The sequence below is a fragment of the Humulus lupulus genome, chromosome X (genome assembly GCF_963169125.1).
Source record: "Humulus lupulus chromosome X, drHumLupu1.1, whole genome shotgun sequence".
NCBI classification, from domain to species: domain Eukaryota; kingdom Viridiplantae; phylum Streptophyta; class Magnoliopsida; order Rosales; family Cannabaceae; genus Humulus; species Humulus lupulus.
In genome coordinates this window covers 3,957,607-4,029,695 of record NC_084802.1, presented here as the reverse complement: position 1 = coordinate 4,029,695, position 72,089 = coordinate 3,957,607, and the positions used below count along the sequence as shown (strand labels likewise).

The window sequence follows — 72,089 nt, the reverse complement described above, 5'->3', positions numbered from 1 at the left end:
CAGCTATAGTTTTCGAGCCCATCCATCGATGACCTTTGTCACAGCTCTTTCCAACCACGATTTTTGGATCTTCCGTTTGGAATTTTCGATCGAGAGGTACTTCTAAAGTATCCAATCCGCATTTACAAGGAACAGGGCGTAATGAATGCTGTCCTGGAGCGACCCAACGACGTGGATCAAATGCACTATCGCGTATATAACCCTAAGAAAAGCAAGGAGTTAAACTCATTTGAGTACACTTTTAATGAAATTAATAAAACAAAAAGGCCCTAAAAAATACCTGCAATTTATGATCTGTTCCCAATTTATGCAAATTCGAGTTGCAAATAATTGAAGACCGCCGAGAAGTGAGTTGTCCTTCGTGTTTCTTGGGATATTTAAGAAAGCGGTGGCAACCAACAACATATTTTAAAACTGAGTCACCGAGCAATTCCAAACGCTCCATAGAAAAGTTTTCACAACATCTAAGGGTTGTAAGAGCTTCGAGAATCTAATCACCAAGGAAATTAGTTAGAAAACAAAACTTAAGTAGCATCAACGAATATTATAACTTAGATAAATGTAACATACCAATGAGCTTGAAATTTGAGAGCTAGCATCTGAGAGCTGAAAATCTATTTCTTTTCTAAGTTGGCTGGCTAGCATTAGGGATTCCAATCGATGCATCAATGACGGTATTAGATAAAGTGATTTTATAACACTTCTCGGTATATCAATAGTCATCAAAAGCTCTGGTGGCATATGGGCATGCATTTGTGGCTTAGAGAGGCCATTTTTTGATGTCTTACCAGTAGCACCTACCAAATAAGCAAAACATTCAGAAATATATATTCAATTTTTTTTTCAGCTCAATTATCATAAAAGTCTTTAGCAGGCAACTTAACAAACCTTCATCACTGAAGTTCACCAGTAGGTTGTGAGGATTATGACTTTGCTTTAACCGCAATAAAGGTTGATTTGGATACTTTAGAACAATCCCATACCTAATAAGAAAAATCAATATTTAAGCCAAAAAAAAAAAGATTTGTTAATAAATTGTGAATTAGGATATTCAATCACTTACTTTTTGTTAAAGTACTCAGTATAGGAAGTGAATGGTGATGGAACATCATCACCATTAACCTCGAACGGGCTCTCAGCCGATGTGCTACTCTCCAAATCAACAATAGAGTACAATTTTCCGGTGTGAATAGCCAATACCACTCTCTCTTCGAGATTGGATGTATCAACAGAACCATTAGCAAAGCGAACTATATTATCACTTATACTCTCCAAGGGCTCGGTCTTGCATGGCGACACATTTCCATTCTCGCCATTACAATGCTGGGCACCTGACAATGAGTTCTTCTTCAGCAGTTCTACCACGGAAATGCAAGAATCCATCTCTTGCCAACTTATTCTCCAAGATTCATTACTTGTCTCATTTAATGAATCGAGTGGAAGAAGCAAATATGAATAGAATTGGTTCCATAACCTTTTCTCATCGTAATGGAGTAAAAGTTCTCTCTTCGTTCCACTTGATTTAGATCCAATAAATAACTTCCCGAACAATCCATTAAAGAATAGTTCCTGAAAGCATTTTGCTTTCTTCATCTATTAAAAAAAAACGAAGTAAGTAAACTCTCGTAATTGGACCATGGTAAGGAATAATATATAATCTGAGGAGCTTATGTTTGTACCTGTTCTGCATCTAGATTTACTTGTCCACAATAAGAAACAGAAGACTTAACAGTCTTTGAAACCAAGAAGAGTTCCAACTCAAAATTTCCAACGTCATCATCAAGCTTCGTCTCGATTAGAAGAACAAATTCAGAAAAGAATTCGCCAACATTACTGCAGGCAAAGACAAACCTATAAGCATGAAAAACAGCATCATGCTTTTCTTCCCAAGTTCCAGATAATGCTCGAGCACAAGTCGTTCCATGCAATTCCTTCCTTTTCGTTGTTCCTTCAAACAACCGGATAATTATTTTATTAGAAACATGAAGATAAGTTATAAAAACACATGCCCTTGTTCATAAGAAATAAGATCCATTAAAAAAAATTATCACATAAAAATATTTATGAATTTGGAACTTCATGACAAGACTTGAACTTAAACCATGTTAAATCAAACACAAATTCATCAAAATTGTGTTAAATCAAACACATTCGCATACCAGCACCAGAAGCGGCTTCTTTGCTTTTCACAGCCACACTTTTTTCTGAAGATTCTTCGGTGGAAGGAAGAAGATGATCATCTAGAGCGCCCAATTGATGTAATTTTTTACAGGCTTCCAAGCAAACCAGCTGCTTAGATAAATGAGAGTTTTTACTTACCGGACCAACTAGCGTTTTAAAAGCCGCATTTGGAGGTAACATTATCCGACACTCAAACAACCTTTGTCCAACATACGAGCACTTAAAAGTTGGCTTTGGGGTGAAGTACCTAAGTCACATAAAACCAAAAAAAAAGACTAATAATAGTCAGGGAAACGAATATTTTTAACTGTGCACTTAGGAAGACTATCTGATGAGGAAAATAATCCATACTTATCACCGGGGAGCCGTTCACAATACCGATGTATGAGACTGACACTAGAGTCTGCTGTAATTGATGCTCCTGTGGCATCCACATGATATGCAGGCGCAACCTCGGAAGCACATGGCTTCACAATGCACATATTAGGATCTCTATTTGTAGCAGTATCTATCACTGAGCGCTCGCTCCTGATGACTTCATATAATTGGTCCCTTTGCTTAGCATTTCCCCTGCATAACAAAGCCAATAATATAAATCCAATCCTATTTTTTTTAATTATTATTATTATTATTATTATCTGAAGGAAAACTCACCTCTCCAACATCATGACAAACTGAGAGTCGAGTTGTCGAGCTCGTCCCCTTGATTGGACATAGCTTCGGACAGTCTTAGGCAGGTCAAAACGTATCACGTAGGAGCAGTTCGGCACATGAATTCCCTCCTCAACTACGTCAGTAGCAAATAACAGATTGACCTACTTGGAAGGGGGTTACTAAATAAATATATTATATAGATTTTCTCACATTGTTGTAAAAAACATATAATATGACATACTATACCTTTCCAGAGCGAAACGAATCCAAAGTCTCCTTTTGCAATTTCGGTGCAAGGGCATCAACTGATGATGTATTACTTCCAGTCAAATATGAAACTGTAAAGTGAGATAAACAAGCGACTTTCTTCACAAATCTTTCGATTACTTTAGCTATGATGATTCTATTAACAAAGATTAGGCAAAGTAACTCCATAGCTCCTCTGAAATCATAGAAATTTATTCAGTCAACCTTTTGTAGATATTAAGTTTGAGAAAATTTGGCAAATGAAGTTGTTGTATTTTACCCGAAAGATTGGAAAAGTTCAATCAACTCTTGTATTTTTGAAGAAACATAGCCCAAATGCACAGCCTTTACATAGTCAAACTCAGGACCCATGAAATCTTCACAGCCTGAGTCACAAGGGACAAATATCAGCAAAACCATCGAGAAGAGCGACTCAAGACATGCATAGGCAAACAACGATGGTAAAGATTCACTTGACTCGTTGCAAATTTAAGCAAGAGAGGCAAGGACAAAATCGCATAAAAAAGAAGAAGAAATTTATGATATGTACGAAGCAAAAATAATTGAGATAAAAACAATTCAATGCCATATTTGATAATATATAATGGTGTACCATGTGTAAATGATTCCTCGAATGCACATAACACTTCCTCGAGAAAAGATTTGTACTCCATCAAACTTTCTCGATGAACTTTACAATCTTCTTGGGTATTGGGGAAGTTTTCCAGACATACCTTCGCAGCCTATGAAACAAGTAAAATAATAAAATCCATATTATAATAGGATTGTGAAACAAAAATAGTTCTTTAGATCCCTAATTAGACTAAATTTATAACCGTACCTCATAAGCACACACGAGACCAAGTTCATCAAGGCAATATGAGATCTTTCCATGGTCATTTGACAACCGTTTACGCAGAGTCTTAATTCTATCATCCATGTCCTTGTAATTACTTTGCACCGATTCTAGCCAATTCGAAAATGAAGCATCAGACTGTACAAATTTAAAAAGAAAAAATCATCATCTCTGCAAGGCTACAAATATAAATATGTGTGTGTGTGTGTGTATACAAATCAATGCTGTGTAAAGTCACTATAGTGTAATACCTTCAACCATAAGGCTTCTATCTTTGCTTTCAAATCTAAAAATGGATACCGATTTGGATCGTAAAATTTAAGAGTCTCTTTTGCAGAGGGGACAAATATTTCCATCTCTGCCTTGTCTTCAACAGTATAAATCTAAACCATCAAATTTTAAGATACAAGAAAGTAGTTAAATTTTTAAGTTTGACAACTAATCAATGCAGAGTTAATACCATTAAAAAAAAAGTATAAGTAAGTACCTGGGAATCCAAAATGCTTTCGAGTTCTGATAGTTGACCTTCACAATCCGTTGTTGAAGAAACACCTTAGCAACAAATTCATTATTTCGGTTACATAAACTACGACAAATCCAATAGAATTTTCAATCGCAAAGCTAAACATCTCGATTTAAGCCAAGCTCTCAGTGTGTTAAAATGAAAAAACAAAAGGACAAGTTCAATAGCAGTAACACATCACTACCTTTTCTAACAACAGGCGAAGCTGTCATTCCGAAAATCTTAGGCTTTCTCCTACATTTGTGATAAAATTCCTTCAGCGAAACAGGGAAGCAATCGTCAAAGATAATTCTTAAACATAAATTTATAAAAAGTGAAGCGAATTCAACATAAACGACACTAACCTTCATTATTTTTGTATAAGGATGGTTACCGATAGCTCGATGGCATTCGTCGATAACCATTAAACCTACTGATTCTAAGCTAAAGAAAGCCCTTCTTAATGCATCTAAAAGAACCTGGGGTGTCATAACCAGGACCTACAAGATAGCAAGAAAATTATGTATTAACCTAAAGATTTACATATGATTTTTATAATAAAACTTCCACCTTTGTGTATATCATAGTTAAACCAATGTAATTATCAAGTCATGATTATTCACAAAGGCCTCAGATAATTGGCCAGTGACACTAAATGTTAGCTCTGAGAAAAGGAAAAAGAAATATCAGAATTTCCTATTGAATGCTCCACAAAATAGCTTTGATTATCTCAATAATCAAACAACATACAATATTAAGATATTTTTAACAAAAAAAAAAAAAAAGCAGAAACTTACATCATGCTGGTTTATTTCATTTTGCCAGACTTGTTCAGTCCACTCATCAACCCCTTTGCCTCCATAGTACTCTCCCACTTCAAAACCAGTATGACTTTTAATAACCTCAAATTGCTGAAAAACCCAAAAACAAAAATAATTATGAAAAAAAATCAAAATAAATATAATGAATTGGCCACAATGCATGTGGGTTTTTCAAGTTAATGCAAAAAAATTAATAATAATTAAAAAAAAAAAAACCTGATTAACAAGATGAACAGTGGGAGCCAAGAATATGATGATCTTTTTAACTTGTGTTGACTTTATAGTTTGACCAATGTTGTGGATGAGCATGACTGCTATCAATGTCTTCCCAGCACCAGTCTCCATTACAGCTATGGTGTTTTTGTTTATTGCAACCTCGTACACCTCTAACTGATACCTACGAACAACAAAAAACAAACAACATTATACCAAAACAAAAAAACTTAATCTATCCAAAAACACAAAAAAGTATGTATCTTTAAAGGAAGAAAGAGAAACGAAACCTTCTAGGGTTGAAGGGCTTAGGGCCACCGTCACCATGGGAATTGAGTTGCAGAGCATGATCACAGCCAATAAGACTGTCTTTATCATTATTAGGAATTTTCTGGTTCTGGGTTTGGTCTGGGGACTCCATTAACACTATTACCAGACAAAAAAAAAACAGAGTAGAAGAACATGTAAAGCTAAACCCTTTGTAAAAAAAAAATGGGTTCTTTTTACTTCTTTGTTGTTTCCACTTGATAAAAAGTTTGTGTCTTTTTATTTAGAAAATTTTAAAAATGGAAATAGGTTTGAGAAAATATTATTAAAGATATTATTCTGTTATTAAAAAAAAAAAGAAGAAGAAGTAGGAAAAGGAAATTTTGGTGTTTGGATTGGAAGAGTACTGTAAAATAGTGTGAGAGTGAAACTGAATACTGAAACTGAACTGAGTCAAAGGCTTTTGGTCCAATAAAGGATGTCAGTTTACGGACTTTTCGTTTTACGTCGTCGTTTTGGTTAACTGCAATAAATATTTGAAGGACGCCACATGCTATTTAAATGATTAAGTTATATATTTTTTTTTAATTTAAATGCATGTCTTTCTTGTGTTTTGATAATTTTTTTATTTATTTATTTCAAATTTGTATCATCTAATTAATAAAATTTTGTAGGTTTTATAATTTTTTTTAATCTTGTATTTTGATAAATTATTTTTTGGACCCTATATTTTGTAAAATGATTAAAATAGAATCTTAAATCCGATTTTGGTCAATGTTTTCTCAACTAAAATCACAAATAATTTACCAAATTAACAATTCAAAACAAAAATAAAATCATTCTACTTAAAAATTGTATTGTTATATTCAATTTTTTCTTCATCAAAATTAAGTTTAGGGTTCTATTTGAACTATTTTATAAAACATAGGGTCCAAAAAGTAATTTGTCAAAATACAGAGTCCAAACAGATAATGGGACAAAACACAGGGTCCAAAAAAATATACACCTTCACATTTATTTATGAATAAAAAATATCTAATTTGATTGTTAATATATGTTTAATTTAGTAGGAGGGTTAAAAAAATTAAGATAAGGAGGATGGGAGCTTAATGGAAATTTAGAGAAATTTTTAAACGTAAAATTATAATTGTACCCCTTGTGCGTTATTTATTTTTATATATAATTTATTTTGTTCTTTAAAATAAATTATTTTGTTGTGATAGGAATAAATAATATTATTATTTCTTGGATTTGAAATGAAATTTGTGTCTGAAGTTATTATGTCACTCTGTTTTGAACTTAGTGTTTAGTATGGTAAATTATTTGAAATTTTATAAAAATTTGTATGATGCTCTAAATAATTACAAAATATACGATTATAAAGATAAATGGGATAATTACATTAAGTACGGTGTTTAGGAAAAAAATTCTAAATATACGGTAATATAAAATAATTACACATTTACGGTAATATGAAACTACTGATCATCATCATCAACATATGTATATATTGACTGATTTTTGAATATACGGTAATATAAAATAATTTCTTGACTGGTTTTTAGATATATATATAATATATGTATATATTGTGATGAACTTAATTTTAGTCGATAGATATATACATATACTGGTTAGAAAGTGTATCATCATCATATACATATATAATATATGTATATACGGTTAGAAAGTGTTGTTAATGGTTTTTTCATCTTCTAATCTCTTGACTGATTTTTGAATATATATATAATATATGTATATATTGTGATGAACTTAATTTCAGTGGATAATTCCATTGTTTTTGTTTTAGATTTATTACTTGGGTAATTGAGAATAATTGTGATTCGGGTTTTGATTTCTCTCATAGTAAAGAAGAAGACATTTTCAAATGATTTCTTAACTATAAAATATTTTCGTAAATATTAGTTACAAAAATATATTTCTTAGTTGTAAAACTAGATTTGTAAACTATTGTTATAAAAATAAAAAATTTAGTTACAAATTTATTTGGAAGTTTTATCTAAAAAAACAAAAAAAAAAAATCTACAATTCTATAATGGATTTTGTAAATATTATTTACAAACACGTAACAGATATTTACAAGTTTGTAACAGATATTTACTAGTTTGTAAACGTTGTTCACAAAAAATTGTATTTTACAGCTTTTATTTATGATTTTGCCACTCCGTATTTACAGTTTTGCCATTCCGTGTTTTTATCCAAAAATTCTTTATTTTTGTAATGCACCGTATTTTTCAAATTTTTTTTAACTTTTAGTATATTTTTGTAGATTTCCCAAAATAAATCACGCTAAAAACTATTCATGGGTCTAAATTACACAAGAACTCCACCAGCGAGCTCTTCTTGAAGCCCTATAGTAGAATCTACCTATTTATGTATATATCTTTTCACACATAAACCTTTATTTTCTAATTCTATATAAAAAAAATGGGAACTTCTTCCATCCCTCACTTTTATTTGAAGGACTTAGTCCTTCATTAATTTTCAGCTCTTAGATTCATTTTATTATGTGTTTAAATGGTTAGATTTATATATTTGGATGAGAATGTCTTAAAATACTCATATACCCTTTGGTAGCTCCTAACAACCGGTAACGTTTTTGTTTTTAATACTTTTTGTTACACTTCTTTTGCTTTATAATTTCTAAATCAATTTCTAAGTTTTATTTCTTGTCCAAATAAACACACTTAAAATTAGGAAAATGGATTAGAAATTAAACACAAAATTTACCAATAATTAAAATACAACAAATTTAAACAAAATATGTGTAAAAACACACAAATTCTATACAAATAAAATAATACTAATTAATTCAAATTTACTTCAAAACATAATAAATTAATTAAAAACTCAAGAAATAATTTATTTTTTGACATTAAAATATGATAAAATAATTCTATTTTGTAGAGTTAGTAGTGTAATATAAAAATTATATATATAATTTTCTAAATACTACTCTTTTAAGCCTTTGACATATATAACTTTCAATGACAATAAGATGATAATAAGACCTAAACAATTAATTTTATCCTTTTTTTACTAATTAAATTTAAAATTTATTAAATTATATGCATGTATTATAATAATTACTACAAATATATATTAATCAAACATGATTTGTGTTTCGCTAAATTAAAATTATATCTTAAACATTATAAATCAACAGTATACGAAGACTTTGATTAAAAAAATTATAAAAAAAAAAATTTGACTTATTTATTTGTACAAACAATTGTGTCAAAAATATTAGCAAAAATATTTAATGTTAAATATTTAGTTATCTAGTTAATCTGATGGTAAAATATATTGACAAAAATGATTAATACTAAACATTCTACTACCTATTTATTTATTTTTAATCTAATTGCCAAATACATAATATATTGACAAAATTAAGTAATGCTAAATATTATGCTATTTATAAAAATTTTTGTTAAATAAACATCTATTTAATTTTATTGTCACATATACATTGGAAAAAATTAATTAATGCTAAACTTGTAAAAGGTTTTTTTAATCTAATTAATCTTAGTGTCAAATATATTGACAAAAATAATCAAATACTAAACATTCTACCATCTATTTTATATATATCAAACATCTAATTAATCTTATTGTCAAATATATTGACAAAATTAATTAATGCTAAAAATTCTACCATTTATAAAAAAAATCTTAAAGAAACATCTAATTAATTTTATTGTCCAATATATTTGCAAAATTAATTAATGCTAAACATTCTACAATCTATAAAAAAAATTAATTGTTTGTTTGTTTTTTTAAATCTAATTAATCTTAGAGTCAAATATATTACCAAAAATAATTAATGCTAAACATTCTATACGATTTAATTTTTTTTAACACTACTTAAAAAAATTAGAATACATAATTCATATGACTCATTCTACCACATAATATATTCTCAAACCATGTATATAGTATATATTCTCATACCTAATTAATGGCAATTCAATCATCTTAACATTAAAAAAATAAAGCAAAAATCAAATTTGTCCAAAAGAAACTTAATTCATTTCTTATACATAAACACAATAAAAATATGTATCAGTTTTTGTTACGTGCTACCCTAATAGTGTTCCGTAACAAATCATTAATAATTACTTAGTAGCAACCAAAATCTTACGTGCCCAATATCGTAAATAAGTGTCAACTTCAATATAAATTTAGTATAAAGCCCTAAATTGTACATATTATTGGACATACAATTACAATTATGTCCTCACTTTTTAAAGTCACACCACAAAAAAAAATTCATCCAGTTTAGACAACCGGTTATAGTAAGTAAACATCAAAAAAATAAAAATTTCAACAACACCCAACAAGTGACACTTGGCCAAAAAAATGGCTCCCACACGAAGGATTAAGTCCTGTGAGGGACTAAATAATTTCTCAAAAAAAATAGAAGAAAAGTTTAAAAATAAATTTTAATAATTGTTTTCTTCTTTCTTACACATAATGAGTTCTCAAAATATATTTTTCTTCACATACTAAAAAATATGTACGAGCCAAGTATATGAAGGGGTAATTATGTAACATTAACTTCACTTTTTTATTCACCAATCTTCTCAAATTCCAAAGAAAAATAATAATAGTAAAGCAACCCCAAATGTAAATGCAAACCCCCAAACTATTGAATACTATTTTTTTTTTAGAATTAATGACTTGAATACTAAATTTTGAAAAGTCATTTACACAATTTTCTAACATGTCATCAAGTACGCAAACACAAAAAATTACCTTTTTCTTTTCATTTTTTACTTTAGGCTGTTTATGTAAGTTCCAATACTAATATTAATTGAATTTTTTTCGAAAAAAATAAGGGCATGGTTGGTTAGCAATTAAAAAATAATTTTCTAAAAGTGTGAAAAATTGAATTTAGTGACTGGAAACATATTTATGAAAATGTGATTGATTCACTGTCTATAAATTATATTTTTTTAATTTTAAAAATTGAATATAAGATTAGTTCAACTGAATTTGAAAATTATTTTAATTTAATATTTTATAAATATAGGTGTTGTTTGGTAACCATTAAAAAAATAGTTTTTTATTTAATTAATTAAAAATTTGACAATTAAACATAAAATAGTGTTTGGTAACTCTATTTTTATTTATTATTTTTTTAAATTTTAAACAAAATTTATTAAATTTTGAAAATAGAAAATTTTCACTTTCAAAATTTTTTTAAATTGTTTTAAACTTTTAGTTTTTTTGTTCTTCTCTTCTTAAAATCACCACCTCATTTTATATTGCTAAACAAAACATAAAAATAAAAGTTATCAAATGCATTTATTATTTTTTATTTTTAAAAACAAAAAACAAAAGTAGTTATCAAACATATTTTTATTTTTTAAAAATAAAAAACAAAAATAAAAATAATATTTCCATTTTTGTGTTTAAAAAATTCAAAAACAAAAATTTTACCAAACACATATGTTATCCCCAAAAATTGGATATCGATGACGTGGCAATAGAGGTGACAAGTGGCAGTACATGGTCCGTAAAAGACACATTAAATAGTCAATAAATACATTGACTCCTCAGAGTTGTGATAAAGTGACCCGGTAGACTGATGAAGAGTTTTGACTGCTTGAGAGGTGTCACGTCCAAGCCAAGTGCATCTGAGGAGAGCCCAAGGGCGTGGTCAGACTTTGGTCCGAGGAGAGCCCAAGGGGCGTGGTCGGACTTTGGTCCGAGGAGAGGTTAAGGACGTGGTCGGACACATGTCCGAGGAGAACAAAGGTCTGGTCCTTATGCGTATGTCCAACAAGTGCATGGTTGTCCAAATAAAGAAATGGCATGCTAGAGGAGAGTGCCATGTTAGAAGAGAGGAGAACCATGAGGTGTGGTCGGACCTTAGTCCGAGGAGAGCCATGAGGTGTGGTCGGACCTTAGTCCGAGGAGAGCCTAGAGGTATGGTCGAACCTTGGTCCGAGGAGAACCATGAGGTGTGGTCGGATCTTAGTCCGAGGAGAGCCTAGAGGTGTGGTCGGACCTTGGTCCGAGGAGACCCCAAGAATGTGGTCCGAGGAGAGCCCAAAAAGTGACTGGTCGGACTTTGGTCCGAGGAGAGTCCAAAGGGTTTAATCCTTATGCATGTGTCCAGCAAGTGCATAGTTGTCCAACGAGAGACATGGCATGCTAGAGGAGATTGCCATGTTAGAGGAGAGACATGTACATGTCCTACCAGCAAGTGTATGTCCTACCAGCACTTGCATATGTCCAGCATGCATGTGTCCGACCAGCACTTGCATGAGTGGTCAGTAGGAGATATGGGTCGACTAGATAGAGGAGGACTAAGTCAAGATTCTCATAAACGGCTTCAGCAAGAATCGGTCTGGGCACGCGCGGGAATCCCTCATTCTTTGCTCAAATTGAGGATTTTGTTGTATTTTGAATATTTTGTGTAATTTAAATATAATATGAATAATAAAATATCCCGATCCTAAGGGGATATCAGTTTCTGGTCCCAAGCCTATAAATAGAGGGTTAATGGGATCAGAAAAATGACTTTTGGCAATTTGACAATTGGTCTGAGTTTCTAGAGAGAGAAAGTGCGTCTTCTTGAGAGAACCCTTTTTGTATTCCTGAAAATTTACACTGAAGAAACTCAGTTGACACTGGTTCATCTGATCTTGAGTGTAACAAAGTAATAAAATCTCTAAGTGGATTAGGCTATTACCGACTGATCGGGGCTGAACCACTATAAAATCTTGTGTGTTATTTACGTTTCTTGATTAAATTGTCTGTGTCGTTTGAATTCTCTTGAAGGTTTATCGTTTTTGACGTTGTTTAACGCCCAAACGTGACTTCCACTTAGCGGTAGTCGTAGTATAGATAGGCGGTCGATTCCACAAGGAGGTAAATAAACAAGTTAATCAATAAATAAATGTTAGAGATAAATAATATAAGGCAAATAGAATAAGTGATATTTTTGTTGTTCTTGAAATTTAAAGATTAGAAGTGAAGATAGAATAAAGTGTGATGTAACAATAGGTAACAAGTAGGAAGGATCAAGAATCACCAATATGCATACTTATTTATTTGGATCTTTGATTCACAAAAATTACACAAATGGATAGTTCACATCCCAACTATTCATTTGGAAGATTTAACATTGAAGCACAAATATATTTCACAAAAATGTATTAAAGTGATTATTATTCTTTCCCATGGAAAGATGAGATAAATCTTATGAGAAATCTAAAAATGACATTATACCATTGGCAATAATGTAATAAAAGATTGGACATAAAACCTAACACAAATATTACTTTTACTATTTATAAAATATATAGAAAGAGCATGACTAATTCTATATAGATTTTAGCAAAAGTAAATATATATGAATGAGATAGAGAAAATGATAAAGATATTACCTATATTATTTTCACTAATTTAATAATACATAGAAAGTGCTTGACAAAATCTATATACTATTAGTAAACATAAATAAAGATAATAAGATGAAGAGATAGAGGTGAAAGAAAATAAATCACTCAAATCTATAAGCTTTAAGTACATGGTGAATAAAAAATACAAAACAAAGTCATAGTGCATATAGGATCATCCTAGGTTAGCCTATTATGCTAGACATTCTCATGAAATTCTAGAGAGAAAATATGATAAATGAGACTAAAATTTGGTAGAGTTTTGCTACCTAAAAATTACATATAAAATGTAAAGAAAGTGTCCCTATTTATAAATGGAGAAAATGACTAAAAAGAAATTAAACAACAATTTGGGGTTTACAAAATAAATCTGAAATATTAATAATAAAATATGATTTTGAAAAATCAAATCTTATTATAAATATTAACCTAGTTATTTTGGTGTATGGTCAAAATGTCATTTTTCAAAAGCACAAAAAAAAATGAGCTTTAAAGTTCAAAATGGTAATTTTGCAAGGCCAATACCCACAAAATATGGGTTGAAAGTGGCTGGTGGCAGATGGGGGTTTTGACCCATTCCCAGCCAATGGGAAACTGCCACGTTGGCGGCTGGGATTGCTGGGCCAACGTTTGGGCCTGCTTGTTGGGAGAGGTGAACTCGGCTGGGCTTTCATTGGGCCTTCAGAGCTGATGAGGAAATTGAAGATTGCTTGGGCCAATGTTTGAAGGAGGCAAGGGCCTGCTGTTGGGCCTTGAGGATTTAGGCCTGCTGAGGAGTTGATACATGAAGATGCTGAAGGAGGTTGGAGGGTCACGTTGGAGTTGTATGGAGAAGGGAAGATTGGCTGCTTGTTGCTGGGACACGTGGCGCAAGGGAGAGGTGACACCTGGCGCTGGGAGAGAGGGAAAAGGAGGCTGGGCCTAAGCTATTATTTGGGCTTCCCTCTTTCAAAAATGCCACAATTCATTTTCTTTCTTCAATTTATTTATTCTTTTTTCTTTTTTCCTTTGTTTCCAAGTGCCAAAAATACCAATTAAATCCTACAAAATAAAACAAACTAAATTAAAATTAAATATTTTCATTTATAAATTTAATCATATTAATTCGATGAAAATATTAATTAAAACTTAATTTATTTTGACTATTAAAATCAATAAATGTGTATTTTTCACCACTAATCAGACGTTCTCACGTCGTTGGCTAAAAACACAGTCAACAACATAGTGTTGTCCGTGTTTTCTCTATTCGATATATGACATAAATTAAAAAGTTGTTTTATGCTCTACAGGAGCTTAAGACCAATTTCTTGTCATCATTACCACCACAGGAGGAGTACATCATCCAAGATCCTTACTTCACGAGGACCTAGTCGGGAAGTAACTCTCCAAAAGACCCTCAAACAATGTCCAAATTGCACAAGTGCTCGATAATTTCCTCCGGAGGAGACAAATAGTCTCCAGGTGTCAGCCAAAGAGGTGTTCTGGACCACAAACAGTTGTCTGACACTCAGTGGGCACAAAGATTGTGTTGTTGATTTCGTACAGGCGACAAAAAGGATGTATTACGATACTATCTGACATGGGGAAACGTGCAACTACCACCCTGATATTGTCAATGAAAATTTTATAATAAAAAAGTAATGGGTTGATCATCCTCGTGTTGGGCCCACCCGAGATATGCTTGGGCCCACTAGCCTCTTAAATACAAAATGTTCTCATTTATGTAATAACTAACCTCATTAATAGAGTAATAATTGTAATCAGCTCCAATTAATTATCTTAATCTCCCTAATCATCTATAATTAGGGCTAGGACACAACTTGTAAAAGGATCTCAAACATTCAGAGTAAGCATATACGCTGCCTGAATATCAAGAGAACTTGAGTTTTGCAAATTCTTCATCTGTAATATCCATTTTTCTGGAATGGTTGTTTCATAATTTTGCCAGTGAGGGTATATTGTCATTTTACATATTTATTGGTTTAGATATGTATGGATTCAAATGAAAACAAAGATTCTCGATTTCTTATGTTTGAGTATTTTGAATGATATTTAAATCACGACATGTGCATAATGCCTAATAATTAATTAATTACGTGGGTTAATTTATTTATTTATTTATGTTGTGAATATGGTATGAGTTTATTTTATTTTATAATATGGTTTATTGTATTATTATTGTTATTTAAATTGATTAAATAATTGAAATTGCATGTAATTGTGAAATGACCATAATGTCCCTATGTTACACTCAAATTTCAACACAATCATAAATGAGCATCGAAATGTAGGCTGTAAAGCGTAGGCTCGAAAGTGACAAGAAGTGGCTGGACACTTGTATAAATTTGCATGATTTCTGACTTGATCTTGTTGGTGATCGAGCACATGATTAGAAGGCTCGAGTTTAAGCGTCAAACTCGAAAGAAAAAATCTCCTCCGACGCATATGGATGTTATTCGAGCCTTAGTTGCAAGCTCGAAGATATTGGTCTCCAAAGATTAAGCTCAATGAAACCACTAGCTGGGGAGGAGGTTGATCGGAATAACGAGCTCGAAGTATTGGTCGATCTCGAAAGCGCGTTAACCTTGAATTTGAGGTCAACAACGTGTTTTGCACACAACATCTATTAAGGGATTCCTATTCCTTAGGGATTTGTTGTTATATGATAATTAAATCTCAATTATCATGTGATATTATGTATTTAATGTATTTAAGTACATTTATTTTATATTAGAATAATCAGTAGTGTAGCTCCCACATTATTTTGATATAATGTAGCCAATAATCACATGATTGCATTGCATTACATATCATACAATATGTATAATTTGAGCATATGCATATTCTTATAAGTGTTTTCATATATAAGTATAAAAGTTGTGTATGTGATGTCTATATGTATGCTCAATATTATTAACCTTGTGGCATTTGAGTTGTCTTTTATGGGTGTTTGATGTGCTCAGGATATAAGAAAGTATGAAAAATATGGACAAGGCATGGAATTAAGTGATGAAAGTGAGATATAGAAGGCAAAATATGTTAAGTAGTGAAAAATAGTACAATGTCGATTACTAGTATTTCGGTGTAAAATTGAGTATTTATGGATTTACCAAATGTAATCGAGGTATGATTAAGGTCTCATTGATGATGTAAAAATGGTTTTAGAACCATTAGATCAATTCTTGATGGGAGGTATACATAATCAGTGGTATTGATGCAAAGTCAAAACGAGCTTAGCATAAGTGCGCTACGCTCAATCGGGTAAGCATAACTATTGGGTATGAAGTCATATGGACCTAAGGTTTGGTGTGAGTGTTTTACACATAAGGATAATAGGCCTACCATATGATTAAGTCGAAATTATTGAAGTAATAAGGTTTTCATAAGTCAAAATGTGAAATGAAGAGATGAAAGGTGTCAAATTTTGATACAATAAGGCTAAATCATTGAAAATAAAGAATTTTCATCAACCTTATCACTTTGCACGACCATTACTCTGAAAAAAAGAGAGAAAAGAAAACCAAAAACCATTTCTTGGCTGGTTTGAAGAAATTCTAAGGAGATCCAAGTGAAATCAAAGCCAAAGAAGTGGATTAAGCTTAGTTCTAGCCTTTTTATGGTAAGTTATTGTACTTGGAAGTTAAACTATGTTTTTGAATTTTGCTGAGAGCTTATCTATGGTTTTTTTTATCTCTTGTTAAGATATTTCTTGGTGGTTTCCAAGTGGTTTGAGGTTTAGAAAAGCTAGAAGAGATTGTTTTCGCCGAAAAGTTGCTCGGTAAGTGAAATTTTGTGTTTTATGAGGTTTTTGGGGTTCTTGGAGTACAAACTGATTTTTGGTTATTTGATTGAGTTTATAAGAGAGTATATATGTTTATAAATGTTTGAATAGATGTGGAGACTCATTTAATTTGGGTGATGATCTAGGAAATTAGAATTTTATCAAAATCGGTATATGATAACTTTATGATGAATTATGTTGGTATTTGGGATATATGGTTATGGCAGGTTATTTGAAGTTGATTATTGGATGATTTTGATATTTGAGGATAGCTAAAATTAAGGGAAAACTCTGTCAAAATTTATCTAAGTGTTTAAGATAAATCTAACGCTCGATCTAGGTGGTTTAAGGCATTTTAGGCAAGAATTGGATATGAAATTTGATATGATGTTTTATGGGTATTTTTAAATGAGAGTTCAATGTATTACTACCATCATTATGATGAGAAATCCATGGAATTGTCAGGATAAACACATCAACACCTAAGACACCACTTGTTACACGGTGAATTATATTTTGGACAGAAGGTAAGTAAAGAACTCAACTGCAACACAAGAATTACATGTTATGTGAAAGTATGCATTATATGAATATTTTGTGAGTAAGTGGTATTAACATACATTGACACTTCATCATAAATTTGTATGCATGGCATAATAGTGATATGGTAAATTATTATATGATATAAGACCATGCATGATATTATGATGATTAATCATATGATGCCTTTGCAAGTTTTGTGCAACATAAAAGAAATTTGTAATAAGAAGTTTAAGTTCAGTGCCACTGTTTTGAAAAGGCAAATAAAAGTGTTAATAAGTGTAAACGGAGGCCTATAGTAGGCTTATAGTGGCTGCCCAATAATTTGGGCTAGGTTTTAGTGAACCAATTATATTGTTTGCCATGTTTCCGTTTTTATTTCTCCTCCATATGAGTTATTGTTATATGTATTGACACCACAGTGTGTGGCCGCCTTAACTCTTGAGCCCGACGGGGCAACGATGGAATAAGGTTTTTAATGTGCCCTACTGTGGTGATGGCTAGCCGGAGGAGAACCCACGGGATTTTGTATTATATATGTAACAAGCCCTGCAAGCATTGACCAATTCAAATAGTGTGCACAATATTGAGGGGCCCAAAATTTAAAAAGAAGTTGTGTATGTCCATTGATAGTGGGTAATCATTAGCATTGCATGCATTACTTTGCTTACTGAGCTTTAGGCTCACAGTTGTCTTGTGTTGCAGGTAGAGAAAGAAATGTGTGAATGACATGAGGAGAACTGAAGCATGGTCCTGACCCTGATTTGTACATATGAACATATCGACCTTTTTGTGGGTTATTTCAGTTATCAGTGAGATGTTTGTAATAAAGTGTGAAGTTATGTTTTGAAAATAAATTGAGTTATTTAATACTTATGTATAATATGTTTGAGACACACTTTATGTTTAATGTAAATAATGTGAAATAAGTTTTCAAGTTTAAAAAAAAAAATGTCCAGACTTCCGCAGTAATAAATTATGATATAGTTTTAAAACGTAACACCTCAAATATGGTTTTAACTAAAATAAGTGAGGGTGTTACAAGTAGTAACTTCCCTGAATCAGGGGAAGATCTTCTTCCAACCAGACTTATAAATAGTCTGGTATTTTTCACTTGTGGACACGCACATTTTGGGACTGAGAACACTCTGTTAAATTGCTTTGAAAAAACTTTGAGAGAATATGACAAATCAATAATATTGACTTGTGGACTAGGCAGATTTTAACTATTGAACCACGTAAAAATCCAATTGTTCTTCCTATTTTTCTTAAATCATTATTCAGTGCTCTCCATATTTAAGTTGACGAAAAACGGCGTCAACACTCTATGTTTGTATTTTGATTGAAGAGCTTTTAGAGGGCATTAAAATGTGATTTAAAATTTAAATAAACTAAGTAAATTTGAAATTTGGTTAAGTTATAATAACGCACTATTTTTTTTAAAATTAAAGAATTCCTTCATAGTAGGCTTTATTGAGTTTATGGGTTGTTTTGATTATTAAGAATAAATAGATTCATATTTGCATTAGTGTCAATCTCCATGAATTTGATATTGAAATTATACCATCTTTGTGGAATATGACCTTGCTTATCACTACTACATTTTTTATTCATAAAGAGAAAGCAAGAATTTATATTTGTTAGAGTCGACACCTACCACTTTTTATTCAACAAAAAAAATTAAGTACAAAATTTTATTAACTAAATGAGGTAAAAATTATCGAAAAAATTGATACCACAATTTCTTTAATTTAAAACCATATTTAAAAAAAAAAAAAAAAAACGTTACCCAATGACCAAAAAAAAATCCTTTAAAAATGGATGTAATGTTAAAAATAACCCGAAAGTAATCCAAATCTCTAAACACCACATATAAATAAAATATGGCTTTATTTCAATAAAACATCAAAATATGAAATATTTTTTCACACAATTAGTTCGAGTGAGAAAAAAACTATATTTTATGCAAAAAAATAATTAAAAGTCCATATTTGTGAAAACAAATTAAATAAATCGAAGTGGTTTAATAAAAACAATAAAGTGACCCCATAAATAATGAAAGGAAACAATCAATCCATATCGAAGTGGGTAATTTGTCTCAAAGACCCATTTCCAAGCATAACTAGAAAATTACATTCCACAACATGGTCAAGCATCCGATCGAACGAAGGTACATATTCATAAAAAATTTCTACAAAAATTAGTGAAAAAATACAATTTTGAGCTGATTTACACCATTTGGCTTGGTTTATTTTAAGTTATTTTTAGGTTCTTTGATTAAGAAAACACTTTTGTGGGTGTTTAGGTACTTTTTAAATTAGAATAATTTTATTATTCCTAATTTTCTCATAAAAAAATCTTCTTCAATTAATACTAAAAAAAACATTTTATTAAAAAAATATTTTTACATAATAATTATCCAACCAAAAAAAATAAGTCAAAATTTTTCAATCCCTTATATTTTTAACTATATAAGTAAAAACATAAACTTTGTCAAACGTGGCCTATTGTATTAATTAAACAACATAGTACTGAGTTGTTAATTTTATAAAACCATTACTTTGTATCTTAACATTAATTAGTACATTTCATGTTTTTATTATCTAGACATTTCGTGTTTTTTTACCAGGAGTATAAATGGGGTGGGTCGGCCCCGCCAAGCAAGAGACCTGCCCCGACCCAATAAGAGTTCACCCCGTCCTGATCCAATAAGTATTTTGAAGCAAGTTGGATCAGACCTGCCCCAGATGACTCGGGGCAGGTCAGACTTGTTTAATTTTTTTTAAATGAATTTTTTTCAAAAGATTTTTTTTAAAATTTTTTTAGCATATGGCTTTATAAATTGTTTTGAAGTAATTGAGATTTATATCAATTTTATTTAAAAATTTTATTCTATTATTAACTATAAGGTTTATAACATTAAAAAAAATATTAGACATAAATCAAATTTACATGTAAATTTATACTAGGCATATACTTTACATGTATCTTATTGATTGAAAAAAAATTAAAATCAAATTTACACTTCATTTTAAAATTTGTAACTTATTGGTTGTAAGAAAGAAAAAAAAAGAGTAAACGCACGGATCAGGTACCGACCCGCTTAAATCAATAATGGGGCAGGGCAGGTCGGCACCCCGCCTTGAATACTGCCCCAAACAAACCAGGGCAAAACAACCTCGTCAGGTCGGGGCTCCAACCCACCACCTTGTTTTGTCATCCCTATTTTTCACGAAGTTCCTTCACAATTATCCAACTAAAACTCGGATCCTTTTTCACATTTTTTCTCTTCATCTGTTTTCGTGCATCGATCGCGCCATCCCAATGACTTGCAGCGGCATACATGTTCGATAAAAGAACATACGAAGCTGAATCATGTGGCTCCAAGGCCAAGAGCTGCGCCGCCACTCGTTTTCCAGTTTCAATGTCCCCATGAACTCTACAAGCGCCCAATAGAGCCCTATACACTGATGCCGAAGCTTTAAAAGGCATTGATGGGATTATATTTTCTGCCTCTCTTACACGTCCAGATCGAGCAAGGGCATCAACTAGATAAGCATAATGCTCAACATCAGGCTCAATACCATAATCTTTATGCATAGAAGAGAAATATCCACAAGCTTCTGAAATTAAACCAGAAAGGCTACAAGCTGAAAGCACCCCAACAAATGTAACTCTATCAGGCTCAATTTGATTACTAACCATACATTTGAAAAGGTTTAGAGCTTCTTTGGCATCTCCATGTTGAGCTAAGCCAACCAACAAAGCATTACACAAGGCAACGTCTTTAACATCCATTTTTTTGAATAAGCAATAGGCATCTTCTATATTCCCGCACTTGGCATACATGTCCACTAGAGATGTCCCAACAAAAGGGTCAGAGGCATAATCCAACTTTATCACATTTGCATGAATATGTCTTCCTTGTTCCAATGCTGTTATGCTTGAGCAAGCTTTGACTAAGGTAGCAAAGGCATATTCATCAGGTTGGACGCCGGAGAGCCTCATCCGATGATATATCGAAAGAGCACGATCCACTTCACCATTTTCAATGCATCCCGATATCATTGTTGTCCATGCAACATCATCAGGGGTGGCGATGTCGGAGAACATTGTGTTAGCACTTACCATGTCTCCACATTTTATATACATGTATAGAATTCCACTACTGACACACAAATCTACATCAAACCCTACTTTTGTAACATGACAATGAATTTGCTTGCCCTGTTCTAGTGCTACCAAGGAACTGGAAGCTTTGGTGGCAGTTGCTAAAGTAATCTCATCAGCCCTCTCTCCAAGTCTATGCATGAGACTCAAAAGTTCCAACGCTTTGTGACTCTTATTGCCAATGATGTACCCAAACATCATGGCATTCCATGAAACCAAGTCAAATTCAACTAGTTTCTGTAGAACGACCTCTGCCTCTTCCATCTTTCCAGTTCTAGAATACACATCAATAAGGGCTGTTGAAACAAATCTATCAGCAGTGTTACCGAATTTAACTGCATGAACATGTACCTGTCTAGCAAGGGATAACCCATCTTTAAGTGAAGAGCAAGCCCTGAAAACACTTGCAAAAGTAAATTGATCAGGTGCTACACCAGCATCCAGTAAATCTCTAAATAGGTTCACTGATTCCTCTTCTAAACCACTCTGAGTACAACTGGAAATCATTGAGTTCCAGGAAATTAAATCTAACTCTTTCATATGTTTGAACACTTCACGGGCCAAATAAACAGAACCTAACTTTGAATACATATTGATTAGACTATTTGCAATAGAAACTTTAGTATCAAAACCTGATTTCACAGCAATACCATGAATTTGTTTCCCAAACTCTAGATCATTTGTACCCAAAACTGCGGTTAAGATAACTACTAAAGTAACAACATCGTACTTCACCTTTGATCTAATCATATTTATAAAGCAATTAATAGCAAGCCATTTTTCACCCACTTCAAGATATTTAGAAAGTGTCTTGTTCCACAAATACACATCTGAATCATCCCTATACAAAGATAATTTAGTTGAGTATGCTTGAACCTGCTCCATGTACCTACTGCATTTATCAAATCCAAGTTTTTTAATACTGGAAATAACACAACGCATAGTAACATCATCAGGATGTAACCCACTCTGATGAAACTCAGTGAAGAGATAAAGTACTTGTTTCTCTAGACCCATTTTCAAATATACCTTGAGCATTACATTCCACAACACAACATCTTTGTCCGGCATCAGATCAAACAAAGCACGAGCCGCCCCAATTCTCCCAAACTTTGAATAAATATTGACAAGAGCACCGGAAACAAACACATCCCATTCAAGTCCAATTTTAACAGCATAACCATGAACAGCCTCAGAAGCCCAAACATATTCTGAGAGCAAACAAAGCTTAAGTACCGGTGCCAAAGTAAGTCGACTAGTTGATACAAAAGACTCACGAAGATTACGAAAAACATTAAAACCCTCTTGAATATTCTCAAATTTGGATTCAGCAGACCGGGATATGGCAGTTAGAATGGAGTTCCAAGTAACAAGGTCTCTTTGGGGACTTCTATAGAACAAATGGCGAGCATACGAGAGAGACCCGCATTTAGAGTACATAGTAATAAGATTGTTGGTCAGGAAACGATCTGGATCTTTCCCAGTTCTTATGATAAGAGCGTGAACACACTTGCCGAGTGATAAGTTGGCAGTAGCAGTGGCGGAGCGGAGAACAGAGAACCATGGTGAAGAAGAAGAAGAGAAATGGAGAGAAGAGAATAGAGTGCAACAAGAGGGGAGAGAGTGAGAAGATGGATTTTTAATGGGGGAAATAATGGCTGCTATTGGAATTGCATTTCTAGGGGGCATTCTTCGGTTTTTCCCTCCAAAAAATTAACTGCTACCTCCACAGGAGCCTTAATACAACGGTAACATTAGTACATATCATTTCTTTTCTAAATACATACACACATTTTTATATATATATATATATAAACTCTAGTTGAACGATACAGCTATATTACTAACTTCACACAACCTAGCTTAATTCAGAAAGAACAAAACAATTTAAGTAGACCAGGTTCAAATCAAAACTTACCCAGTTGTTAATGGTTACACCAGTGCCAGATCAATTTAGTCCCTCCATAATTAAAGTCTGAGAGCACTACAGAGCAAAACACAAAAACATAGAGAGAGAGAGAGAGAGAGAGCTCTTGGTTGAACAAAATTTTGAACTTGAAAATATATGACTTTTATGGATAGTATAATTATAGTAAACAAAATCTTTTTATTTTTCTTTGAAGCAAAACAACTCGTGTTGATAATAAAAATATGTCAATACAAATGAGTGGTTGAAACAACCATAGATATCACATCGAACTTGTGATATACTACGAAAAACAAACAAAACAGACGGGTTGTCCAGTCAATGTCTCTCACGTTTAATCACGTGACCTACCAATTATTGAACAGTCAAAGAAATAAACAGAAAGAGAAAAACAAACCAACAATAAATAAATGAGTATTATATTTACACCCCAATTTTTATTAAAAATTAATATATAATATATATTTTTCTCAACTTATAATCACATTTTTCTAACTTTTTTTTCTTTGTCGTATTCTAAAAAATATAAATATTTTTTTTTAAAAATTATATATTCTTGGGTGTAAATATAATGCACCTAAATAAACACATTGCTTGCTTGACCAAGAATTCACTTTCCAAGGCATCTTTGAAAGAATTTAAATAATTTTGTCATGACAAAAGATAGGACAGATTAGTTTCAAATAGGGCATTATCTCAAGGATTTAGGTTGGGCTATAAAAGACAAAAAAAATTGACTACGAATATGTAACATAGTTTTATGGACAGAGGGAAACCAAAACAGCATTAGAATTAAAAATTCTAGCTCTTTTTGCTAAACCATCAACTTTAGCATTCTCAGTAATTTTGATAGAAATAAAACAACAAACAGTAAACTTAACACAAAGATCAAAAGAAAACAAAGACAAACCTCACACCCTCCAATCCGGGGGGACAAACCTTCCTGGTGAAAGCTTGGATATCAATGCGAGAATCTGATACAATGCATATCTAAAACAAGCCTTGCTCCAACGCCCATTGGATTCCCATGAAGATTGCTTGAATTTTTCCTTCAAGAGCTGATCCTGCCACAAGTCTGTCAAGTTTTGCAAAGCCTTCCATTCTCACCCTTTTTGATAGCTACTGTAGTTAGCCCTGCTATCCCATCTTTAAATGAGGCATCAGTTGTAAATGGTCCACACAACCTCAGTAGGAATTTCTGTCTGGAGATGAGTAGTTTGAATAACAGAGCATCACTGATTACATTGGTCAAGTCTGCGAATAAGCCTCTGCTGTAAGGCATTAATATTCCACTGCAGTTCCAATCTAAAGGTTTCTTTGCATTGTTTCCAAATCACACCCGGGCCTTGGACCTGTAGTAGTAGCCAATTAATAAAATCAAAAAGGTTGCTGGTACTGCCAACTCTCAGATTAACAATAATGCAGGATATGGCCATGTTTGACAGTGAAAAGAGAGAGCTCTAGTAAACTTTATTCGTTTTTTCTAAAGGATAGTAATTGAGGAAGACAAGCTAGCCGGTTCTTCAACTGGTAAAAAAATCATACAATCAATCATACCTCTAACTGGATTAACATTTCAATAGTCAGGTTTAGGTCTCATGGATTGGCAAAAGACACCTCTGCAAGGCATTCAGCCGCAAAGCCAAACTCTACAGGATTAATATCATTATCTTCCACATGTTCAACCAAACATACCATTCATAAACCCATGTCAAGAAATGCCATCATAAAGAATCCCGTCCTGACCATTACTAACAAGCTGATTGCCATTCAGAATCTGCTCAACCCAAGGCTGAGCCTGAGTTGACATATTTATATATATATATATATGGAGAGAGAGAGAGAGAGAGAGAGAGAGAAGATATATGTTTCGTATATGCTCAGTATAGATATTTGGTATTAGATGTGGGGAAAAATTATTATTAGAAAAATCCCAAAACAACAATCAAATGACGTCTACCAGTAATCGCCACATGAGCAGATTCCATTCCTAAAACGATGGAACCGATTTGCATCTCTCAACACAATTTCTCGTTGAGAAACCTTTGATATATATTTGATTGCATTATGGCAATCACCACAGACTCTAAGATTTTTAATCACTCTTATGGTGGTTGATGGAGGAGAGCTTAGAAGTCCATAAGCAATTGCTAGCTTCTCACTATGATAATACAGAGATCGCTCTTTTTCCTCTTCTTCCACATCAAGCAGCACAAAATCCGTATCAGGGACATACCCTTCTTCTCGAATCCTTTTGATCAAGTCCTCAACTTTGTCATAAATCAAATCACTTTCAGGATGAGATTTATCATCCACCACAAACAAATGCATCTTGTTCTTCACATCTATCCAGCTGAATCCCGGATCCTTTTTCACATTCTTTCTTTTCATCTGTTTCCGAGCATCGCTTGCCTCGTCCCAACGATTTGCAGCTGCATACATGTTAGATAGAAGAACATATGCAGCTGAATCAGATGGCTCCAAGGCCAAGAGCTCTGCAGCCACTCGTTTTCCAGTTTCAGTGTCTCCTTGAACTCTACAAGCACCGAGCAGGGCTCTATACATTGATGCTGAAGCTTTAAATGGCATTGATGAGATCAGATTCTCTGCCTCTCTTACACGTCCAGATCGACCAAGGGCGTCAACAAGACAAGCATAATGCTCAATCTCTGGCTCAATACCATAATCTTTATGCATTGAAGAGAAATATCCATAAGCTTCTGAAATTAAACCAGAATGGCTACAAGCTGAAAGCACCCCAACAAATGTAACTCTATCAGGCTCAATATAATTACCAACCATACATCTGAAAAGGTTGAGAGCTTCTTTGGCATCTCCATGCTGAGCTAAGCCAACCAACAAAGCATTCCACAAGGCAACATTTTTAACATCCATCCTTTTGAATAAACAATAGGCATCTTCTATATTCCCGCACTTGGCATACATGTCAACTAATGAGGTTCCCACAAAAGGGTCAAAGGCACAATCCAACTTTATCACATTTGCATGAATTTGTCTTCCCTGTTCCAATGCTGTTAGGCATGAGCTAGCTTTGACTAGGGTAGCAAAGGTATATTCATCGGGTTGGATTCCAGAGAGCCTCATCCGATGATATATAGAAAGAGCACGCTCCTCATCACCATTTTCAACACATCCTGATATCATTGTTGTCCATGCAACATCATCAGGGGCGGGGATATCAGAAAACACTGCATTAGCGCTTACCATGTCTCCACATTTTATATACATATCTAGGATTCCACTACTGACACACAAATCTACATTAAATCCTACTTTTGTAACATGACCATGAATTTGCTTGCCTTGTTCTAAAGCTACCAAGGAACCAGAAGCTTTGGTGGCGGTTGCTAAAGTAATCTCATCTGCCCTCTCTCCAGTTTTATGCATGAGACTCAAAAGTTCCAATGCTTTGTGACTCTTATTACCAATGATGTACCCAAACATCATGGCGTTCCATGAAGCCAAGTCAAATTCAACTTTCTTGTGTAGAACGACCTCTGCTTCATCCATCTTTCCACTTCTAGAATAAACATCAATAAGGGCAGTCGAAACAAATCTATCAGCTATTTTACCAAATTTAACTGCATGAACATGTACCTGTCTAGCAAGGGATAACCCTTCTTTAAGTGAAGAGCAAGCCCTTAAAACACTTGCTAGCGTAAATTGATCAGGTACTAGACCAGTATCCAGTAAATCTCTAAATAGATTCACTGATTCCTCCTCTAAACCACTCTGTGTACAACTTGAAATCATTGAGTTCCAGGAAATTAAGTCCAACTCATTCATGTATTTGAAGACTTCTCGGGCAAAATAAACACAACCTAACTTCGAATACATATTGATTAGGCTGTTTGCAATAGAAACTTCAGAATCAAAACCTGATTTCACAGCAACACCATGAATCTGTTTCCCCAACTCCAAATCATGTGTACCCAAAACTGCAGTTAAGATGACTACTAAAGTAACGGCATCATACTTCACCTTTGACCTAATCATATTAATAAAGCAACTAACCGCAAGCCTTTTCTCACCCACTTGAAGATATTCAGAGAGTGTCTTGTTCCACAAATACACATCCGAATCATCTTTATACAAAAATAATTTAGTTGAGTATCCTTGAACCTGCTCCAGGTACCTACTGCATTTATCAGATTCAAGTCTGTTAATCCCAGAAATAACACAACGCATGGTAACATCATCAGGGCGTAACCCACTCTGATGAAACTTAGTGAAAAGATAAAGTACTTCTCTCTCAAGACCCATTTCCAAGTACACCTTGAGCATTACATTCCACAACACAACATCCCTGTCGGGCATCAGATCAAACAAAGTACGAGCCGCCCCAATTCTCCCAAATTTTGAATAAATATTGACAAGAGCACCGGAAACAAACACATCCCATTCAAGTCCAATTTTAACAGCATAACCATGAACAGCCTCAGAAGCCCAAACATATCCCGAGAGTAAACAAAGTTTAAGGACCGGTGCCAAAGTAAGTCGACTAGTTGATACAAAAGACTCACGAAGATTACGAAAAACGTTAAAACCCTCTTGAATATTCTCAATATTGGAGTCAGCAGACTGGGATATAGCAGCTAGAATGGAGTTCCAAGTAACAAGGTCTCTGTCAGGACTTTTAGCGAACAGGTGGCGAGCATACGAGAGAGACCCACATTTAGAGTACATGGTAATAAGATTGTTGGTCAGAAAACGATCTGGGTCTTGCCCGGTTCTTATAATTAGAGCATGAGCACGCTTTCCGAGAGATAAGTCGGCGGTGGCAACGGCGGACCGGAGAACAGAGAACCATGGCGAAGAAGAAGTAGAAGAAGAGAAAGGGAGAGACTGAGAAGTGAAGAGAGTGCGAGGAGTGAGGAGAGAGTAAGAAGATGGGTTTTTGATGGAGGAGGAGACAATGGCTGCCACCGGCCTGAGGTCGGATTGGAATTGCATTTCCAGGTGGGCATTCTTCGGAGGAGGAGCCTTAACGCAACGGCAACGTAACGAATGTTTTCTTTTCAAAATATACATGTTTAGACAGTAAAAACAAAAAACTACAATAACTATAAAAACGACAACACGTGGAAAACGACAATAATTGTGAAAACGAGAACGATCGTGGTGACAATTGTTTCAAAACACGACAGCGATCTTGTAAAACGACAATATTTGTACAAAACGACAACGATCGTAGAAAACGCCAATAACTTGAGAGAAACGACAACGATCGTGACAAACGAAAATAAACGGAAAAACGACACTAAACCAGAGAAACGATATTAATTATTGTAAAAAAATGTAAACAAATGTTAAAACGAGCCAGAAAATATTCTGGTTAAAAAAACACGAGATATTACGAGAAAAATTATCATATCAGCTCAATAGTGGGGTGAACATTTAACTGCAAAATTTAAATACGTGAGTAGGGTTGAGCATTGAACGGGTTGGTCGGGTTACAAGGTATTTTTACTCGTTCAATATCATAATTAGGTTAGCAAAAGTAACTCGAAACTTGCCCAATTAAGAATTTTTTTTTTTTAACCCGCCCAAACCGAAATTGTATTTTTTTTTGCGGGTTGGTCAGGTCAACCCACCCAAACAAAAGTAGTAATTTTTTTTTTTAACATTTTTGTAATTTTTTTTCTTTTAAATACTAGTACTAATAGTGTGAAGTTTATATTTTTAAGCTTAAAATAATATTTTTAATTTATAGTAAAAAAATTAAAACAAAACTTAATTAATTTATATATTTAGTTGAATATATTAAAAATAATAAATTCTTAATTGGGCGGGTTAGGTTATATTGGGCGGGTTGATAATTATTTTCAACCCGCCCAATGTAACAATTGGGCGGTTTAAATTTTGGTCGGTTTATTCGGGTTGCATTTTTTGGCAGTTTTTTCGGGTTGGTTTGAGCGATTTATTCGGGTTGGACGGGTTGTAAAATTTTTTGCACAGCCCTATATGTGGGATTAGAAAACTGTATTTTTGAAAAGTGGGATTCTGAAATGAAAATCTGAATTTAGTGACTAAAAATATGTTTTTAAAAATGTGATTGGTTTAATGTTAGTAAATTGTTTTTGAGTTTTAAAAAACTGAATATGTGAATGGTATTAAATTTGAAAATATAACAGAAATTAAATATGTGGGATTTTCGAAAATAATTTCACAAAACTGAGAAAATGAGCTTAGATATAGATTTGAATTTAATTTTAAAAAACAAACTACCAATCACTAATTATAATGGGTCCCACTAATTTTAAGTAATTGAAAACATAAAATTGTATCCCAATAGGATACCAATCAAACCCTAAAATCCGCACAATTTGTCCGACTCGTAATTCAAAAACTCGCTTTTTGGTCAAACTTGTTAATTTTAGGTTGGATTAGATCCGAATTCGAGTATGTTCAGGTCGGATTCGGGTGTGGTAAATACACATACACGGGTACCCGAAACCCAATAAATAAATAAAATTATTTTAATTTTAATTCAGATTTGATGACAAAAAAACCCTAACCCCCTTCTCTTTCAAAAAAATTTACTAAGACCCAATTTGTAAAAAATCAATTGAACCAAACTAACAACAAAGTTAAACAAAACATGTCAAAAGTAAAAATAAAATTAAAAAAATATCAAAAAATTGGTATTTTTGAAATTTGTTTACCAATGCCTATTTTTGGCCCAATCCCACCCGAAACCCGACATCACCCCACCCACCCGACAAACCCGAAACCCGACCCGACCCGACCCGACCCCACTCGACCAAATTCGAAACCCGAAATTACCCAAAAAACTGAAAAATTCGGAGCGGATTCGGTACTCCATTTGTCAACTCTCAACTCACAAATCGCAAAACCTAATCCCGGAAACTCTACTCGTATTCACCCCTAGCTCAATATATTATATATATATATATTAAGAAATCAAATTAGGAGAATAATTATGATGATGAATTTTTTTTTTTAAAAACAAACTTATTTAAACAAGGAAAATAATATATTATTAAAAAAATATACTATTCGACATGGTAAATTATAATCTACCATGAATGAGTAGCATAATTTAGGCACAAAATAATAGATCAGCACAGTAAAGACACGACACAACTCGATAAACTATTAGATCAACTAATTTGTGCCTGTGTTGGCAGTTAATTAAAATCGCAACAACAAAATGAAAAACTATTTAGAAAGAAAATTATAATAAAATTTGAGAACAGCACACCCTGCTTGAAAAAAGATGAAGCAACAATAATTAAAGGAATTGAAATTAAAGAAAAGAAGGAAAAAAAAAATAGTTTTAGTTCAATACTAACTGTTTATATATATAATTAACTTTTTTATTATTATTATTATTATTTTTTATGCATTTTTATAATAACATAATTTTTGGCACTACAAACTATTTAAAAAAATTTAAAAATTAGTAAGAGGTTTATTATAACTATAATGTATACCGTTATGCAAGAAAATTATAATTATAACTTATCCAAATACTAAAACTATAAGACTTTCTTACTTAAAACTTCCCTATTTCTCTACGAATATTTGTTCTTTTTTAATTATATATATTAATAATATTATAAATTATTTAATAGTAATGATAAACACACACAATGATGCTTAATAAAAAATTTCTTCTAATATTGTTAAATAAGACTTGCATTATTTTGAATTGTTTAGTTGTAATTAATTACACATAAATATTGTATATCTCTATCATTATTCTTTTTTTAATTGGAAGAGTGAAAAAGAGAATATAGTATGTGAAATAGAATAAATTTAATATATTTCTTAGTTTTATCTAACATGATTAGTGTGATCAATCTCAATGATGATGGCTTAATACATGATTCTTATTTGAGAATTATCTCCAAAACTGTGGGATACTGTGTTATCGAATGGAGAAGAGTTCTTGTTTGTAGTAATATAGGAGACTATTATGGTCCAATTTATAAAATACATTAAAATCATAAAAATAAAAAATACAAAATTTGAAAATAATATTATTTTTATAATATATTAAGGGAATTTACTTATTTAGTAACCTCGATTTTCAATAATGCTCATATGACACCATATATTTTAAAATTATACATATTTGATACCCTAAACTCAGATTTGATATATAAAATTTTGTCAATATAATCAAACTGTCATCAGTTATATGTAATTAAGTAATTAAATTTAAATTTGAAACTTATATAATTGACAGCAGTTTGATTAAATTAGTAAAATTTTATTAATTAAATTTGAGTTTAGGGTACCAAATATGTACGATTTTAAAATACAGGATATCATATGAGCATTATTGAAAACAGAAGGTACCAAAATGATACTTTGCAAAAACACAGGGTACCAAATAGTTACCTACTCATATATTAATAGCTACATTTCTTTATGAAACTTTCCTTCTCAACAAATCACTAAAAATTTGTAAGCTATTATTAAAGTAAACATGCAATATAAATTTGAGTTATTCCTCCCTTGTCATCTTAAATAGAACCATAATGATATGTGCATCAAAATATTACTCCAAGTGACATAATACTATATTTTAAAATAGTAGGTTATGTCTAAAATAAATGTGATAAGTTAAAAAAAAAAAAAAGAATTTTTAAAAAATATAACTTTTATGTCATCATTGTGCAAAAATATGGAGATTATAGTTTTGCTAATTTGTATGGGAAAATTTATTAAAAAAAAACAAAGTATGTGAAGCACAATTACTAGCTAACTAAATATGCAAGGTAAATTTAAAATGAAAACACATTTGTCAAGCAAGGTAAATTTAAAACCAAAACACATCTGTCAAACATGATTACTATTGTAAAATTAGCACTCCACTCTTCTCTCTCTTAATCACCAGCCACACAAAATCATTCTCTCTCCAAAACTCAGTCGCACCATCCCCTCCAGCTCCATCCGATCCCCACCATCCGAACACAACTCCAATCGTTCGAGACCCCAACTCCACTCGAGCCCCACCCGTCCGAAACCTAAATTCGTTCGAGAGCCCCGTCTAAGTGCGAGCCTAGGCACGACACCACCATCTCCACAGCAAGTCACCCCAGCTCCGCCCATGGTGTCAATGCACACCCAGATCCAAAACGACGGGGTTACACACTATTAAAAAATAATCAAGTTAGTTAGTTTAATATTTTTGTGCACATATCATTACTCTTAATAGAACAGGCACTTATCAGTATTTTGCTTTGTGAAATTGTCCAAAAACTCCTAGTTTACATTTCATACATACACACAAGTTGTGAAGAGGATGAAATTTGAAAGGTGACCGACTGTTCTATCATGTAATTAAATTCTATCAATTACATCTGCATATCAGAATGAACAAAAAAAAATTAAGGTACAGAATTAACAAGTAAAAAAAAAGGATGAAAGAGCTCCAACATAGCAGGAACTCTCTAAAAACGTAATGCTACTGTCAACCAGTTAAGAAAAAAAAAAACTTTTAATGATACACTTGTGCTTCCAACTTTCTCCTCCTCTTCCTCCTGTCTAAAGTTCCCAGCTTTTTTTTTTTCTTCTTTCTTTTTTCCCTTTTTTTCTTTTTCCTTTTTTGGGTGTGAACTAATCTTCATTACCTCCAGTATACAGATACAAGAATGACTATGATGACAATGACTTCGTGGCCTTTTGCTGTGTCAAAAAAACTCCTATACCTTAACACTCATTCCCATCCCCACTATCCCCTTTCCTTGTTTCATATCAAAACTCGAAGCAGCCCCGGCTGTGGCTCGGAGTAATCAAGGCCCTCTTCCTCGAGAAGGTATCTTTGTACAGCAATTGGAAGTCTGGCGGGCGTGCGGGAGCCTCTAGTGTGGTGCCCCGTTCCAACGCATATATATATCTGCAGTCGCTGATCGGCTGCCCTAGCGGTGCTTCTGAGGAGAGAGAGCTTCTGTTTCAGAACATGAATAGCTTCACTTACGTGGAGCCCGTGCAGGTCTATCATCCTCTCGTTTCCTCTACCGTTGCCTTGCATCTCTGGAGAAACTGGGTTCCTGTTTGCAATTTGGAAACACAGCAAAAGAGCAGAGCAAATGAACCAATCTACTTTAAAAAATAAAATTATACAGATTATTGGAACGAATGAATGTCAAACTCAAATAGTCCACGTTTGTTTGCAGTCTCTCCCGTTACACTCTCGGGGCGTTATAAGAACACACAAACCTACTTTCATTACATGCTTGTGACATGCCAGGTAGAAGCAGCACGAGCAGGCGACTAGAAAAAGAGAGACAGACATACAGAGACTTGAGTGAATTTAAAAGGGTTGAAGAAATATTGACCAAGAGAGGGCTAATGAATCAGCCTATAAACATCTAACAACTCCCTTCACAGATGAAGTGGTTGATGACAGAAAACAGATGATGGTAAAACCAACAAGTCTCATAAAAGGATGAATTCAGTAAATCATGGAAAAACAATTAACACTGATCAAAAAGGTCAGCAGATGACTACAGACCTCATGCGATATATAGATTCTTGAGCTTTTCCATGAGCTTCCTTCATTTGCATGTTGTGAAGTTGCCCTTTAACACTCAACTCCTTTGCAAGAGCCTTATTACCCACAAGGTACGCTTGACGTGCCTGTTTTCCAGAAAGAAAGAAAGAAAAGAACACACAAAGTAACTAAGCTTCCATGTCAATGGTAAATTTGATTGTGAAATTTAGTAAGAATAGTGCGGGAGTCTGGGTTATCTAAAACAAAATAACTGGAATGAAGTATGAACCAATTATTAATTAATCAATTACAAGAAAATTCTAGAGTTACGAGCAGGACAAAGTCAGACTACATATCTTTTATGTTCAACTCAAAATTAGTCAAAGTGGTAGATTGATCAGCTAAATCTGAAAATCATCTTCATAAACTAATCTATTGTAATTTCTATGCTATTATAATCACCACTTTAGCCAAATGTCATGATTCAAGAGAGGACTACAGTTCTTGCCAAAGACAGTTTGCACGCAACCACAACAAACCTGCTCGAAATATGCATTGCGTAGTCGTGCATGGTCGCGAGCTTCCTCCCTTTGTTCGGAATACATATTTGCTGCCATCTCAACATTGTTAAGCCAGATACAAGTCTGAAAAAAAGAACTATCCACATCTTAAGGCACATAAATACATGTAAATTTGATTGACCAAGGAACATTACCAACAGCTTCTCCAGTTTCAAGCCAAATAGGAGCGGCTCGAGCAGAACCACGTGACTGCAACCTATCACCATAGGTGCCTCTTCCCTGCCCACTGCTGTAATTACTTGTTAAAGAATGGGAACTTCTACTTGAGCCAATAGCAGCATCTGTAGAATTATCCCGTTCATATTTCCACACACCAGAATCCTGGGCAGCCAATTTCCTGACAGCTGTGGCAAAATCTACACTGCCTCTTGATGGAATGGAAGAGCTGGACTTGAATAAAAGCAAGTTCTCCTTGTCAGAAGACCGATAAGGATAGCCACTTTGCGGGAATTCATCTCCAGTATATTTTCGAGGACCGTTCTGACCATCTGTTGCACTGAGTGCAGGAAAGTCCATTGCAGTGAGATTGGGGGCTGACAAGGTCTTTGGGCTTGGATTTGGACTGAACCCACTATCAACTTGATGCTACAATTCAGACAAAGATTATTGTCATATACCATACAAGTTAATTAACATGAGAGATATTCAGAACAAGGCAACTACAATCAAGTCTCATGTAATCAACCATAATAGTTTGGTGCATCCAAAAAACAGATATGCATGTATATATATACTATGCACACAAAATGTATGGCTAAAACAAAGTCCAAAGTCCTACCTTATCCACAAAAAACATTCACAGAACACAAATAAATAAGACAATCATTATTAGAGCCGAAAAAATAATGACAGATGTGAATGATTTAAAAACTCTAAACCCCCTTATCATGCCACAATGCTTAATGACCTGGAGGATAGACAAAAGACCATAGTTGCATTTGAGTCAGCTCAAAACTCAATGGCGAGCCAGCTCTTCCCTGTCAAAATAAGGCATATGAGGTAGTGCTTCCCACAGTTAGAATCCAGTCAATCCTAGGATTTAACCATAACTGCTAGCTCGCAGATTAACAATAATGCAGGATACAGCCGTGTTTGTGAGTGAAAATAGAGAACTCTAGTAATTTACGAGACAGAAATCTGACAAAATTTATTCATTTCTATAAAAGGATAGTGACTAGCAATTGAGAAAGGCAAGCTAGCTCGATTTTTCAACTGGTAAAAAAATAAGACAATCAATCATACCTCTAACTGGATTAACATTTCAACGGTCAGGTTTAGCTCGCAGCCATTGGCAAAATACACCTCTGCAAGGCTTTCAGCTGCAAAGCCAGGAAACTGTGAAGCCAAAAACTCAACAGGATTAACATCATTATCTTCCACTTGTTCACCAAACATATCATTCATAAACCCATGTTGAGAAATGCCATCATAAGGATTCCCTTCCTGCCCATTGCTAACAAGCTGGTTACCATTCAGAATCTGCTTATCCCAAGGCCGAGTTGACATATTTAGATAACTAGCCGAAGATAGATCGTCACCATAACCCAAACCGGAAAGCCTCATCTTGTCAGAAAAAGAACCATTAGCTTGCGTATCATTCAATTGAAATCCACTACCTGTGGAAGGAGAAAACCTGCTTATTTCACTTTCATCATGTAAGGACAAGCCTGCCAAAGTGAGATTTCCAAGGCTTTGAGATTCATCTTCTCCCATGACCTTGAAGTCAGGAGTGATATCATCAGGGAGCTGGCGACGCCAGTACTGATGAGCCTCTTCATCAGAATTATTTGAGACTGATGACTCTGATCTATCTAACACCGCCTTCCCTAAACTTCCCGAAGAAGAAAATAAAGATGTCGAATTTCCTGTGCTGGTGCTCCCAGACAATGAAGACCTGAAGCCAGAAGGAACAAATTCTGCTGCATTTGGATTTAACCTTGTTATCTTACTACTAGCACTGCTTAGCCTTGCCTCGGTCGTGTAGACTCCTTTCTTGGATAAGCTCATTATTTACTAAAATAGAAAATAAAAATATAATTAAGCTAGATATTTGAACAACTAGAATTTCATTCAGCTTCAACCAAATCCTGCAAAAACATAAAATGGCAAATTAGTCACACTGACCAAAAGTTTCCCTAACCAAAACATTCAAAAATGCAAATTGGTCTACTCCTTGCCTCAAATGTAGTCAACAACCCCATCTCAATTGCAATAAATACTCAATAATTGAGAAATCTTTTTGGATTTTAAACAAAATATAGAAGAAACAAATTTACAATTAGTACGGATAAAATAGCATGAACTTGCAAATATATATAATTATAGAATTAACAAGCAAAAATATAATAATATATCAAACATCCAAAAACAAAACTAAAGCCAACCCTTTATAGTCAAAGTTCCAATTGTGTCAAAGGTTATATAACCTCTACACCCAACATCACAAAAAGACAACAACTTGAACCAGCTTTACCCAATTCTGTCAGACCTCAAAGAAACCCATTAATAATTAAGAAATCTACCAAGATAAGATAAGACATTTCAAACCCAGAACAGTAGAAAAGAGAAATAAGTCAACTCACATAATTGACCGAAATAACAGATATGAAAGCTCATTAAAAGGAAACCCTAACCAAATCAACACATCAATTAACAATTATTAAACACAATCAAGCTAAAAAAAACCCGCAATAAATGAACAATTAAGCTTTTTTTTCAACCCAAAAAAAAATTAACCACAAAACAAAACTAATAGATCTAAAACCATGCTCAACTCCATAAACGAATTCACCAAACACAAAAAGCCCCAAAAAATTCACCACAATTACACAAAATCTGAAAGATCCAGTGGGAAATGAAAACACAAACCTTTGCGAATCAAGTCGAAAGGATCCATCGACTGTGATTAAACCCCAATAAAGAAAAATCAGACGAATCTGATAAGAGAGATAGAGAGAGACAGAGGGGAGGAGAAAGAAAATCAAAGGTTGGGGCTTTATATTGGGTGATGAGATATACAAAGTCTCTCCAGTGTTATCTTTAGCTTCCAGGGCTTTTCTCCTTCTCTCTCTACTCTCTCTCTCCTCTTTCTCTCTCTAAAAAAATTATATTTTTAATAATTTTGTGTGAAACCCTTATGAGGGTAATGGTAGCAGCACCACCCACCACAAAAATATTTATATAAAAGGCAGCCAACCCTTTGCCACTCGATTTGACCTCTCTCTCTCTATCACTTTCTCTCTCTAAAAGTATGCTGTAATTAATTGACTCTAAAAATTATAATTAAATTTAAATTATTAATTAAATACCTAATCATACACTTAATAGGGATTTGTGAATTTAAAGTAAGTGCACGACTTTTTAAGATTTGTTAAAATATTGTTTAATTCTCTCTACCTACCTTTTTTTTCATCTAAATTATTATATACTAAGTTAGGTAATGATGTCTTTTTAAAAAAAATAAAAATTATTTAACTTTTAAAGCTACACCAAATTATATAGATTATGAAATAATAGTAGGAGGTGATTTTTTTTTTTTTGGTGAATGAAATTTAAATAATTGGTTAAAAATGAACTAATGTCATAAAAGTTTGTAAAGCAATTATAGATCTCATAAATAGATGATACAAATACATGTTAATTAAATAGATATAAGTGAGTTGTCTTTTAAAGATATTACAATTAAGTAATAGTACTTGTAATCGAATTAGTCATAACCTTGAACGATCTGAGTGTAGGAAATGATCAAATTATTATTAGCAAAAGCCAAAGTTCAACAGTCGAAACAACTCTAACATCCATATCTCGACCACAAAGCCACCGAACCAAGGGAGGCAAACCCGCATAAACAAACTCTCTTCTCCCCACCAGCACCGAAGATACTAGGGAACCCAACCTAACCCAACCCAACCAGATGCTCCACACACAAGAACCATTCTTTCACCAACAAAAACTAGAAGTCTAGAACTCCACTAAATCGTTGCTAACAGAGACTGAAAGCCACACACGGAGCCACATGGCCTCGCTATTTTTTCAATTTTTAAAAAATTATATTGATTTTCTTTGTATATTTTCTTAAATTAAAAAAAAAATCTATTTTGGCCCCCCTTAATTGTTTTTTTGTACTCTAGCCCCCTTAACTTTACATGCTGGCTCTATCCCTACTAGAAGCCCATCTCTCAGCTCCATTCCGATCAATGAAATAATGACACTAACGTCGGTCGAGTAAGACAGAAGCCATAGTAGAAGCCATCTTTGGACCCAATCTCGGACACTTGCAAGGCCTTTCGAATAGGGCACCACCAACGTCTAAGGAAGGGTCAACAACACCCTAGCTAAGAGAAGACAACCATACATCTAAGTGTCTCTAGATAGGAGAAAAAGAAGCTATAGACGAGAGAGAAACTTCAATAATTAAATTGAAGAAAATAAACCAAATTAAATCTAATTTGATCAGTTACAAATCAAAAAAATTATTTTGCACAATTTAGTCGCCTAATTAGTTCAAGCTTAATTAATTTGTTATGAAATTTCATCATTTGATTTTTTTTCTTCATAGTTCAAATTTTAGTTAAAAATAAACTAACAATCTCAGTTATTATCATTTTTTTAGTTTTGATTTGGTCAATTTATTTGTTTTTATTTTCAGTTTCAATTTTTTGGATTTTTTTTCTTTTTAATGCTCAACACCATATTATTAATACAAATATGAATATGATGTAAGCTTAAATGTACTATAGTGTGTTATTATTATTTTTTTCACTTGAGACTTGCCTACCTTCATTTACTTCACCAAAAAAATCAATAAAATGAAATGTTGGAAGAATCTATTACTCTTTTTCCCCCACTCCCTCATCCATTTCTAAATAATTTTATAAAATTTATTTTAAATGAGTTTGATAACCTTTAAAAGTGTCCATAACAAAACATTTAATAGCTTAAAATAATTAAAAAAAATTCCAACCCAATGTTAAATATTCATTATCCTCATAAAGGTAATTATATTAAAAAAGAGGTGAGACTAAAAAGACTAAAAGTTGCATATAAAATATATTTTAATTATTTATTTTGGAAAATTACCAAATGACATATTATCATTAGTATAATTTAATATCGGATATCATATATTCTTATTTAAATTCAAATATGTAGATAACGCTATTAATTTGCACTGATTATGACATGCCATAACATAAGATGCTAGTCACCTACTTAGGGTGCCTTATAACAATGTTTTTCTTTTAGGGGTACCTGCGGCATAAATACTCAATATTTCACACTTGTTACAGTTAAATACTTAATTTTTTATTTTTACGACAAAAATATCCAATGTTTAATATATGTTAAAGATAAATATCTAATATTTTTTATTTGCAACAAAAATATTTAAAGTTGCTAAAACATTGCTTCTGTAAGTACCTCCTCTGTTAGAGTTGTTAAACATGTTGACTAAGCAGACATTTGTCAGTCTGCAATCGGTCCATTTCATAATATTTAAAAAAAAGCATTTTAAATTAGAAAAATGAATTAAAAAATATTTTAAATTAATTCAAATTTAAAAAATACATATTTTGATGACAAATATACCCAAATTAAGGAGTGATACATATTTGATGAGTCAACACTTAACAACTCCAACAGAGCAGGTACTGATAAAAGCAATGTTTTAGCAACTTTGAGTATTTTTGTTGCAAATAAAAAAAAATTAAGTATTTATCTTTAACATATATTGAACATTGTTTAATTTTGCTGTAAAAATAAAAAATTAAGTATTTAACTATAATTAGTGTAAAATATTAAGTATTTATGCTGTAAATATCGCTTTCTTTTAAATACTCACATATATGAATTGAGTGATTAAAATATAAATATTAATATATAAACCACAACTAAAAAAAAGAGAGACGAATGCATTTTGTAATTGTCATTAATAATAAGTATTAATAACTAACAACTTTAATTCAAAATAATTTTTGATGTTAATGTTGTACTAGAATTTGTTAAGAGTTTAGGTCTTAGGTTGTAGGTTACATATAATAACATATCAATATAAGGTATTTTGTTTTGTCAAATTTCCCCCAACAACTCAAAATGATTAGATTTTTACCAAGGACAAACCAATTAGGCAGAACTTAGCTATAAATCATGAGTATAATTTATGAAATATCCACATGTCCTTTTATCATTATTTTTTTGTTAATAAATGTACAAATTAAAAAAAATATTAATAAAAAATTCAATAAATTTTAAAAACCCAATTAAAATTTTCACTTAGGCAACATAAAATAAAACTTTTAAACACAATACACTTTTAAACTAGAGGAAGTTGTGTTAAACATTTTCCATGAAATAGCATAAAATACATGTTCCTAATTAGAAACTATTAGGTATGTATAAGCTTTAACTATGTTTTTTAGTGGAACTTTGTGAAACAAAAAAACATTTGAGCAAAACAAAAAAAAATAAGAAATTAGTTTTGATCAATAAATTTAGTTGTCCCTTGTTGGAAAAATTATTTATGATAAGTGATGAAATGCTTCATAAGAATTAAGAAAAATAACATATAAGAATTAAGACTTATATATTTAAAAGATAACATAAAATAAAATTATTCTAACACAAAAAATAAAACAATAAAACACAACAACAACATATTATGATTATGATGCTGTTCAGAAACTATTAAAAAAAATAGTTTTTTATTTAATTAATTAAAAATTTGACAAGTAAACATAAATTAATATTTGGTAACTCTATTTTTATTTATTATTTTTTAAAATTTTAATTAAAATTCATTAAATATTGAAAATATAATTTTTTTCACCTTCACATTTTTTTAAACCACTTTCGACTTTTCGTTTCTTTTTTTATTCTTCTCTTCTTCAAATCAACACCTCATCTTATATTGTTAAACAAAAAATAAAAATAAAAGTTATCAAAGACGTTTATTATATTTTGCTTTTAAAAACAAAAATAGTTACCAAACATATTTTTATTTTCTAAAAATAAAAATAATATTTCTATTTGGGAAATTTGAGTTTTAATGCAATAAATGACACTCCGTTTGAAAAATACATTATCACTATATAACTCTCGTTTTGGTGCTACTAATGCCGTTACTACCCAAAATACCCCTGGCATAATTTTCCCTCTCTTTTTCCCGTAGTCTTCACTCTCTATCTCTTATGTTTTCCCTCTCTGTCTCTCAAACTCTCGTACACACAAAAAAAAAAAAAGCCAGCCACCATTAATTTGCATTTCGGATCTAAGGGCAAGTTGTGAGTCCTTTCAAGTCAAGAAACTTCATTTTGGATTTCGGATCTAGGGAAAAAATCTTATGGGTAAGTATATATTTGTTATATGTAGTGAGGAAACTTGTCTGGTTACATTACTTGTCTTATTTCGAACAGATCTGTGTATGCCTTCATGTTTTATTGTAATTTTTCACAGAATGAATTTTGGATACTTCGTGCTTTTTTTTCTGGATTTTTTTCCTGCCTCAATGAGTTTCGATGAAACTCGATAGGTCTCGATGTGTTGCATGCATGCTGGCTCGATGGTCCTCGACGTGCCTCGATAATGTTAGGATGTTAGTACATCGATGGTACTCGATTGCACTCAATAAAACTTGATAGGTGTATAAGAGTTTAATTGGATTTAATAACTCGATTGTACTCGATAAAACTCGATAGGTGTATAAGGTTTAATTGGATTGTTTGCCTCGATTGTTCTCGATAGGTGTATAAGAGTTTAATTGGATTGTTTGCCTCGATAGTCCTCGATTGTACTCGATAAAACTCGATAGGTGTATAAGAATTTTATTGGATTGTTTGCCTCGATAGTCCTCGATTGTACTCGATAAAACTCGATATGTGTGACCTCTATAGGACTCGACATATATCGATAGAAATCGATATTTTCTGTTTTATGTTGTAGTTTAACTTTTTGACCTTTTTTTTTGTTTTTTTTTTTTTTGCATATTCGACTGTTTCCGTATTTGTTGCATTCAATGGTGTTTGGGAACTCGAAAATAGGGATTGGATTTTCAGAGATGCTGAAAATCAAGTTCTGCCCGTGGAGAAGGGTGTGACATATGAGCAACTGCTTGACATTCTGTACGATGAGCTTGAAGTGGATAAATGTGTGCATGACTTGAAAATTGAGGTCCCGTACACATGCCTATCACAATCCGTCAAACCTACCATTATAAAAAATGATAGGCATGTGCGTGCATTCATTGGGTTAGCATCGAAATCTGTAGAGAAGCTCACTCCTCTATGTGTCACATTGATTAAGAAGGGAGGTATAAGAAATGCATCGGCTTCTGCCAGCGTTAATAAAGAAGTTCGATTTGAAGAGAACATTTCTTCTCCATGTCATGGTTTCAAAGGAACTCAAGGTGACGTTGGAACATGTGTTCCCGAGACAAATCCAGATGTCATAGTCCATGATGATATCCTGGTTAGAGATCCTTCATATGTGCATGACATGGCGGAGTACGATCCCTATGGCTACGAACCTTATGTCAATGACGATCCTGTTGCTGAAGCAACAGATCTTGGTGGGCCAGATGTTAGGGCAGATTTTCCAACACAGAGTTCAGATGTTATGGTAGATGAGGAGCGCAGAATAGAAGACCGGCAAACACTTGGGACCAGCAGTAGTCGTCCAGGTCCAAGTAGAACCGATGATAGTTTTAGATGGAGTTCTCCATTGGACTTAGGATAAGATCGTAGAACATGGAGTGCTCCCATGTTCACCAAAGAGGATATAGAGGCCTCACATCAACATCATTCCTCAACCAGCAAAGCTTCAGGAGAATTGCACCTTGGGAAGTTCTTTCAGAACAAGCTTGAATTGAAAACCAAAGCATCCATATTTGCGATGAAGAATAATTTTGAGTTTATGGTGAAGAAATCTGGGACTGATGTGTGGTACATTACCTGCAAGGATCCTGATTGTGGTTGGAGATTGAGGGGTAAGAAAAAAATGCGATCTGAAATGGTCGAGATTACTGTATACAAAGAAGTACACACTTGCTCACAAGAAATTCGAGATAAGGACCATCGTCAAGCATCACCATGGGTTGTTGGGCACCTAATCAAGAGGGAATTTGCTACCGATGGTACTCGATACATGGCAAACAACATAAGGGAGGACATGAAGCACCATTTTGGGGTTGAAATGAGCTATGAGAAGGCATGGAGATGCAGAGAAAATGCTCTTATGTATGTCAGAGGGACACCTGAGGAATCATATTCCAAGTTACTTGGATACTTGTGTCAGTTGGAGCATAAGAACCCAGGTACAATTACTGATTTTGAAGCAGAAGATGGTCGTTTCTTGTATTGCTTCTTTTCCCTCGGTGTTTCTAGGTGTGGTTTCCAGTACTGTTGTCCTGTAATTTGTGTGGATGGCACATTCTTGAAGAATAAGTATGGTGGCCACATGATCCGTGCTGTTGCGTTGAATGCAAACAACCAGTTGTTTCCAATTGTGTTTGCATTGGTGGACAGTGAGAACCATAACTCTTGGACTTATTTCATGAGAAAATTGAAGGAAGCCATAGGGGACGTTGAGAACCTTGCTTTTGTATCGGACAGGCATAAAAGCATTAATCATGCTTTGGAGCTTGTGTTCCCAGATGCGTATCACGGTGCATGTTACCATCATATTTGTATGAATGTTGTGGCAAAATTCAAAACTGACCACGTGCGAGACATCATGGGGTGTGCAGCGTACGCATTTCGAAGAACGGAATTTCACACGTTCTTTGACAAGATTAAGGTCTTTGATCCGCCCATTGCTCAATATCTAGAGGGAATTGGCTTTGAAAGGTGGAGTAATGCTTATTTTCCTGGTAACCGATACAATATCATGACGAGTAACTACGCAGAAAGCTTTAACAATAAGACCAAGGAGGCAAGGAGCTTTCCAGTCGCCACTTTTCTTGAATTCATAAGATTCACTCTTCAGTCTTGGTTTGCAGATAGACGTGAAAGAGCTGCAAAAGCAAAAACTGTGTTATCATCTGAGATGGAAAATGATTTGAAGCAAATAGGTGATAAAACATTTTTTTTAGATGTCCAACTCCTTAGTTATCACGAATTTCTTGTGGTCGATGGTAATGGTGATGGTGAGGTGAACTTGGCCACAAAATCATGCTCTTGTGGCATGTTCCAAACCATTGGGATACCATGTGTACATGCTTTTGCTGCAGCCAGAAAAAGAAGCATAAACATTTACTCATTATGTTCCCCTTACAATATAATCGATGCATTGAAGGACACTTATAAAGATACTATTTACCCTGTTGGGAACGAGGATGAATGGGTAATCCCTGATCACATCAAAGATACGGTTGTCGGCGTCCCCGCTGAGAAAACCCCTGTAGGAAGGCCCAGGAAACAGAAAGTGGGTAGGCGAAAGACAAATCGCTATGCTTCACGCGGGGAAAAGATTGTCAAGCCACGTAAGTGTAGCAGATGTGGTGGTAGTGGGCACAATAGGAGTCATGTAAGGCTAGGATTTAAAATATTGTGTTATGTAATTATTTAATTGATTTTGCTTCTCCTCTATTCCAGTGGAATTTTATTTATAGGCTGTGATAAATGTTTTTACTCCAAACATGTTATTGAACTCGTTGTTTTGATATAAACATGTTTTGCTTTGTGCTTTGGTGAATATGAAGTATGATAAAATAGGATAAACAAAACTAGCAGAATTAGAATTTGTTTATAAACTCAACCTCTCTGTTTACTCAGTTCACTTTGTTGTTTCATATTTGGTTGTTCAATTCAATCATATCGTAGATTCAACTTGTATGTAGATAAAAAGTATGCATGCCCACAAAACAAAAATATAAAAAGTAAGCATGAAAAGATTTTAACGAACAAATAACAAAAAATCTAAATAGAAACCAGAATAAGCTAAAAAATATTCCAAAAATACAAAGTACTAGACACCAAAACAACACAATTAGAATTAAGAGGAAACATATTAATCATCAAAGAACAATACTTTAAAGAACAATACTTTAAAGAACAAAAGGTAAAAACTTTGCCTCTTTTTAACCTAGAAAGATACTCTAGGCATAAGTAGCACTCCCGTTCACCAATATAGTGGACTGTCCTACTCTTGGGATCATAAAAGGACAGAGCATACCAGCTCTTCTCATGAAGACTTCTTGATTCAAGTAAGAGGTTACCATTATGTGAAACACCTAATGGCCGGAAGTGTTTTCTTAAGGATGATGGCACAGTTTGGTTAGCCAAGTCCACGTAAAGATATTTAGTCCAAGAATCCCACACACCATATTTCTTCATCACCCATATCTCGATGGAAAAGAGCTGCAAAAGCAACAACTGTGTTATCACCTGAGATGGAAAAGGATTTGAAGCAAATAGGTGATAAAGCAATTTTTTTAGATGTCCAAGTCCTTGGTTATCACGAATTTCTTGTGGTCGATGGTAATGGGCACAATAGGAAGTCATGTAAGGCTAGAATTTAAAATATTGTGTTATGTAATTATTTAATTGATTTTACTGCATTTATCATATGGAATACTTCTTCTAATACTTTGTGTGTTTGGATGTCGAGGCAGACACATTATGTGACTTTAATATTTTTTTATTTAATAACTTTTTCAAAAAATATTGTTTGATAAAAAATAATATACAAAACTAACTATATACTATACAAGATGTGTAAGGCAAAAATGTAAAGAGCATCACGGGGCCAAATTCTGATAGAACAGGTCCACACACCACTTGGTCCTGAAATGCTGGATGTTCTCATCGATAACAATATCGAGTGGTAGCCTGGCAACCAGATGCTCGATATGTTTGATGGAAAACATACCACAATCCCCACTGCATATAATCGATTTTGTGTCAATAGAAGATAAAAATAACTTTAATTTTCAGATTTCAAAATCCACTAATTAAATAGGGGAATACCTTGTCTTAGTCTGAGAACACTCCTCTGGAGGAATACGACAATATGAGAAAGGCTTTGCATTCTGTTCAGGATATACCTGGAGGTCCTCATGGTCATCAAACATGCCAGAACACCATAACAACGAAGGCAACAATAAGCACCAAGACTTGATCGCTTCCTCCATCAGAGTGGGACTGAGCACGCTATGGTTGGAATCATAAACGTTGATGCACCACGTTGGAATGGAGACTTCAATGGCGATCCAATGTGCGACTTTCTCGACGTGTAAGGCAAAATATACTTCACCCATATTTTTCCATGATACAAGGAATTGATTATCATCGCCCTTCAACATTCTCAGCACATCGTCGTCCCATGTATACTTAGTGCCGGTCTCTCTGAAATGATTCCAACGACCTAGGCACACCTGGGGGAAGGTGGTGTTCATGATCGCAGCATCCTGCCGAAATGCAGCATGGTAAAAGTGTCGTCGGCGGCGTAGCATGTGCAAAGCGGCATCAATATGCTAAAAAAACATAAAAATTCGTTAGTACCATCAATATATTTTAAGATTGAATTGAAAACATGAATGTAATTTACATACCGAATCCTAAAGCCAAGTCTGGACTGTGTGCAACTGTAAGAACCATGCCACACCGTGCGTCCCAGTATACACGTTGCGGTCTCTCTTATTGTCGATCTTCCCGATGATCCACTTATGGAAGCTCTTCTCCTGCTGTGGGTCACACTTCCTCAGTGGTTCAGCAACTAGCCCCTGTTTATCTAGTCTGATCTTCTTTGTTGGGTCGGTGAAGTCATCAAAACGCTTGGCCCTGCGTTTCTTCATGACAACTTCAAGGCTAGCTGCCTCATCGGGCTGCAGTACTCGTACACTGGGACTGTCAGCATCACTGGCAGCTACAGATGTCTGGGCCTGTGGAGTGGAGGGTTGATCACCGCGCTCGTAGTCTGCAGGCAAGATATCAGACTCTGTATCTGATTTTACGTCGGTGGATCGACCTGAGACCAGTGAAAGCAGCTGCGCCAACTGAGCCATGATCGTGGTCTGATTCTGTAGTAAGGTTGTCTGGCCCTCCTCAACCCTCTTGAGCCTCAGCATCAATTACTCATAATCAGGCTAGGCAACCTGACTAGATGAAGCTGCACAGGCCTGCGAAGTGCCCTCAACCCTCGGGACATCCTCATAAAAAATGGAGGCTTCCTTTGCAACTTCTGCTAGCTTCTCTGCCTCCTTCTCAGGTACCACTACTTCATCCACTGCAGTCCCAGCCTCCAACTCAGGGAATAACCTGGAATCAACTTCTGGGAGCCTATTGTAGTATACTACCTCACCGGGACGTGGCTTCAGCATGGAAAATACCACTAACTGCATGGTTGAATAACATGTGTCAGAAAAACTTTAATAAAATAAATCGTTAATCAATTAATTTGTGACATTTAACAAGATAAAATGGAACTTACTCGACGATTGGCGAATATAGGAACCAACAGAGCTGTCGAAATAGTGATATCAGTCTTCGTAGCCCAGTTGAGCATCCTCGGAATCTGATTCCCACTGTTCTCACCGAACTTACTCCCGAGAGAAGGCATGGCCTCAAAAGCCCAGTAAAGAAGCGCGGGTGCATAGCAATTGAAACTATACTTCGCCTCCTTCTGTTTTTTGCTTGACCCCTCTTTCTTCTTCTCCTCATAGTGTTTCAATTGCTTCTTCATGTCCTTTTGAAGGCCTTTGCTAACCTTCTTAAATGACAACTTCCCCCAAGGATACTTGAAAAAGTAATCAATATCCTTAACCATCCTCAGGGAATCTCCCCATATCGTTGTTGTCTTCTCTGGGGTATTCAGTACCCCCTCTATCAAATAGCACAAACCCAGCTTAAATGCATCTTTTGGGTTTGTGGAGGCCTTCAATGCATCTTCCAACTGACCAAAACTAACCTTCGAATCACCATTAAAATATTCATGGATGATCCGATCACTTGAAAGATGCTCTTTCAATTCATCTGGGGACGGTGATTTCCCAAAATTTAGCCCGGTAACTAGGGAAAACTCTGGAATACCAAATCTACACAGAGTGTTGCCCAGGTAGAACTGACCCTCTTCAGGCTTCTTACTTTCTACCTTACGCAACATTAGCTGATGCAGCAGAACCCCAGAAAAACTAAATGGTTTTGCCTTAAAGAACTGTCCCAATGGGCATGCCTGTGCCCTTTCAATAAGACCATGCCTCTTAAACTGCTCTATAAGGGTATCCAAGTAGGCACTACCCCTATAAGTGACACGGCCAGGAAAGTGTTTCTCCAACAGCACAATAAGTTCAGGCATCTGGAAAAAAAAACAAAAAAAATGTTAAAAATGTAAAACAATCTGGTAAGGCAGTTACTATCGAGGCAGAAACAATCACGTTCTATCGAGTCTTATCGATGCCTATCGAGGTGGGTTCCAAAATCACAAAGAATAATATCATCGGGTTACTATCGAGGCCTATCGAGGTAAGGCAAAAAACCAAAGTCTAGTCATATCGAGTCCTATCGAGGAGGGTCCTAAAAAAATCTCAAAGCCATGTATCATCGAGTCTTATCGAGGCCTATCGAGGTGGGTCCTAAAAATCCCAAAGTCGTGTATCATCGAGTCCTATCGATTCCTATCGGGGTAGAATCTAAAAATTCCCAAAGCCGTGTATCATCGAGTCCTATCGATTCCTATCGAGGTAGGTTCTAAAAATTCCCAAGGCCTTGTATCATCGAGTCCTATCGATTCCTATCGAGGCACAGTCTAATCCATTCCTCATCCTATACTATCGAGTCCTATCAATTCCTATCGATTTCTATCGAGTTTCATGAAAATATCGAAAAAAACCCAGATTTCTTCATTGCCAGCCCTGATCTATCCTATGAACAAAAATCAACAAAAAAAAACCAGGCACATACACATATTGCAGATTAAAAACTAAATCCCTCACCTTTGCTTTCTTTGAGGTTGTTTCCTAAAAATTTGGTCGGCTTGCTCGACGTTTTCTCCTTCCCCTTCTCCGATCGTCACCCTTTGGGAGCCCTTGTTCGTGGTCGTGGAAGACAATGAAGGTTGGGTTCTACGGATTCAATCGAGGCCTATCGATTTCAAAGTTTGCTTGGTTCGGGTATTTTGGGAGAGAATACGGAGAGTTTGAGAAAATTATGTCAGGGGTATTCTGGGTAGTAACGACATTAGTAGCACCAAAACGAGAGGCTTATAGGGATAGGGTATTTTTCAAACGGAGTGTCACTTATTGCATTAAAACTCAAATTTCCCTTCTATTTTTGTGTTTAAAAAATAGTTTATACATTTTTGAACCCTATGTTTTGTCTCATTACCTGTTTGGACCATGTATTTTGATAAATTACTTTTTGGACCCTATGTTTTGTAAAATGGTTCAAATACCCTAAAATCGATTTTGATCAATTTTTTCTCAACTGAAATCACAAATAATTCACCAAACTAACAATTCAGAACAAAAATAAAATCATTTTGCTTAAAAACTGTGTTGTTATATTAAAAATTTTCTTTATCAAAATTGAGTTTAGAGGTCTATTTGAACTATTTTACAAAATATAAGGTTCACAATTGAATTTTTTAAAACACAAGAACCAAACAAGTAATCGGAAAAAACACATAGTCTAAAAATGTATAAATCCTATAAAAAACTCAAAAACAAAATTTTTAAATAACACAACCTATATATCTTATAAATATGCAAATTATTATTTTTAAAAAAAAAAAATAACTAGAACTTAGATATCATATAAAACTATTTATGATTGAATTTGAGTTAATTAATACATATAGTCTATTTGTTTGTTAAGATGAGAAACGATCTTCATCTAAAACAAATGTGTGTGTTGACAAGTGAACACATAATTAACAATTGTTGAGTTATATGACTTAAAATTAGAACAACTTTGCCTGTTTTATTATTTAACTAACAAAATCTACTTGAAATAAAAGTGACGTAATTGCACATTAAGATCTTGAAGAATTTAAGTTATATTGGCTAACATGTGGTAGGTCAAGAATGAGAATCAAGCAATTATGGCAATTATCTCACTGAATTCTTTCACTAAAAATTAAAATAAAATTTGTGATAAAGAATGGTCATGGCACTAGCATATAGAATGATCTTTATCCCACTAATGTGTTTTAGAGGTTGATCACTCTATCTCTCCCACTATAAATGGAAAATGGTGAGCTTTTTAAAAAGTCATTTCATTTTTTTACTTTCCTTACACTAGAATGGCCATCTAGGTTGCCTCCTACACCACCCTAGTACATTTTTCTTTTCATTTAAGGTGTACCAAAAAAAATCCCAAAACAATAAAAATAAAATTGGAGTCATATAAAAAAAAAATATATATATATATAGAGGACAATTATTGTATAGTAGCTTCACTTTAAGCCCTATTGGTGGGGCTCTCAGTGTTTCTCGATCCGTAAACAGTTTTCGGCGCGATTTTTTTTTATGACCGTGTATATTGTAGCTATTTAGAACATCCTGCAAATTTTCAGAAAATTACGAATAGTTTACATTACCAAAAACTAGGTTCAAACATGTTGCTTTCCACGCGCATAAAAAAAATTAGTCACGCGTGCAACAACATGTTTGAACTTAATTTTCGGTACTGTAAACTATTTGGAATTTTCTGAAAATTTGAAAGATGCTCTAACTAGGTACAATATACACGGTTATAAAAAAAATCGCGCCAAAACTGTTCACGGGTCAAGAACACTGAGAGCCCTACCGGTAAGACTTAAAGTGAAGCTCCTATAGGAGAATTCCTATAAATATATATATATTAAAAAATATAATTTTTTTTATACAAAAGAATCTCAAATTATATAAAGAAACATACCATTTTATAAATAATTATGAGAAAAATAATAATATTTGTATTGGATCCCTAATCCTTCAAGGCAAACCCTAGATGTACTCAAAGAGCATCCATTCCATATGTTTTACATGTACTAATTTTTCCTTTGCTTTATAAACCTCAACATTCAAAATGCACAAGAGATAAGACCAAATCACTCGATGTGTTTTTTTTATATAAAAAAAATGAAAAAGTACTTCATTAATTAAAAAAAAAAAAGCAGTGCCTAATGTGAATGTAGATCCTTACAAGACAACTATAATGGAAGATCATATAATTCTAGACCACACTTGGCTAAACCATCAACTTCAACATTAAACTTCCTACGGGACATAAGAGGCCCAAACATTGGAAAACTTAATGTGATTGTTTTAAAGACATTTCATTGAGTTTTTTTTGTTGGAGTATCTAATTTCCTCATCAAACTACCATAAGAACATGCAAGTATTTTCATGTTTGGGCTCAATAGACAATAGGACCAGTTGACCACTTTGCATGTTGATCAAAATTGAAACCACACAACTCAACACTCCAACAATCAAAAACAATCTTGAGTATGTTACTACGTGTATAAATATATATCATATGTGAGCTCAATGAAAAATCATATAGGATTTTAAAAAAAATTAAAAAATTGCTAAACTAACAAGGTAAAAGTTTGAAATTTGTAAAATAATACTATGCGAACCTTATGATTGCTTAGTGTAAATTTAGAGTGGTTTGCATAACCTTTAAAATCGATCGTTTTAGGGTTGCTTAGAGTAATTTCTGAGTCACTCGTGTGACCATAGAAGTTATTTCGTAAACATTTTTTTTTAAAGAATTATTAACTAGTTTGTTAATAAATATTTCAATTATAGTCCATTTTACAAAACACTCAATTTTTTTTAACAAAATAGTTTTTATATAGAAATGTTTGTCAAAGTAGTTTTTTTAGGGTTTATATCATTTGGGTCCTTGTGTTTTAGTTTAATTCTATAATGGACCCTCTATCTTAAAAAATACATTTTTAAACTCTGTGTATTTGTCAAATGGTTAAAAATAATTTCCTAAATCTGAATTCTGTCAAAATATTTTGACTCTCAATATTTATTTGTAGAGTCATTGTCTTATGAAATGTGTGAATCTCTAACCGAAATAGATCTGAAAATATTTTTAATAGTTCATCATAAAATGAAACCAAAACTCAAAAATGATATAAACTTTATTTTTATTGTTATTTTTCACAATAATTTATTTTTTTAGATTTAATTTTTTTTTTTTTTGAGAATCACTTTCCAAACACATTTAACACATTGAAAATTCTAGACACTTCTTTTGGAAGTCTTTTTGCAAATAATCATAAAGAAAATGCCATTTTACAAACTAGTATATATATAAAAAAATATATCTATTTTCACTATATAGATATATTTATATAAAAAGATATGTGGGACTAAGAGTGAGAAGATTAGCTTGGCTATGCCACACGATCATATTGTACCTTGGTTTTTTTAATGGGAAATTAAATTGGACATTGACCCACATAATTTATGCTCACGTGGTAGTTGAGTCTTTGAAAAATGCTTACTTTGGCTTAAATGGTTTTCCCAAAGCATTAGTCATTTTTTTTTATTAATTTATATATTTTTAATACAACTATTATTATGATGAGTTAAGTCAATAACACATGAGCCCCGTTTTCATGCATTTAATATTTGTACCATTTTTAACTAAGCCTTTAATAATTTATAAGTTATTGACTGGTTTTTTGGGTACATTCTCTGCCAAAAATGAAATTCTCTAGTGAGATGGGAAACATCTTCACATGAATAATGTACGGCTTAGGAGTTTTCCAAGGTTAGACAATCTTTACTGGGACATGTAAATATTTTGTTATATTTGACGTAAAAAATCAATATGTGTTATATTTGGTATAATTTTTTAGTACTTGCTTCAATGTATAATTATAAAAGTTAATGCAAAAATCAATATTTCATTAATACTCATTTGATATTTATTGAAAATATACAAAATAATAATAATAATAATTTTCCTTTAAATTTTATTGTTAGTAGTTGAAAATAATAATGAAGTAAAAAATATAGCTTATAATGGTGATTATTAAAAATAATAAAAATAGCATAGAAGAAAATAGAAAATTGTAGCATTTAAGATGATGCAAAATATGCATTATGCTATGTTGTGTGTCAAATTTGGCGCAACTTTTAGCATGTACCAAATTTGACAGTACTTTTGGCACACCATTGAAGCAACTTTTTTGTAAAGTGCGCTATATTTTAGCAATGCATCACTAATTTGACGCTCCATTGGAGATATTCGTGTATGTAAATTACCATATCTTAGTTCTCTTATTGATGATGTGGCTTCAAATAATTGCCCTTTATTTAGATTGTGTTTGGCTAAACTTCTGTTTTTGTTTATAGCTAAAAATATTTAATAACTAAAAAATTTGATTTTTTTTGTACAGTTTCGATATTGTTTGTTACAATTTTCTATTTAGTCTGTTAATGTTGTTTATAAAATTGTAACATATGTTACAAATTTGTAAGCATTTTAGTTATAAAAAAAATTTATATTGTTATAAATTTGTAAATTAAAAAAAAAAACTCTGTATTTATGATTATGTTCCTCTGTTTTTTGTAATTTTTAACAGATTTCATATTTTCAGTATTTTTTTTTTAAATCTTAAGTATTTTTGGGAGAAAGAATCCTAGCTTCTTTTTATTTTTTTTAACCAAACACTTCCAAAATAAATTTTTTAATGGTATAATCTAAAAAAAAAACTTATAGAAATTTAGTCATATGAGACCTCAATATTAAAAGTTGGATTAAAATTATTCTTAAATAAGTATATTTTTTTAAACTTATTTTTAAAGGGCATTTTTTCTTAACTTAGTTATCTTATATTATTTTGATAAAAATAATCAAATTTGTTGTCAAATAAGTACTATAGATAACCCAAGCTCTTTATGTCTCTCTTGCTCAAGATTTGAGTAAGAGATACGAAAGAGAAAGTGAGAAACATAGAGTTTAGGAGATAGAACATGTTGCTTTTCTTTTCAAGGGAGAGCTGAAAATTTCCAAATACTATTAATTTATGAGTAATGATTCAAACACACAAAAATTTCACACAATATTTATATATAATGATTAGTTATTAATCTCAACCATAAAATTTAAAATGATCTACTCTCCACTTAAAAATATCTATAACTAAAATAAAATATAAATTATTGTGTGTAAATAATATGTACAAATATTGTGTGTCTAGCATTACTCTTAAGCTAGTACATCTTGGCTAGGGAGCTATATTTATTTTAATATGTGACACTCAGAATTCTGTGATCCGCAAGGGGAAAGACCGGGTAAAAAGTTGTGCAATCCCACACCGCCTGGGGAATGTTAAGTGTGGTGATTCTAAGACTATGTAGGTATGAGACTACATAGTTGAAGATGGCTTAAATGGATTGATGGTTACTACCTATGCCAACAAGATGCATCTTCTTTTCGGTAGCTCATCACTTGAGAACTCCAAAGTTAAGCATGCTTGACCTGGAGTAATCTAAAGATGGGTGACCTCCTGGGAAGTTTTCCCATGAAGCGTGCGAGTGAGGACAAAACACGCTGGAAAGACTTGTGTTGGTTTGTAGGGCCAGTCGTTATTCCATAAAGCAATCATAGTGACGTGGGGCGTTACAAATGGTATCAAAGCCTTGACACAGCCGGAAGTGTGGCCACCGGGGACGTCAGACTCCTAAGGGTGGATGATTGTGACAGTCAGAATCCCGTGATCCGTAAGGGGAAAGACGGGGTAAAAAGCTGTGCAATCCCACACTGCGGTGGGGAAGGTTAAGTGTGATGATTCTAAGACTATGTAGGTATGGGACTACACAGTTGAAGATGACTTAAATTGATTGATGGGTACTACCTGTGCCAACAAGATGCATCTTCTTTTCGGTAGCCCATCACTTGAGAACTCTAAAGTTAAGCGTGCTTGACCTGGAGTAATCTCAAGATGGGTGACCGCCTGGGAAGTTTTCCCAGGAAGCGTGCGAGTGAGGACAAAGCACACTGGAAATACTTGTGTTGGTTTGTAGGGTCAGTCATTATTCCAGAAAGCAACCATAGTGACGTGGGACGTTACATAATAGAAAAAAGTAAATTTATATTAATTTAGAGTATAAACATAAAAAGTCTATTGTCATTTTTTCCACTCTTTTAATTAATTAATAAAATCCAAATCTACTATTTTGATAAATTCCAATAAATATTTTCATAATATTATTTCCAAAATATAATATAATACATATATATTAATAACTTTATACTTTTTAATAATTTATTTTTTTACATGCAATTTTCATAATATGAAACTTCTTTAATATGTTAATTTTACAATTATTTTAAATTTCAAATCAATTTATATTTATATTTAACTCGAGTTATAAAAGTTTTGGTCGGGTATAACGACCAAAATAATAACAAATATGGTCTTGAAGCGATTCAACTAGAATACTGCTAGTCAATACAAATATATGGTCGAAGTATAAGGATGGTATAAGACAAAGTTAACGACACATAGCTCGAGCTAGAGTTGTAAATGTGGATGGGCTTGACCTGACACAACCCATATTTTCACGCCTTCGGAAAATTTGGGCCATGTCGTGTTAGGACTGTGCATATATATAGGTCGAGTTGTGCCATATCGGCCCACATTTGAAAGTATAGGCCCAACACGACCCATTCGTGTCATGCCTCATGCTAGGCTGGGCCAAAATTCATTTCGGCCCATATTTGACCTCATTTTATTATTGCTAAAAAAAGTGAGGGTGGGGATTTGAGCTCTCCACTTTCTTTTTAAGAATTAATGAGCTAACTACTAAACTAAATACATTTCTTAATTTAAATTATAGTTGTTATATGTGCTTTCACCAAGTGACACGTGACATAAATTAATAGTGATTAAGGCTCCACGGGAGCTAAGCCTAGTTCTCATCGTCATTCACCACCGTGAGAGGAATGCATCCTCCAAGCGCATTACCTCCCGAGGACCTTAGTCAAATAATAATGCGCCAACAACCCTTCATGAAGTGATCAATTCTCCAAGCATGCAAGAACCCTTCTCCAGGGTAGAAGATCAGCTGCCAAGTGTCAAGCGAAGACGTTCTGGAACACAAACAACTTTCTGACATTCAATTGCCATAATGATCATGTTGTCGATCTCGTACAAGTGGCAAAGAGGATGTCTCGCGATGTCGACTAACATGGGAAAACGTGCAATTACCACCCTAACACTGTCAATGGTGATTTCCCCAATAAAGCAGTGGGTTGAAACTCCTCGTACTGGGCCCACACAAGATACATTGGGGTCCACGAGCTTAGTAAATGCATAATGTGTTTATTTATGTAATAGCGACCCTCATTAAGAGAGATATAATTGTAATTAACTTCAATTAGCGAGTTTAATCTTCATAGTTGCCTATAAATAGGGTTAGAGAACACTTTGTAAAGAATCTGATTTTCTATTTTTCAGAGTGAGCACATACGCTGCCTGAAAACCAAGAGAACTTAAGCTTTGCAAGTTCTTCATCATCCTAAATACAAGTGTCTCGTGGAATAGAGTTAATTAATAACCTGAACCACGTAAAATACGATGTTCTACTTCTTATTCTTTAAGTTTTTCTTTCATCTTGGTAGTTGACGAAAAAGTCAGTCAACAATAATTTTAGTTATTTTTATATATTTTTCAATCATACTTTACACAAAATTATATCAAGAATATTCATTAATTATTAGAATTTGAATACCTCCTAACAATAAATACTCTAATTTTTAACTCATGAATCATAAAACATATTAATAAAGTTCTAATTTTGTATTTATTTCTAATTATAAATTTATAAATACTCAGAATTATATAACATTTTTATATTTGACAAATAAAAATTAATTAGTATTGTTAATGTCAAACTATCAGACCTTTTTTTTTTATTCGTGTCGTACTTTCGGCTTTGTCGTGCCATACTAATTTCAACATCGTGTCGTGCATGGTCCAAGCCCATATTTTTTTGTGTCATGTCGTGCTCGTGCCAGTTTCATGCTGCGCCAAAAAATCCAACCCGTATTTACAACCCTAGCTCGAGCAACCTATTTCGTAAATATTTATTTTGAATGTATTTTTTAGTCATTTATATATAAATGTTGAAATAAAATGCTATCTAAGACCCAAGACCAATGAATGGTCAAAAAGTCTATAAATATAAGATTGACTTATTCATTTATTAGTATGCACACTTTTACGCACAAAAATCTTTGTAAACATTTTGTTCTTCTTAGACTTAAGAAACTCAGTTAAGTCTAGTTCATTTGATTTTGAGTTTGAGTTCAATAAGAATGTAGGTGAATGTAGGTTATTACCATCATTTGGGGTCAAACTATTACAATTTTTTGGTGTTTTTGTTTTTATCTCTCTATTTTTTCTATCATTTAATCAACTCAGTGTCGTTGACTAAATTTGTGGTCAACTCAGTGTCTATTTTTTCAGGATAATTGGGAGATAGTAGGGGAGGATGTGAGTGCAGCAGTGTTGAATTTCCTTCATTCTGGGCAGTTGCTAAAGGAGGTGAATAATACAAGCTTAACCTTGATCCCGAAAACAAATTGCCCAACTGGGGTTAGTGATTTTCGACCAATTGCATGTTGTAATGTGGTCTATAAAGTTGCTGCCAAGTTGATTTGTTCAAGGTTACGAAATATTTTACCTGTGTTGATAGCTGAGAATCATGGAGGATTTATCAAAGGGAGATACATTGCCTACAATATTATGGTTTGTCAGGATTTAGTAAGGCATTATGGGAGGAAGAAATCAAGGCCTAGCTGTATGATTAAGCTAGATCTGAGGAAAACGCATGATATGGTGGAATGGGATTTTATAGAGGAGATGCTAAGTGCCTTAAGGTTCCCAGAGCATTTGGTAAAGCTTATCATGACTTGTGTACGAACACTTAGATTTTCTTTATTGCTAAATGGCTCACTGCAGGGATATTTTCCAGCAAAAAGAGGGCTCAGGCAAGGAGACCCCATGTCACCTCTGCTCTTCGTATTAGGCATGGAATATCTTACGCGTATCTTGAGGAAAGTAGGCAACAAAACAGACTTTCAGTTTCATGAGAGGTGTTCTCAACTCAAGTTGAACCACTTATGCTTTGCAGATGATGTCCTGTTATTTTGCCATGGTAATTTCAAATCAATATACATGTTATTACAAGGCCTCAAGTTATTTTCTCAGACATCTGGTTTGCAGCCAAATGAAACCAAATCGGCTTTTTATTGCTGCGGAATGAGCTCAATGGAAATTCAACGAATCAAGGATATTTCTGGTTTTGGGAGAAGCAAGTTACCTTTCAGATATCTTGGCATTCCAATCAACTCAAAAAAAATATCAACTGAAGAGTGTGAGGTGTTAGTGGAGAAAATGACTCTTCAAATTAGAACTTGGAGCTCTAGAAACCTCTCTTATGCAGGAAGAGTAACACTGATTAATTCAGTACTAATCTCAATTCATTCATACTGGTCCCAAATTATGATTTTGCCCAAAGGAGTATTATAGAAGATAAATGCCATTTGCCGTGCTTTTTTATGGAAAGCAACTTCAAAGCACTTGGGGCCCAGTCTGGTGGGATGGGAAACTCTTTGTAAATCAAAAAAGGAGGGTGGTTTAGGACTTAGAAATATTCTAGATTGGAATAAGGCAGCTATAGGGAAATATATATGGGCAGTGGCAACAAAACAAGACAACCTTTGGATCAAGTGGGTTCATCATGTCTATTTGGGTACAGTTGACTGGTGGAGCTATGAAGCCCCATCAACAAGTAGCTGGTACTGGAAGCAAATAGTTATTGTTAAAAATAGCTTTAAGCAGCTTGTGGATACCCAGAGATTTGAGGCTGAAACTTATCTGATAAAACAGGGATATCGCATATTATGGCCAATACAGCAAGAAGTAATATGGCATCATCTGGTGTGGGATAAACTAGCTATTCCAAAACATAGATTTTTGTTTTGGCTAATCATGTTGGGAAGACTACTAGTCAGAGAAAGATTGCAGAAATTTCAAATATGTCAAGAGGTGGAGTGTGTAGCTGCTGTAGAGAGCATGCAGCACTTATTCTTTGAATGTATATACAGCAGCAGAGTGGTACAGGAAGTGAAGGATTGGCTAAAGTGGAGGACACCAGCAATGTCGATACATGGGCTGATGAGTAATATTCGGCACAACAGGTTCAAAAAAGGAGTATTCACAGTCACTCTGACTGCCATGAGTTATCACATTTGGCTAAACAGGAATGAAGTGCTATGGCAATATAGCTGTAAACAAGTGAACACAATTGTACAAAACATCAAACATGAGGTTAAATACAGGATAAAAAGAATTATATACAAAAGACTAACACCTAGAGACATGAGTTGGTTTGATCAATTGTAATTAGAACATCAAATTCAGGCCTTTAGAGGTGCTGTAGGATGTACATATGTTTGGTATAATATACTTTTCTCTGATTTACCAAAAAAAAAAAAAACAAAGATAAAATAAAATTTGATGATTAATTTTTTAATTGAAAAATGTCATTAGATGTTTAAAGTTTTTTTTTTAAAAAAAACTTTAGTGATGAGTTTTTTTTTAATTAGTATATAAATTTTAATTAAATTAATTAAAATATCATTTAATTGTAATAAAAAAGAGTTGCATTTAAAGAAAACTTAAATAATAAAAAAACATTGTTTTCTGAAGAAAAAAATTATATATTAAGATTGAGAAAACAATTAAATTGAATAAATATCTATCAATATTAAAAGTATATTTAAAAAATTTCAAAATATTTATAATTTTGATCTAGAATATAAAACATTAAATTAGGTGAAAATATTACATTTCCGCACAATACAATATTGAAGGAAAAGAGAATAAAATACTTAAAATTGATTAAAATCAAATCATCCTAATAACTTCAACAACAAAAAAAAGTTTTAACTTTTAAATTTGAAACTTTTAACATAAGAAAAAATATCCAATACATTTTTTTCAAAAACAAAACTATAAATCTCTTTGAATAAATACTAAAAGTAAAGAGCAATAGAGAAGTGAGATTTGAGAATTGATAGATATAAGGTATGAATGACATAATAGTAATAATTGATCAAATAATTAATTAATTATTTTATCAAGTGTAATTAATAATATTAAAAAAAAAAAGAGATGCATATAACTAAAAATATATTTTCAATACTATAATTTGATCAAATTTACTAGACTAACTCACCATTTAAATTTATTTAAAAAAACCACTATTTAAATCTTAACAAAAAAAACTAAAATATATTCTCACTACAAAATAATATAATTTGATGATATTTATTAAACTAGCTCACTTTTAAATTTATTTAAAAAAACTCACTTTTTAATTCTTAACTAAAATAAAAATAAACACACATTTTTTTTAAAATAAAAAATATATTCACTGTTTTATAATAGTTTTAGATATAATAATAATTGATTAAATAATTATTTAATTTTTTTATCAAGTTTAATTAATAACTTGATCACACCACAAGACAAAATAACTTAACCAAAAAAAATTTAAATTCACTTACTTTTTTATAATAGTTCGTAATACTTTTATGGTGCATACCTTTTGTGTTTTCGGCTCATGAACAATTTTCGACACGTTTTTTTTTATGATTGTATCTATTGTAGTTATTTAGAACATCATGCAAATTTTAAGAAAATTCTAAATAATTTATAATGCAAAAAACTAGGTTCAAACAGGTTGTTGCAAGCGTAACTAATTTTTTATGCGCGTGAAAAACAACATGTTTTAACCTAATTTTTTGGTACTGTAAATTATTCAAAATTTTAAAAAAATTTGCACGAAACTCTAAATAACTGCAATAAATACGATTGTAAAAAAACGTGTCGAAAACTGTTCACGGACCGAAAACCCGGAAGGTAAAAGGTATGCTAAATATAGATTATTTACCGAAAGATAGTTTTGTGCTAAAATAATAATTTTTTTTTTTTGAAAAAAAGGTGTCAAATTTTGTATGGATGAGAGTAACCTCAAGCATAGTTGGCGAAAAGAAAAAAAGAAAAAGAGTATTGTGTGGAAAAGTATCAAAATGATTTCTAAACACGTGTCCTAATAAAAAGACAGTACCACGCGCATACAGAATTCGTTCATTCAAGACCTTACAATATGCCGTGGGGCCCACTGAAATCAGCACTGAAGCAGCCGAAATCTGTCGTTACGTGGCTAACTGCGCGTGGAGAAGAGGAAACTACCAAAAGAGCACGTTTGGCCTTCGACAAACGTAATGGAAAGTAATTGTCTTGACAGCTGGGATTAGTACTCCACTTATCAAAACAAAGACATACAAAAGTACCGATAAAACAAAAATAATCACCTACAACCGCATCTACCGGAAGTAAAAAATTTCTACCAATAGGAAACCTCCACGTTTCAAAGTAAGGCAAGGCATTCTATTTTTTTTTTAAATTACGGATAAGAAAAAAAAAATTTAATAGAGATAAATAGAAGGGATTATTCCCACTTTCTACAAACTTCTTTGGTCTAAGATTGTAGAATGACCCTTTGAATTTGAGAAATTACGTGTTTGGTAACATTTAAAAAAATATAGTTTTTTTCTCAATTCAGAAAAAATATAGTTTTTTATTTAATTAATTAAAAATTAAATATAAAATATGTTTGATAACTTTATTTTTATTTATTATTTTTTTAAATTTTAAAAATAGAATTTTTCCACATTCAAAATTTTTTTTAAACCATTTTTAATTTTTTCTTTCTTGTTTTTCTTCTCCTCTTCAAATCAAACACCTTATATTGTTAATCAAAAAATAAAAATAAAAATTACCAAACACATTTATTATTTTTTGTTTTTAAAAACAAAAAACAAAAATAGCTACCAAACATTATTTTTTAGAAATAAAGAAACAAAAATAAAATAATATTTCTATTTTTGTGTTTAAAAAATTCAAAAACAAAAATTTTACCCAAACGGGCCCTATATATAATTGTAATTAATTAATTTGGATAGATTGTATCTTACACTATGATTGGTAGGAAAAGAAAAATTTTAAGATGGAAAAGAAAGTATGCTTCCATCATAGTTGTTTGGGTGGGAGAATGGAAAGAAAATTATATTATATTTATACATTTTTTATTGTTATTTGAATATTAAATTAGTAAATGATATATTAGTAATTAAGTTTTTGAATAAATAATATTTTTGTCATTGAACTATGATCACTGTATGATTGTGCATTTTGAATAATTCGCAATGTTATAAACTCCCCCCAAATTATGCACGTTACTGAAATTTAAGACTTCTGTTAGATTTCGTCTTAGGTAGCTAACAAATTGATGATGTGATATTTTGTCTGTTGATTTGGTACTGACATGTGTAAAATAATTATCAATTTTACTCATCAAACTTTGGGCACTACCAAATTGTGCTATTTTTATTAAACTAATTTTTTTTTAAGAAAACCTAATATTTTTGCTTAAAAAAAATAATTGTATCATTAAAAATTAAAAAAAAAATCATTTTTAAAAAATTAAGAAAATAAACAATACTAAAAGTTTCAAATACTCAAAAATTAAAAATCTAATTAATAACAAATATTTTTTTTTCTTTTACAATATAAAATAAATATATCTTAAAATAAAAATTAAAAATAAATCATAAAACAAAGTTTGTTCCCCTTTGTCATCATCCTCTTAAATTAATTATTTTTTATTTAAGTCCTTCATTCTTCGTCATCCTCTTTAATTAAATATATTTTTTCTTTGTTTTAGTATTTATTTTAAATTTTCATTCAAAAATGGATTTATTTTATATTGTAAAAGAAAATAAAAAGTAAAAGTAAAAAATAATTATTTGTTATTAATTAATATTTTAATTTTTAAGGATTTAATTATTATTTTTAGAAAAAAAAATTATATATTTTTAATAAAGGGGTATTATTTGATAGCGGTCAAAGTTCGAGAGTAAAATTATTAATTATTCTACACATGGAAGTGCCACATTAATAGACAAAATGTCACATAATCAATTTGTTAGTCACCTAGGACGAAATCTAACAGAAGTTTCATATTTCAGTAACGTGCATAGTTTGAGAATAATTTTTAACATTGTGAAACATTCGAGAGGCACGATCATAATTCAGGGGCAAAAATGTTATTTATTTTAAATTTTAAAAAAAAATTCCATCCACTTTTCTCCCCAAAATTGGAGATAAATTTTTTTTGTGGGACCCACCTCTTTTTTTCCACTCATTTTTCCTTTCCACACTCTTTTCTCTCATACCCAACATTCATTTATTTTCTTCTTTCTTTTCACGTTTCTCTCCAAAATTTTCTTTTCCCACTTACCAAACAGAGAATTAATTACTTAATTATTAATAAACAAAAACGTAGCATTGAGTGTTAGACTCCTAAAAGTATTATTGTAAATATGTTCACGATTAGGATTAATTGACTATTATCTTATCAATACAGTCATCGTTAAAATTTGATACTACATTCATATTCTAATTAATTGTTAAATATTTTTACATTGAATTTTGGCGAAAAGTCCATTGTATATATATAGTATTGGCCCCATATTTGTTGATTGTTTTTTGTTTTTTATCTATACCATCAAAGAAAGCTAGTAATGGACTGGAAAATCCAATACTAACTATTTCTTGTTCTTTTATTTTGTAGAGGTAGATATTTGTACAATAAAATAAATTAAATCTTAAATTATTTGACATATTTATATGATTTTGTATTTAGTCTTAACCAGGGTGTTCATTTGATCCAATCAAATTTAAGCTTATCCGATCCAATCAAATTATTCATTGGATGTTGGATTTTTACAACCGATCTGATCCGATCCATTAGATAATTGGATTAGATCGGTTTCATTCATTGGATGCATTCCCTGGTTATTTATTGGATCATATTAAATCCATCAAACCATTTAGAGTCTTTTTAAATATAATTTTCATATATATTTCAATTATAAAACACACAAATTACTAATCCAAATGAAAACACTATTTAGTTATAATAATTTAGAAGAATACAACACAAATTTATCTAAATTAGAAGCATATATGTAATTGGATGATTATTGGATCAGTTCGGTCGGTTTTTATTGAATATTGGACCAGCATCCAACAACCGACCGATCCAATTTAGACTTATAAAAATTACATCTGATCCGATCCAATAATAATTGAATAATTAATTTTTGGCAGTCGATTGTAATTAGATCAATCGATTGTATCTGAATTAGATATATTTTGCACACCCATAGTATTAACAATCAAATCATTCACTCTTGCTTACTCTTAAGATTGAATAATAGAAGTGAGAGAGTTAGCCTTTTTCAAAATTACTCTCTTTTGTCTCATATCTTTGAGAATGTCTAGGAATCAATTAAGAATTCCTCAGTCCATTATTTCTAATATTTAAAGTTTTGGTTTGTGTACTTACTAATTTTTAGTTGTGCTTATAATTTTTTTTCCCAACACAATGATCTATATTTTAAAAGATAAACACATTAAGCACAATAAAGTTACATTTTATTTTGTAAAAAATAAAAAGTTATCTTTCTTTCAATTGGCCTAAATCAACAAAATAATTCACATAGTTTTAATGACTCCTCGAACGGTGCAAAATAGATTTAGTTTCGAAATATAAAGTAAAATGGTAAAAAAAAAAAAGGGACTCCAATAAATGCAATATTTTACTCATTTTCTATTTACCTTTTGCTATAGTGTATTCTCTAAATTTATATATTATTATTATTATTAATCCTTAAAAAAATCAAAGAAATCAGAATGTAAAAGTTAATTATAAAGTAAAAAGAAGTAAAATTTTGGTGATGATTCGAAAAATCCTACTTTCATTTTTGACATCTTCTCAATGTATTTTTTCAAAAAAGATTAATTTATTCATAATAAACGAAAAAAAAGTTCATATGTTATCCAAAATATTTCAGAAAGATTTTTAAATCTGATTTTGTTGTATATTTTTTGAATTAAAATCATAAATAAGCTAATATTTTGTAAAGAAAAAAACACATATTAAAAGATTTTTTTTTTTTTGAGTTTTGAAGTATATGATTGAAAGAAAAAAAGAGGTGTAACTGAGTGGTGGTGGGGTGCAAAGCAGAGGAAGATAAGTTCATGGCAGACGTGTTTGTGTTCGAAGGCTGTAATGATTGGAGAATAGTCCCCTCTGCTCAATCATTCACTCTTATATAAATCACATTATCATCATCATCTTCTTCTTCACCTCCTTATCTTCCTCCACATTCTCACTGGTTTCAACCTCCGAATCTCTCCATTGGAGATTCTCCAAAGCTCGAGGCATATCCAGATATGCATATTATGATTCACGGCCTTCTTCTCCTCATCGGTGGCGAGAAAGCTCAGGAAAACGACTGGGAAAAGGAGCGATAATAATAATAATATTTTTCTCTCAGATTTCAAAAAAAAAGTACACACTTCAATCTCCAGAGCTTCGGTTACAATTTTGAATTTCAAAAAACTGTAACTGAAAAACCCATTTATGTCTGTTCAAATTCAATATTCTCATTCTTTCTTTCTTTATTTTTGGTAATAATTGTTAGTCAAACGGTAAAATCATGCCTGATTTCGTGATATGATTATTTATGTATCTATATATATATTTATTTTGCATTTTGGTAATTTCTTGATTTCAATTTCTGTTAGGGTTTTAAAGAAGGGGATAGAGAGAGAGAGAGAGAGACAGAGAACAATGGCAGCGAAGCTTATGAAGAAGGAGACGACGACGAAATCCATGGCGGAGCTACAACCGCCGGCCGCTGCTTCTGCCGCGGCGGCGGCGTGTGGTGGTGGTGGTGCTGACGTGGAGTTCGCGAGGTGCGATTGCTGTGGACTGACGGAGGAGTGTACTCCGGCGTACATTGCTCGGATCAGAGAGAGGCACCAGGGCCGTTGGATCTGCGGACTTTGTTCTGAGGCGGTCAAATACGAGGTGTTCCGATCTCAGAGAAGGATTAGTACGGACGAAGCTATGAAACGCCATATCAAAATCTGCGAAGAGTTCAAATCGTCGAGTCCTCCGACTAATACCGGCGAAGACCTGATTTCCGCCATGAAACATGTTCTCCGGCGAACTCTGGACTCGCCGAGAAGAGAAGGCGGCGGCGGCGGTGGTGGTTGTGGTCTCATGAGGCCACTCGGTCGATCCAAAAGTTGCTTCGCAACCATTCCAGATTCACAGAGAGACTAAAAAGATGAAAAAATAAAAATGTTTTAGATTTTAAATTTTTTTTTTTTATATTATTGGTTTGAATTTAAATTAACGATGATTTATGATTGATGAATGATAGCTTAGGTAAATAATATCATGCTGGACTTCAATCAAACTCTATTATTATATTATATGAATATTTATGTGAATGATTGCTTCAAATTATTTTTTTAATGGATTTTTTTTTACTTGGTCAAAATGGGTTTAGATTGATAAGCATTGGTCTTATCTTTATTTTTTAATTTTAATTTTGGGTGATAAGAACAAAATAATGGCATGTTACATAGTAATTGGTATGATTTAGGGCTTAATGAGAGTGATGGCAACTTTGGAATGTGACTAGAATCCAATAGTCCAATAGAGAAGAAAATATCTGGGTGTGCAGTGGGCCATCATAATAAATAGTGTTTATTTGGTGTGAATCGATTGATTAGAAACATGAACCTCACCCTTTTTCTCTTTTGTTCCTCAATTGGGCAACCAATTTCTATGTGTAATTTTAGAAGCTCTAATTTTGATTAGGAATGTTCGCTAAGATCTTATTAGTTGGTTGCCTCTATCGATGGTGGGGTGACTAGTGGGAACACACCTTGAGGTAGAGGGCTAGGGCACTGGACTGGTAGCTACAAACCTTCACATTTAAGACTCTATAGTGAGCCACCTAGGTTCGAACCCACAACCTCAAAGCGACAAAGGCTTAAGGTAACAAACGTTATAGGTTAGTTGATTACCTTTTTTTTGGATATTGGGAGAGGGAGATTCGAACTTTGGATATTCTCTTCATGAGGTGTAGAATCATTAAGCTAACATAGGTATAAAAGAAAAGAGAGAGAAAAGAAAATAGAGGGAGAAAAGTAAAAGAAAAAAATAGTTATTTTTTCAAGAGAAAAATATTAGTTGTTTGATAAAAAAGAAAATTAGAGAAAGAAAAAAAATGTGAAAGGTTAAGAAATATTGAGTGAGAAGTGGCCAAGAAACACAGTCTAATGGTACTACATATCTCACTTTCTTATAAACTTACCATCACAAATTCAAATATATCTACCCCTAATAAAAAAAAATGGGAACATAATTTTTTCCTTGAAACAAAAGTTTTACATTAATAATTTAAGAATGATACAATAATTTTACAATAAATCAATTTTTTGATATGCTTTTGTTTCTACTTATCTCTATTTTATTTTACTAGATACAATCAACGTGCAATATGCACGTTTTGCATAATTTTATTTATAAAATTTATTAATTATTTTTATTAAATTTATATTAATGTCATATAAATTTTAAATAAATATCCTATTTTAATTAAATAATTTATTTATTTTTGTTTAAGTTTATGTTTGTTCTAGCTTTTGAATTTGAGATTGACAACAAGAGATTGACAACAAGAGATTGTATATTATACGTTTAATATAATATTAAATATTATACGTGGATTTTAAATTTAAGTTTCTTGCTAGTTTTTTTTTTTAAAGCAAATTGTTACTAATTGAAAATAGATTATATTATATGTTTAATATGATATTATTCTAATAAGTGTATTTAAGTTTTATTTAAGTTAAAAAAACGTATGATTTTATTATTTTTAAATAATTATCATTGTAAAATATCTAAAAAATATATTATTTTAATTTGTTTAATTATTTATTTATTTTATTTATTATTTTTAAATAATTATCATTGTAAAATATCTAAAAAATATCATATTTTAATTATTTATTTTATTTAAATTTAATTGGTATTTACAATCTACCATTAAATATAAGAATATTCTATTAAATATAAGAATATTCCGTTAAAGTTAACATTAAAAATAATATAAAAATGTTAAAACCAATAATTTTTGTTATCTACACACTTTTTATATAGAATAAATTTGTATCGAAGTTACATTTCAAGATAATGTATATTTTTTAAGAATTTTTTTTACATACATACATTTAAAATAAGGAATATATATGATATTTCTTCTATATAATAAGTGTGTAGATAACGAAAATTATTGGTTTTAAATGTTTTTTATATTTTTAATGTTAACTTTAACGGAATATTCTTATATTTAACAGAATATTATTATATTTAACGGTAGTTTGTAAACACTTAAAGTTAAATAAAATAAAATTAAAAATTAAAAAAAATTAAAAATGATATTTTTTAGATATTTTACAATGATAATTATTTTTAAATAATAAAATCATACATTTTATAACTTAAATAAAATTTAATTAAACTCAAACTCACTTATTAGAATAATATCATATTAAACATATAATGTAATCTACTGTGAATTAGCAACAAATTGCTTTTTTTTTTAAACTAGTAAGAAATTTAAATTTAAAATTCATGTATAATATATGATATTATATTAAACATATAATATATAATCTCTTGTTGTCACTCTCAAATCTAAAAATTAGAACAAACATAAACTTAAACCGAACAAACATAAACTTAAACAAAAATAAATAAATTATTTAATTAAAATATGATATTTATTTCAAAATTTATATGACATTAATATAAATTTAATAAAAATAATTAATAAATTTTATAAATAAAACTAAACAAACGTGTATATTGCATGTTGCTTGTATCTAGTATGTATAATAAATGTTTGGTAGATTTTTTATATATTGCGTATATATTTAGTTTAAGATATGAGATTGTATCTTTACAATAAAAATTGTAATTTTATGATAAAATCTGTATTAGTTTTTTTTTTCTTTCAAAAACAGTAAAAGAATTATAAAGCATAAAAATAGTATTTTATTTTATTTTTTAAATAGTCTTTTTTATTATTATTATTTATACTATTAAAAATTAATAAATAATTTTTTTAAGTAAATATATTGTTTATCACATTTTAAAAAGTGTGTAATTTAGAGAAGAATATATTTTATTCATTGTAATTATTAGCTTAGGTTGATATTGGAAGGTAATAATATAAAGAAATTTCATTTTTTATTCTTTGAAAGATATTGAAATGTCATTTTAACAAAGTGATTCTTCACCATTTTAATATAATGACATTCTTCTATTAAAAAAAAAAAAAAAGATAAAGAGATTATTCCAACACTCAATCAAATATCACTTAATATATGGTACATCTTGATTGTAAAGATTGCATGAGATTGAGATAAAGTACAACAGTCCTTAATTTGTGCTAAATTTCATTAACATTTATTCGGATTGGGTATGGTATATATTGGGTGGTATGTATCAATTTATTTTTCTTAATATGACAAAATTGGCAACAAAATAAAAACCAACTCAAAACGGTGTCGTTTTTCCCCTTTTGGTCTACTCAAACAACTTATGCCATTGGTCTGTACAGTCTGTACTAGATGGCTTGGCAGTACATATTTATCTTTGTACTACATCTTTCTTATTTATTTTCTTTTTTCATTTCTATTTTTTTTTTTGACTTTGTGTTTTGACAAATTATTTTTTGGACCATGTGTTTTGTAAAATGGTTAAAATAAAATACTAAATCCGATTTTGGTCAATATTTTCTCAACTAAAATTATAAATAATTTACCAAACCAACAATTTAGAACAAAAATAAAATAATTCTGCTTAAAAACTGTGTTGTTATATTCAATTTTTTCTTCATCAAAATTGAGTTTAGAGTTCTATTTTAACCATTCTACAAAACATAGGGTCTAAAAAGTAATTTGTCAAAACACAGGGTCCAAAAAATTATAAACCCTTCTAATATTAATATACCTTTGTTGGAAATTTTCATGGGAAGGTCTTTAAAACGAGCCCTATTAGTGAGATTCTTTTGTATTATCAATTCATGAACAATTTTCAGCGAAATTTTTTTTTATGACCGTGTATATTGTAGTTCTTTAGAGTATCTTGCAAATTTTTAAAAAAATTCCAAATTACTTACATTGCCGAAAACTAATTTAAAAACAAGTAGTTGTACTCGTGCTAATTTTTTTATGCGAATGAAAAACAACATGTTTGAACTTAATTTTTGGTACGATAAATTATTCGGAATTTTGATGAAAATTTGTAGAATGCTCTAAATAACTTCAATACACACGATCATAAAAAAAAATCGCACAAAAAACTATTCACTCATCGAAAATACAAAAAAATCCCACTTGAAGAGTTTTTTTTAAAGCCCCTACCCTAGAATCTTCCACCTTTGTTTTAGGACTAATCTAATTCTCAACTTCCCAAAAATAATTTTTATTTTATTATCATACATCTTATATGGGACATATATATAAATACTGTTTTAGATTAAGATTATAGAAAGAAGGATCTATTCCATCCAAAAAAAAAATCATCCTCTATCGTAACATTTGATTAGACATATTTGTCATACTAGTACTTAATATTATATTAAATAAAAAATCATTTATTAAATAATAACTAATTCATCATAATCTTCATAATAATAACATTTTAAAAAATATAACTACATAGATTTATAATTTTAACATTAAAATATATATATAAAAAAAAACAAAATACTACAAAGTATAAACTAAGTTACTAAAGTTTTAGAGCACTCTCAACATCTCTTCTAATATATCCTTCAAAATATAACACCGAAACTCCTACTTTTTTTTCATTTTTAAAGTACATCCTATATCAACTTTTATATATTTTTCTTCACCTCATTTAAATATAATAACTTTAAATATTTTTTATTAATTAAAATAAGAAAATAGAAGAGAAAGAAAAAGATAAACAATAAAAAAAAAATTAATTTGAGAGAGAAAGAAAGAAAAAAGGGATAAAATAATAAAAAATATATATTTGAAGGAGGATTATCATTTCTCTACTTGTAGAGATGAAAATAAAGAAGATAAAGAAACTCTAAAATGTAAAACTAGTTTACATCACCGGCTCCAAGGGACTTCAAATTTTTGAAGAATACTCTATTTTGAAAGAGTTATTGGGAATGGATGTTCTAATTTATTATTTCAAATAGATTACTTTTTCTATTTTACATCAAATATTTAGAATACCCCATACATTAGTTTTTCTATTTCTTCTCTATATTTTATCTATATTAGTTAAATATTATTTTTTATTTATTAATATACTAAAATAGGAAAGAGAAAGAAACAAAATAAAATAAAATATAATTAATATAGAAAGAGAAAGAAAGAAATAATAATAAAATAATTTTAATTCAACGAATAGTTGTCTTTACATATGAAGTAATACTATTT

At 32.0% G+C, this 72,089-nt stretch overlaps 4 protein-coding genes across 4 annotated transcripts in view; 1 reads left to right on the top strand and 3 right to left on the bottom strand.

Moving 5' to 3' along the window:
• Positions 1-6,061, bottom strand: part of LOC133807055 (endoribonuclease Dicer homolog 3) — a 9,184-nt gene extending 3,123 nt beyond the window's left edge. The window contains exons 1-20 of the mRNA XM_062245193.1: positions 5,764-6,061; positions 5,477-5,657; positions 5,237-5,350; positions 4,805-4,939; positions 4,645-4,714; positions 4,425-4,489; positions 4,189-4,320; positions 3,923-4,075; positions 3,695-3,824; positions 3,362-3,467; positions 3,082-3,277; positions 2,836-2,996; positions 2,533-2,751; positions 2,160-2,428; positions 1,680-1,948; positions 1,064-1,593; positions 889-983; positions 571-797; positions 281-490; positions 1-202 (exon numbers count right to left, since the gene is read on the bottom strand). The exon at positions 1-202 is cut by the window's left edge and continues 275 nt beyond it. Of these exons, the coding sequence (XP_062101177.1) occupies positions 1-202; positions 281-490; positions 571-797; positions 889-983; positions 1,064-1,593; positions 1,680-1,948; positions 2,160-2,428; positions 2,533-2,751; positions 2,836-2,996; positions 3,082-3,277; positions 3,362-3,467; positions 3,695-3,824; positions 3,923-4,075; positions 4,189-4,320; positions 4,425-4,489; positions 4,645-4,714; positions 4,805-4,939; positions 5,237-5,350; positions 5,477-5,657; positions 5,764-5,894 (3,595 nt within the window). The 5' untranslated portion in view covers positions 5,895-6,061. The remainder of the gene's footprint in view (positions 203-280; positions 491-570; positions 798-888; positions 984-1,063; positions 1,594-1,679; positions 1,949-2,159; positions 2,429-2,532; positions 2,752-2,835; positions 2,997-3,081; positions 3,278-3,361; positions 3,468-3,694; positions 3,825-3,922; positions 4,076-4,188; positions 4,321-4,424; positions 4,490-4,644; positions 4,715-4,804; positions 4,940-5,236; positions 5,351-5,476; positions 5,658-5,763) is intronic.
• Positions 6,062-20,501: 14,440 nt separating this feature from the next.
• On the bottom strand, positions 20,502-24,014 carry LOC133805424 (pentatricopeptide repeat-containing protein At4g33170). The gene has a single exon (XM_062243607.1). The coding sequence runs from the start codon at positions 23,351-23,353 to the stop codon at positions 20,717-20,719; it is 2,637 nt and encodes an 878-aa protein (XP_062099591.1). The 5' UTR covers positions 23,354-24,014; the 3' UTR covers positions 20,502-20,716.
• A 1,481-nt stretch (positions 24,015-25,495) lies between these two features.
• On the bottom strand, positions 25,496-37,815 carry LOC133804557 (pentatricopeptide repeat-containing protein At4g33170-like). The gene is made up of 8 exons (XM_062242709.1): positions 37,530-37,815; positions 35,904-36,748; positions 34,796-35,246; positions 34,620-34,690; positions 34,102-34,226; positions 33,339-33,637; positions 33,218-33,272; positions 25,496-28,626 (listed from the first exon to the last, which is right to left on the bottom strand). Exons 2-8 carry the CDS (start codon positions 36,666-36,668, stop codon positions 25,548-25,550), a joined length of 4,845 nt encoding a protein of 1,614 aa, XP_062098693.1. The 5' UTR covers positions 36,669-36,748; positions 37,530-37,815; the 3' UTR covers positions 25,496-25,547.
• A 28,046-nt stretch (positions 37,816-65,861) lies between these two features.
• LOC133803729 (uncharacterized) lies at positions 65,862-67,059 on the top strand. Its single transcript, XM_062241842.1, has 2 exons — positions 65,862-66,093; positions 66,330-67,059. Exon 2 carries the CDS (start codon positions 66,376-66,378, stop codon positions 66,871-66,873), a length of 498 nt encoding a protein of 165 aa, XP_062097826.1. The 5' UTR covers positions 65,862-66,093; positions 66,330-66,375; the 3' UTR covers positions 66,874-67,059.
• The last annotated feature ends 5,030 nt before the right edge of the window (positions 67,060-72,089 follow it).

Bases quoted from the DNA above. Each gene is read 5' to 3' on its own strand.
- LOC133805424 (XM_062243607.1), bottom strand. From the start codon at position 23,353: ATGCCCCCTAGAAATGCAATTCCAATAGCAGCCATTATTTCCCCCATT.
- LOC133804557 (XM_062242709.1), bottom strand. From the start codon at position 36,668: ATGAGCTTATCCAAGAAAGGAGTCTACACGACCGAGGCAAGGCTAAGC. The intron at 35,247-35,903 runs GTATGATTGATT...TCTGAATTGTAG, and splicing joins AAATGTTAATCCAGTTAGAG to CATCAAGTTGATAGTGGGTT. The intron at 33,638-34,101 runs GTCTGTAGTCAT...AATTGCAAACAG, and splicing joins GAATCTATATATCGCATGAG to GAACCCAGTTTCTCCAGAGA.
- LOC133803729 (XM_062241842.1), top strand. From the start codon at position 66,376: ATGGCAGCGAAGCTTATGAAGAAGGAGACGACGACGAAATCCATGGCG.